Here is a 72,089-nt window from a genome sequence, read left to right as displayed (position 1 = left end):
CTAGATCTCAAGCTGCGAGCCACGGCAAAAGGGCTCAAGAAGTGGAGCGACCGCTGGATAGGAAACATCAAGCTGCAGATTGGCATTGCCATGGAGATAATTACACGTCTGGACAAAGCAATGGATACAAGAGCTCTATCCCCCCAGGAGAGAGATTTGCGACGCACTCTGAAGCTGAAGTTGCTCGGCCTTTGCTCTCTGGAGCGATCAATTGCGCGGCAAAGATCCAGAATTCTCTCCCTCCGGGAGGGAGATGCAAACACAAGCTTCTTTCACCAACATGCTTGCCACCGGCAAAGAAGGAACATGATCACGACAATCCACAGCGGAGACACCACGGTCTGCACGCACGAGGAGATCGCTTCGGAGGTGGATGACTACTATGCGAACGTGTTCGCTGGCACCCTAGGAAGGGCGCACACCATTGATCTGGACCTCCTAAACCTACCCACCGTGGATCTGTCGCATCTTGAGCAGCCTTTCACCATGGAAGAGGTGGAAAAGATTGTGAAGAACATGCCCATGGACAAGGCACCGGGTCCAGACGGCTTCACAGGCCGATTTTTTGCAACTTGCTGGCCTATAATCAAGGAGGATCTAATGAGAGCACTTCACGCCTTTCACCAAGGGGACATGAGAGGGCTGCATGCAATTAACAAGGCGATTGTATCCCTGCTGCCCAAGAAGGATGGTGCTGTGGACATCCGAGATTTTCGACCGGTGAGCTTGGTCCATAGCGCGATCAAGATCTTTGACAAGACTTTGGCCACGCGGCTGGCCGTGGACCTCCCTTCCATTGTGGGGAACCACCAGAGCGCTTTCGTGCGGGGACGTTCGATCCACGACAACTTCATGCTCATCCAATGCACAGCTAGGAGGCTACACGCCCTGCAGGACCCGGCCATCATGCTCAAGCTGGATATATCAAAGGCGTTTGACTCGGTGCATTGGCCTTTCCTACTGGAAGTGCTGCGCAAGGCAGGTTTTGGGGAGCGTTGGATCACGTGGATCTGTGGATTGCTGGCAAGCTCATCAACTAGGATCATGATCAACGGTATGCCGGGTAGACCAATATACAACACCATGGGCTTACGGCAAGGTGCACCATTATCTCCAATGCTTTTCATCCTTATCATGGAGCCCCTACACTGCATGTTTGAGCTCGCGACCACTAGGGGCTTGCTGGCTCCCTTGGCGAGAACCGGACTGCACCACCGCCTCTCGATGTTCGCTGACGACGTAATGATCTTCCTCAAGACAAATGAGCGGGACTTGAGCACCTGCGCATCTCTGCTTACTCTGTTTGGTGAGGCATCGGGCCTCCGTGTCAATTTGGCCAAAAGTGCGGTCTACCCTATACGCTGCTCCGCCGAGACCTTGGAGATAGTGGAGCGGGCGCTTGGGTGCCCACGAGGTACGTTCCTGTGCAAGTACCTTGGATTGCCGCTCACACTCAGAAAACAGTCCCATGTTCAGCTATCAGGCCTTGTGGATCAACTTGCCATGGCGTTGCCAAAGTGGAAAGCTACGAAGATGCCAAAGAGTGGAAGAATGCTCCTTGTACAAACTGTCCTGTGTGCGATGCCGTTGCATGCGATGATGGCACTCGACCTCCCGCAGAAGACAATCTCAGCGATGAACAAAATATGCCGCAGTTTTCTTTGGTGCGCGGAGGCGAACTCATCTGGTGGCAGCTGCGCGGTCGCTTGGGAGTCGGTCTGCGCCCCGAAGTGGGCAGGTGGACTAGGCATCCCCAACCTAGGATGGATGAACAAGGCGGTGCAAGCAAGATGGCCCTGGTTGCAACGTGCGGATACAGCAAGACCATGGGCAGAGTTTGACATCAGGGTGCCAAAAGCCTCAACACAAATCTTTAACGCGGCTGCTCGCTGGACCCTAGGGGATGGAAATACGGCACTCTTCTGGGAAGATAGATGGCTTGAAGGCCACAGGATCGGAGAGATCGCACCCGCGACCTACGGGCGAGTCAGGAGGAAAATAAGAAGAACATGCACCGTCTCCCAAGCGCTTCTGAACGACAACTGGGTCACCCAGGTGAGCCCGGAGGTCACTGCTGAATCGTTGCATGAATACCTGCAGTTGTGGACGATGATACAACGAGTCGAGCTGGACCCAGCACAGAATGATGCCATCTCTTGGACGTGGGAGGCTAACAGATGCTTTTCAGCGCGGAGTGCCTATGCGGCCAAGTTCTGGGGCAGGCAGGTCGTTCCCACGGCTGAGTTCACTTGGAAATCAAGGGCACCGGCGCCATGCCGTTTCTTCACATGGCTCGCAATCCAGAACAGGTGCTGGACCACCGATCGACTAGCCAGACGTGGACTGGACCATCAAGAGCACTGCCCTATGTGCAGCCAAGAAGATGAGAGCATAAATCACGTTCTACTTGAATGCGTTGTCGCGCGGGAAGTGTGGACAGCGATCTGTCATCCCTTGCGCAAGCCGGAGTGGATACCCTCTGCGAGTGAAAGCCTCGGGGCGTGGTGTCAAGACAAGGGAGGAAGAAGGCCGGCCGAGAGGGACGCCAATGCAATCATCATTCAGGACTATGGCAGATATGGAAGCACCGCAACTCGATTGTTTTTGACGGAGCCACACCCTCGAAGAACAAGATCATCCAAGCAGTCGTCCGAGAGGGCGGTATATGGAAGCAAGCGGGCATACTACGAGGAGACACGAACGCCTTCTTTGCAGAGGTGGAGGAGTGGGCAGGGGAGTGTACGTAGACATAGGAGAGGAAGGTGGAGGGTGGAGTTAGTGTTCAGTGTATATTTGTAACATGTAACACTAACGTGGACGGGTTCTTTACCCCGATTCCTTCTTTATAATATAGTATGCACACTCGTGCGTATTCGAGAAAAAAAGAGAAGGCAGAGAGCACGCAAGGCAAACTGTCGAACAGGTGGCGGGCATCACCATGGCCGAAGCAGAGGACGGCGCTGGCAGGGCAGATGGGGATTGGGAGCTCGGCACGGCGGCCGGGAACGAGCAGGAGGGATTAGGAGCCGTGGAGGGGCGAGGGTTGGGCGTTGGCACGCTGCGGCCGGCGACGGCGAGCCAAGAGGAAGGCGCCGGCATAGAGGGAGGGATAGAGCGGCCATTCGCGCCGTCTGCTCACCCTACTCATCATGCATCTCTCTAGTCTAAAATTTCATCTGTTTGTTGTTGTTCATGGATCCGTGGTAGGTGCTGCCGTGTTGTTCTAGTCCGCCCTTCGTAGTCTGCCCAATTTCCCCTCTCCATTCTGCTCGCCTGTGTTGTGTAGGTGCTTGTAGTTGCAGGTTCTAGGTCTGGTAGATGGTGGAGGTAGGCGTACTGGTAGTTGCAGCGGTTGTCAATTTTTCTGCTAGCCTGTGGTGTCTGTTCCCTTGCTGTTACTCACTCCGTTCCAAATTACTCGCCGCAGAAATGGATGTATCTAGAACTAAAATACATCTAGATATATCTATACATGCGACAAGTAATTCGGAACGGAGGGAGTAGATGATAGTTGTAGGTGGCTGGTCTGTTCCTTTGTTGTCTGAATTTCATGCTTCTATTACTGTGTGTTTTTACCCCCAGATTTGTAGTGTACCTCAGAATTTCAGTGTATGTTGCAGAACCGAACTGTAGTTTCCCCTACATTTACAGTGTAATACTCCCAATATTACAGTGTCATACTTTTCTATTTGTACTGGCTGGAGGTAAGCGTACTGGTTGTTGCAGCGGTCGATTTCCCTGTATTTTTCTGCCAGTTCCTTTTCCGTTAGATGATAGTTGGAGGTGATCTGGCTTTTTTTGCGTGATTATGCGATGTAGTTTTTGTAGTTGTAGGTGGCTGCTCATGATTTTCCCCTGGTAGCTCAGGTGTGCGTGGTTTCCACTGAAATTTCCAGTCGAATTTTAGTTTCCTTTCACTATATTATAAGTGTATTTTATAGTCTAATATCAGTGTACTTACCTTGTAACTTGCACTGTTATATCAGTGTACTAACTTTTGTAACTACACTGTAATATCAGTGTATTTACAGTCTAATATCAGTGTACTTACTTTGTTACTTGCATTTTAATATCAGTGTACTAACTATATAATTACAATGTAGTATCAGCGGACTTACACTGTAAATCACAGTGTAATTTCAGTGATTTTACTTTTGCAATCCTAGTGAGTTCAGCATGTGGTGCTTCCTGATTGACTGATTCCTATGATATTTAGTTAGTTATGCAAGTGGATCTCTCTGTATTGTAGCTCAAAATTACAATTGTTCTTACCCCCCAGAATTTCAATGTAACTACTGTGTAATATGTTTACAGAACCTCAGTGCTCTTGCTTTTACAGTGTAATACTCCCATATTTTTACAGTGTAATCATCACATTTTACAGTGTAATTCTCTCATATTACAGTGTAATTATCATGCTTTTGCAATCCTAGTGATGTCAGTGTAACTCTCCCATTTTACAGTGTAATTCTCTCATATGACAGTGTAATTCTCATGCTTTTTACACTTCTCCCATGTTTGTAATTACAGTGTAATACTTCCAAATACTCCTAGAATTACAATGTAACTTTCCTCCCAGAATTACTTTCTAATTTATCATTCGGTTACAGTGTAAATTGTCCTAGCAGTACTGTGTAATTTTCCCCGTAATTCCAGTGTAAATCCTGATTACAGTGTATATCCTGAGTTATGCAAGATTTTTCAGTGTGTATGCAGATTTTCAGTGTATTATGCCATGGAATCACTGTGTAATTTGTCATAGCATTTACACAGTAATTTAGCCCAACTACTCATGTAATTTGCAGTGTATATGCCCAGATTTACAATGTATTATGCACTAGAATCACTGTCTATTATGCACTAGAATCACTGTAGTTTACTTAGTAATTTAGCCCAAATACTCTTGTAATTTACTATGTAATTTGTTGTAGAATCATTGTTGTTTACCCTCCATTTACAGTGTAATACTTCCATATTTCAGTGTAATTTGTGCAAGAATTACTGTGTAATATGGCCCCAAGTTTCAGTGTAATTTACCACTTATTTTTAGTGTAGTTTTAATGTTTCAGTTATGTAATTCCTGATTTTTTTTCTTCTATTTCTCAACTGTGCCCTGTTTACATTGTAATTTCCCCAAGAATTCCCATGGTTTCCACCCCCCCCCCCCCCATTTTGCAGTGTATTTTTCTTTATTCAGTTATGTAATTCCTGAATTTATGGCTCTCAGTGTACCCCTAGTTTTATACTGTAATCGTCTTTCTTAGTTTATGTATTTATAATGTATTTTTTGCGTCTATTTTGTAGTGTAATGTTCATGCTTTTAGCTCTGTAATTTTCAGGTTTAGATTTATGGGAAAGCATCGGAAAGTCTCTCACTAGGACGTTCCGTTAGTGTCATCTTTTGAGAGTGCAGATTCTATTCGGGAACCATTCGTGCCTAATGACTTTGCGGAAGATGGATCATATCCAATGTCTTCGGTAGTTATTTTTCTCTTATTTTCTTCTAGTTATATTTTCTTTTTGAGTTTATGTAATCAGTTTATTTATCTTGGCTTTGTTGTCCTTTTCTTTTTTTTTTCAGGAACTTTCGGGCCGATGAAGGAGCCTTTGACAAAGCTCTTTTCAAGTTCTATGTTAATCAAGTTGGTTATCTGCTTTCTTTTTCTTGTTCTTGCTATTTTATGTTGTTGGTTATTTTCTATTGTTGAGGTGACTTTCATTTTTATGTTTTTTCAGAAAGTAAAATCATTGAAGAGGAAGTTGTCTTTTGCTGGTAGAAGAAATGTGGTTAGTCCTCCTTCTTTTGCCATGCTCTCATACGATTTTTAGTTTGTTAATATAATTATTTTCTGTTAATATTTCTTGAGTGATGTAGTAGTGTTCTTTAGGATCTTATTTTTTGTTTTATTGGTTTTAGTATTTTGATATATGATCTTTTTGTTTGTTGTAGAGGCAGAAACGTTCTACCGATTACCCTACTTGTTTTACCTTGACTAGATACTCTGGAAAAAAATCTCTGGAGTAGTAGATGGTATGTGTCCTAGGTATAAGAATGTCATCGAAACTTGTGGCATGGGGTGTCTTCTTAATTTTGTGAGGATTGAGGTTCCTCTCAGACTAGTTAAGTGGCTTGCCAGTAGGTTCGATGTCCCTTCTTCTGAATTCCAGTTGAAAAAGAAGTTCATTCCAATCACCAAATATGATATTCACAATATCCTTGACCTCCCAGTAGATGGTGAGCCACTCCTTTGTGATCCCGAGTCAGGACGTGATTTTGTCCTCTCTCTCATTTCAATCTGTCAAGTATTCCTCCAGTCTCTTTCTTCACCAAGAAGCTTAAATCTTCCGAAGTCGAGTTGCCTGACGATGATATTTTCGTATGCTTCATGATTGTTCCTTTCTCCTCCTTTCTATGTCCAAACTCTAGTCTCAGTCCTAGTCCAAAGTACCTACACATCTTCAAGGATTGTTGATCTGTTTGCAAGTTGGATCTGTCCCAGTTTGTTCATGAGTGGTTGCTGTGAAGTATTAAAAAATTCAAGGATTCTACTAAAGTTGCTTCAAAAAGATCTGTGACGTTTGGTGGATGCCATTATGCTTTTGCTGTAAGTTTGATTACCTCTAGCTCATTCTATTTTTTCCTGTAATGTTGTAAGTAGTACTAAAGTTGTAAGTAGCTCTCTTATTTTTGTCAGATCATGGTAGTCTATCCAAATTTTTGTCACTTACTATCGAATGGACTGATGTGTTGTTGCTGTTATGTGTTCTGTTTCTCGATTCACCTCCATTTGTTGAATGTACCTGTAAGAAACATGCTCATTAAATATAGTTCTTGCTGTATTATCACAACGAATGAAACCCATCTCTTTTCCAAGAAGCTGTAAAAGTAATACTGTTATTGTAAGAATATTTTTCTTACCTTGTATATAATGTCTGATTGTAGGAGCACAGTAAAACAAAATGATTCCTGCAGTGTTTTTGTGTGTCAGAATTTGTTTTTGATGTACTCAACATTCTCTTCTCAGTTTTCAACATTTATTGGTACTTAAATTTAGGATGAGATCTTCCTGTGACATTGACAGTGGTTCGTCTTCTGTTATTGCCCTTGTCATGCTCCCCATCTGCATTGTTGGAAAAGAATTGTGAGTATTAGTACAGCAAACATATGTATAGTCCAAAGGCTTCTCTCTTTTCAATGTGCATTGTAATTATTGTTGTATTTATAGGGGATTTGCACTGTAATTACTGTAATCTCTAGGGGATTTCCCCATCTGCCAATGAGTTACAGTATAAGTCGAAAAATTCTGCTAGTGTATTAGAAATGTGTTACAATTTCTAGGACATTTCCACTGTCATTCATTGGCTATTTACATTGTAATTCCTTTGTATTTTTACCCTATGCACTTAACAATGCGAATTACTGTAATTGCTACGGGATTTATACTGTAATTATTGTTGTACTGCAGATTATTTCATAGGTAGTTTCAGTGTAAGTTGACAAGTTCTAGTATAAATAAATGTGTTAAAAATTACAGGACAGTTTCCACTGTAATTCAGTGGCAATTAGATTGTAGTTTGTTACCAATTTACTTGTGCATTTTAACAAGCAATGTGATTTTCCATGTAATTGCTATGGGTTTTACACTGTAATTATTGTTCTGCTGCACTTCAATTCATAGGAAGTTTTTAGTGTAAAGAGTTGTGTGCTTGCAGTGTCATTCCTGTAACTATCCAAGTTTTTTCGCCTGGTGCTTGGGTCGCAAGTTGATGGACAGCTGGTAGTTGTGGTCTAGGGAGGTTTACGGTCCAGGTTTAGTTCCAACGGTTCCAAGCGGGTCAGGGTTTACCCGCCCGGTTTCCTCATAAATAGGAAAAAATACAGTAGACGGTGGAGGGTTTTGGGACATACAGGTGTCAACTTTTTATTTGTCTGTATTTTTGATTGTTGTCGAATTGAAAAACAGTCGAATGTCAAATAGACAGTCCCATAATTTAAGGACCATCTTCAATCAGCTAGAAAAAGATTCCAAACCGGTCATTTCACTCTGCACCGTTAGATCGGAATCCAACGGTTCACCCTTTTTCTTTAACCTCCAGCAGTTCTTCTCCCACACAACCCTGTACCACCCGGCTGCGCACACATCCCCCATCTTGCCCTGCCCTTATTGTGTTGTTGTCGCCCTCGGCCGTCCTACTCTACAGCCATGATTTCGTCGCCATCAACCAGCACACACTCGAACCCATCGAAGCACCGACTCGACACGCCGCATCTAGTTACGTTGTTCATGCCATGGCCGGCTGCGGCGTCCCATCTCCTCCCCTGGCGCGCCAAAAACTGTTTTCAGTTGACTGACAAATCTGATGGTTGACAGTTAAGTATTTTGTGATGAAACCTTCAACCATGACTCCTCTCTCGTTATCAGTCACATAACCCAAAAATCTGATATTTTCCGTAAACAGCGTTACGCTTACTCATCTACTCCCTCCGTCCCATAATCGCTAGTGTCAAAAACGCTCTTATATTATGGGACGGAGGGAGGAGTACTTAAAAGGAGGATGGCAAAATGGCCCGAGAGGAATTTGTTCTGTAGTACAAACATAAGATGAGCGCTCATCATCAGATTTTTACTAGCAACCTTTTTTTCAAGTTGCAATATTATTTGATGATTTGAATCTACAAAGGTTGTGCCAATTCTTTGGTGCAGCTTAAAAATTAAGTTATCTCTCCCTAGCTTAAAAAGTAAGTCTCTCCCAAAATTTGTTGAGCCTTCTAAATTAGTTATCTCATAACTAATTCAGAAGCCTCATTGAATGAGATAGGCGGCTTATGAAAAAAGCTGTGAAGGAGCCGGCTTATTTTTTTAAGCTGCCAAAAGAACTTGGAAGCTATAGCACCAAATTCAACACAAAATATGGTGTGATTGGGAGATTATATGTTTTTGAGGTTCCCTAATTCCCAGGCTCTCACCCAAGCTTGCTTCACATATACTTGATGCAGCAGCTGTTGCCAGGAAACCTGACACAATCCCTATTGAAAACACTGCAACAAAGGAGCTCTTTTTTTTGCTTCACTTTACGAACACCTCATGATAAACTCGCCAAAGTTGATTAAGTTTCCACATGTTTCTCGATAAATCTGGTCAAACTTAAATAAGTTTGATTTAAGACAAGATAAATGAACCCCGTAAACCAGGACAGAGAGCAATGATCAGACAAGATCATATGTACTTTAGGACTGATGCATCTAAAACCAAGTTTACCATTACTTTCACTTCCATAACCACCAAGGCAAAGCTCAAAAACATCATCCCTACGCTGTCTTATATACCTGTGATGTACATCATAAGCGCGGAAAATAAATCCACACAATCACTAGAAACACAACAAAAAATTCCAGAACAAAACAGGAACAAAATCTATGCAGTTCTCTCTCCCTCATTGAGTCACTCCTCAGGCAACCAATTGCCTATGTTACAGTTACACGCCGCCCTGGATGTATTCACAAGCCACACTGTCTCTTTCACGCGCAACAAAGAAGAGTTCAGAGCGAGCTTCGACTCGCCATAATCAGCATCCCGGCAGAGACTGCCCTGACGAAGCCATGGCGGACAGGCCTGTGCCGACGACGCGCCCGCCAGGTTCAGGCTCGCGTCTGAGTCGCTCCCGTGCCGCAGCAGCTGGGGCTGTTGCTGCTGTGGTGACTGAGGGGCCATGGTGGACAGGCTCGGAACCGACTCCCAACAGTGCCTCAGGTACGCCGAAGACCGGTGCTGGCTGGATGAGCCCAGGTAGTAGCCCGACGATGATCCATATCCCGAATTGGAGATGTATTAAGAACCGGCCTGCGGGCTGGGCGACCCATAGCCAGGTGGTTACCGACCAGGGAATTGTAGATGGCCAGCGCTACAAATCATCCGGCAGATCCCTCGCCGGGATAAGCCGCCTTCCCAGCTGCTCGATTGATATACTCATGAGTCATGACCGTTAGATGAAAAGATCAACTCGTTTTTTTGCTTTCACGCGTCACAGCCGCTCGCCCGTTCGCATTCTCAAATACATAGCTTCCTGCTCACGCACTAGTGCTCATGTACGCGTCTCCGGCTTTGTAGTGGCATGCAGCATCGTCCAGTGGCATGCAACATCGTTTGGAAGGACGCTCGCTACAGCGACAACAACCGCTTCAAAACCACCGGCGGAGTGGCTGCTGCAGACGAGGTCCGACGAACTGTAAGCCAAGACGGTGATGCTGCGAGGGTGATCTGGCTGCTACGAGCGTCACTGTGAGGCCGGTTGGCAGTGTTGCGACCCTGACGGCAGTCTTTGTGGTACCCGACTGCTTCAACGGTTGCGGCGACGCTACGAGGCATCCTGCGACGGCCCCAACTATAGCGCGGCGATATGTTTTGAACACCAGTGGTGTGCTTTGATGGCTGCGGTGATGTTGCATCGACGTCCCGGCTGCTTCGAGTATGTTGCGACGACACGCTTGGATGGCTGCAGCGATGATGCATCAGCATGCTGCGATGGCCACGGCGTTGGCACAATGACATGCTTCAAACACCCGTGGTGTGATTTGAGGGATGCGGTGATGCCACAATGACATGCTTTGACGATCGCGGTGATGCCACGCGGCATGCTGAAGCAGCCACTGTGATGCCACGATGACATGCTTTGAACGCCAGTGTTGTGCTTCAACGGTCACAAATGATGTTGCGATGGCATGCTTCGACAGCCATGGCGATGTTGCGACGGGCATGCTTCGAGGACCACGGCAATGCTGCGTCGGCATGCTGAATCGGCCACTGTGATGGCACGATGACATGCTTCGAACGCCAGTCTTGTGCTTCAACGATCACAAATGATGCTGCGATGGCATGCTTCGACGGCCACGATGATGTTGCGACGGGCATGCTTCAATGGCCACGGCAATGCCGCGTCGGCGTGCTGAAGCGGCCACTGTGATGGCATGATGACATGCTTCGAATGCCAGTGTTGTGCTTCAACAATCGCAAATGATGTTGCGATGGCATGCTTCGACAGCCACGATGATGTTGCGACGGGTATGCTTCAATGGCCACGGCAATGCTGCGTCGGCGTGCTGAAGCGGCTACTATGATGGCATGACGACATGCTTCAAACGCCAGTTTTGTGCTTTGACGGCCGCAATGATGCCGCGATGGCATGCTTCGACGGCCATGGCGATGTTGCATCGACGTGCTTCAAACAAACATGGTGATGCTACAACATCATGCTTCGACAGCCGCGGCGACCCTAAAACAGATGTCAGGCTGCTTCGACGTTGCTGCAACAACGTGTTTCACAGACGGGGCAGTGTGTGATGATGGGCATGGCTGCTTCGATGATGGTGCCATGGTGTGCTTCTTCAACCGCGCGATGCAGCGATGGTAACCCAGCTGCTCCGTGATGTTCCGATGGCATGCTTCGAAGGCGGCAGCAACGACAGCGGCGTCAAGGACGCCATGTCCAAAGCAACCTTGAATCCATGAGCTTGCTAGTACCAGATCAAACCAACTCCCACCAGGTCCAAAAGATGGTGTTCTAGAAATCCTCCTTTGGCGCTTGTTGTGCCATAACAACATATAGCTACGTAGCAACAGCGCACCAACCTGTGGTTGAGATGGTTAGGTGGACAGTTGTATCCCCAACCCATTAGGGTTCAAATCCTGGTGCTCGCATTATTCCTAGATTTATTTTAGAATTTTCGGCGATGTGATTTCAATGAGAGGAGACGTGAGGTGCTCATAGGGATAGGGTGTGCGTTCATAGGCGTGAGTGTATGCGTGTGTATATGAGCGCTTGTGTCTGTACTGATGCTCTATAAAAACAGCGCAGCCTGTGCGTGTAAAAAGGATCGTCAAAAAAAGTCACGGAATCGCTGCTACAGGTCACGCGAACGCACGAAAGGGCGTTAGCGTCACGGACATGAAGGCAGTGCACACCACACGATCGCGTGGATCAGACGGCGCCAGACGTTGCTGAAGAAGACAGGAAATCATCCGGTTGATTTAGAACGTTTTTCATTGTAGATGTATGAAGAACTAACGCGTGTAGATGTAGAACCGCGCGTTCGCTGCCAGCAGCGACTACCGCCCGTCCTCCCGCAAATACAGGAGCTCGTCCCGGAGCCTGGCCGCGCGCCTGTAGTCCTCCTCCTCGATCGCCGTCTCCAGGTCGTGGCGGAGGGTCTCCTCATCAACAACGGGGGCTCCTGACGTGAGGGAAGAAGCTCCTGGCTCTGCCTGTCATTTGAAGTCCCGTACTGCTAGAAATGTTTAAAGATAAATTGCAACATGGTCAACACATTAATCATAGTAATATTCCTTGCAACAAACAGACACCATGGCAACATGTTCCAAATTTCAAAAGGGTATAATCGATGTGGAAGTAGACTTTGACATAATTGTTCCTTAACCTAAACAGAGTGAAAGGAAGCAACTCAACCAAGTGGCAAATAATTCGATCAATAAGAAGATGTTACACCGAGGACTAAGCATACCTCAGTTAGACTACCACATTGAGACTAAGGAAAAAGTAGTAAAACAAAGCTATCTACTGGTATGCTGACTGCAATTTTCACTTTAATTGGGACTCGAATTCCTTCCAGGCTAAAAACTCCGAAGGCTCATTTTCCGATGGAGGAGGACAATATAACTCGAGCAGCGATATGAATGAAATCGCCATGATCGACCAGGCCGAGTTCTTGAATGTCGGTATTATCCACACCTCCAAATCAGTACGGCCTGAAAATTTCTTCAGCACCTCCCCTGAGACCTTTAAGATGAACACGGCGTAGACATGAATACCACTTGAGCTTCCAGCCACTGTTACACCTAGTTCTCAGTTAGAAAGTGCAGAGAATATATGATCCGAACAATATTAAAAGAAACTATTGAAAACTATAAATATAGGAACAGTTCCCAAAAAATAACACAATTTCAAAATGTTCATATTTTCAAACATGCTCGGGATTTCAAAAAATTCTCACAATTTCTGAAAATGTTCACTAATTGCAAAAAAATATTCCTAGTTTTTTGGAAGGTACTCAGAGTTTATTGTTTTTTACAAATTGTAAAAACTTCTCGGAATTTCAAAAAATATTTGTGTTCTACAGTACCAACAGGCCAGCCAAGTTGAGCATCCTTACACACCACGCGCGCTGTTGGATACGGCAAACCCTATATGGCGCCTTCTGCGTTCGATACAGTGTATTTTGCAATTCTACGCACACCCTCCTTCCAGTGTTCTGGCCTCGCCCCATTTTCTTTTCTTTTTCTTCGTTCTAGCCTTTCAAAAATTAGAACTGTGTGGGAGAAATTGGAACTTGAGACCTCCTTGATCAGTCACGACAGCGGTAACCTCTGGGACAGCACACTTTGTCCTGTGCACATCATTCTTTCTCTCTTCCTTTTCTTTCTAGTTTTTATTCTATTATAGGCCGTTTTCCCTGTGATTTTTTTGTTTTTTGTTTTGCTTTATTTTTTGTTTTCTTCTCTTAATTTGCAGACTTTTTCATTTCAAATTCATGAAAATTTAAAACTATTCGTGAACTTTCCTTTGAAAATCCATGATTTTTTTTCTATTTCGTGATATTTTTTGCCAAAATTGAATGAACTTTTTCTAATTTGTGAACCTTTTTTTATAAAATAATGATGAATATTTTCAAATACCTTAAATTTCTTTGAACATCGATGCGATTTACCCAAATTCGATGAATTTTTCAAAATCTTAAACCATTTCAAATCTTTGACTTTCAAAATCGATGAACTTTACTCAAATTCAATGTTTTTCCAATTGATGAACTTTTTTCCAAATTCAATAACCTTTTTCAAATCGATGAACTTTACTCAAATTCAATGTTTTTCCAATTTATGAACTTTTTAAAAAATTGATGAAGTTGTTACCAAAATTTATGAACATCTTTCTAATCCACTGGCTTTTCTCATTTGCATGAATTTGTTTTCAGTTTTTTACGAAAAGTTTTCAAATCCGTGAACTTTTTTCAAGTTTGGGTTGTTTTTTCGATTTTTATGCGAGTTAGCTTCAGCTTTACTTTTTTTTTCAATTTTTTATGAACATTTGCTAAAGTCAATAGTTAACTAGTTAGCACTTCAACATGTCAACAAGGAGAACTCCCGATTGAGCGAGTGCAACAACCACAATGATTGTTTCTTTACCGGAGCGCAACGATCGTTAGTGGAACAGGTGAAACAACCAGCCATTTTTTTGCATATAATGGGCCGTCCCACTCCGCGTCACGCCCGGGCGCCAACAGCGCTAAGTGGCACCGAGAGCACCGAACAGGCCATCCCATTGGATACAGTGGGTGTCTAATAGTAGCACCTGTAGCTATGACACATAGAACATTTGGTTTTTGGGCTGGCCTGTTCTACCGCACACTTTCTTCATTGCACCTTTGTCAATTGGTTTTCTACCAAAAAATATCTAGTCTTTGGTTTTACGGGTTTTCGGATGGTTTGTCCATTTTGTTTTCCCGACAACACAGATATTTATTTATTTAAAAATTAAACATATTTTAAATTTATTAACATGTTTTAATAAATTTGTACATATATTGAATAATCATGATCATTTTAAAAAATATATGAATATTTTCTGAAAATTCTAAATACTTTTTGAATTTCATATGTTTTTTATTGCCTGAAATTTTTACAAAATTTTTGTATATTTTTTAAATCTCATAAATATTTATCACAAAAATACAATATTCTTATCAGGAGATCGTAACATTCTTCTCTTGAGCTTTCATTTTTGTTTCCATTTTCTTTCTTTTCCCTATACAATTGGCGTGCTCTCATCCTTTCTCTATCAATGAAAACACAGCTCTCCTGTGTACTTTCTATGCAGCATTCCTGTGTGCGTTCTTTTAAACTTGATACATGAACTTAAATACTAAGGTTGAATAGATGATATATGATACAAGGATAGAAACGCGTACAACCTTAGCTTAGCTCCCTAAATCTGTTACTTTTCTAGCGAATCATACCGGATGAAGTAACTTTGGAACATCTATATAAAGCTATATGTGACATGTAAACATCTCAAAAAAGTCGGACAGAAAGTGAGTGGCAAAAATGAAGTGATGTCTATTTTTCCTTTCCTTGTGACCTCACTAGCCTCGTTGTTCAGAAATGGTGTTCCATCCAACCACGATCAGTAGAAAATGGATCATACTATTAAACAATAAATAGTTCTAATAGCATAACCGACCAGTAGTTCTGATTTATCAATAGCTTTTGGTGGAACATGTTGCAGACGACATCAATCCGTTATAATGTTGATTAGATTAGAAAGATGGAGGTAGCAGTCTGCTAGGAGATGTGTGTGATGGTACCTGCTGAGGATGGTCGTTAAAGTGGCCATCCATGGAGGCCTCCTTATGAGAGTCGACACATGACCTCATCCATTGGTGTCAGACTGACGTGTGCAGATTCCCCACAGCTCGTTTGTGCTCTCGGTGTGGTGGCTACTGGGTTGATCCATCTGTGCTCGTCCGACCGTCCGCTGCAGCACTTACCCCATGATAGAAATAATGCATGGATAGGAAGATGATGGTATGATGGACATCGATCGGGTGAAGACTCTTTCCGCAATTGCCTCTCGACCCGATCGACCCCGAGGTGCCCTCCTTGGCAACCTCCTTTGGTGACGCACGGCGGCGATCGGATCAACCCTGAAATTTGTCATTGTTTCAGAGCTTGCCAGCCTGGCGCTGCGGCATGCAACGGGTCACTGGAAGGGGGGGGTTCTTTCTTTTTCCTTTTTTCGTGAGGCAAGTGAGGTGGGCTTTCTTGTGCGTGTGAGGAGGTGGGGGTGGATGTTTTTCCGTCAGGGGGATCAAGGAGAGAGGAGTCGGACGTACCACATGCAGTCCCAAACTCCCCGTTAATAGTAGAGACACGGTTGAAAAAACTTCTTACTATTAATTATCTTCATCCCTAATTATGTGTCTAACTAATTAATTAATTGCATTAATGGATTGATTTCACAATTGATTTATCATGTAAAAATCCCTACTTAAACAGACTTGCACATGTAATTAATTGTCTTGCTAATTAATTACATTAATGGCTTGATTTCCATATTGATTCAGTCCTAGGTTTCCAATTTTTTTGTTTTTTTTTGCATGAGGCAAGAGAGGTGGGTTTTCTTGTGCACGTGGGGACTTGGGAGCCGATGGGTCTTTTCGTACGGGCATCAAGGGTTTAATAATAAAGATACGATCGAGAAAACTTCCTACTATTAATTATTTGCATCCCTAATTATGGGTCTGGCTAATTAATTAATTAATTTCATTAACAGATTGATTTTATTATTGATTTGGAGCTAAAAAATGCCTACTCAAACAAAGTTAATTAATTACACATGTAATTAATTGTCTAACTAATTAATTGCATTAATGTCATGATTTCCAAATTGATTTGGTTCTTGGTTTCCAAATTGTTTTGCATTAATGACTGGTTGATACTTTCCATAATTAACGTGATCCTCCCATTCAAGGTTTGATAATACTTTCCATAATTAATTAGATACCCACTTCCAAAGAATGATACTCTCTGCAATTAACGTGATCCTTCCGTTCAACACTCAGTGATATTTTTTATAGTTAACATGGTCAAAAATACTCTACATAATTAAAGTGATCCGACTGTCAAACAATGAGAATACTTTCCATAACATGATCCTCCCATCCAAATAATGATACTCTTCATAATTAATTATTTTTCCGTCCAAAGAATGATATTCTTCATAATTAATGTGATCCTCCGATCCAATGCTCGATTATACTTTCCAAATTAAATGGACCTATTAACTGGCTGGCTAATTGACACACATAATTAACTGGTATGGCTAATTAATTGCATGCAACTGTGCGCAAGGCTGGAATTGGACAAGAGATAACTGAGATGATTTTTGGGCATTAGTGGCTACATGTGCAGCCAAACCAAACGACGTACCAACTCCTCCTTTAGAAGTAGAGATTAATGGTCGATGTTGACTCAATAGGAGATAAAATTATGTCCTGGATACCAAGTCTCGGTACCCGGTTACGTACATTTGCCTGACCACATATTTTTCTTATATTTATAGGCAATCAGTGTAGTTTGCTTATTTTTACATGCATTACTGGTCATAGTACACCAACCTCCAACCATGGCTACATCTTGATTAGTTTTTTTTGTTATACTTGCATGCGACAAATACAACTTGATCTATAAATTAGTGGTCGAAGTTGACTGAATGAAATACATAACTTTGTCTCGGATACCGAGTCTCCATGACCTGTTGTAATATTCCATACAGTTTTCATTAGCACGTCCTTTTCTTATTCTTGTAGGCAATTAATGTAGCTAGCATACTAACATGCATTATTTGTCATAGTACAAGAATCTTCGCCCATGATTACATCTTGACTCGTTTTTGCTATACTTGCATGTGATCAACACAAGTTGATCTATAAATTAATGGTCGATATATAACTTTGTCCCGGGTACTTGTCTTGATACCCTACTCTCATATTAGACTCGGTACAACTTTCAATAACATGTCTTTTTCTTTATTCTTGGAGGCAATCAATGTAGCTAGCTACTAATACTTACATGCATTAATGGTCACATTACACTAACCTCCAGTCATGGTTACATCCTGACTCGTTTTTGGTTATACTTGCATGCGATTAATACAACTTGATATATACACTAATGTTCACAGTTGACTAAATAGGGCATAAAACTGTGTCCTAGATACCAAGTATCTATACTCTACTATCATATTAGATTATGTACTCCCTTCATCCAGGTGCATAGGACGCGTACAGAAAATTAGATAATCCAGGAGTAGAAGTTGCCATGCATCTTCTGCGCCTCATTCTCCCGAAGCGATTATTTCATCCATAAAAATTGTGAACCAACACCCACAATAACCTTAATTCCTATGATTAATTTCCCTTTAATTACCATGATTAATGAAGCCAAAAAAAGATGAAACTGCCATGCATAGGTGAAAGCGTTCGTTGTGTAGTACCTAGGAAATTAATTACGCATGCATGATCCGATTAACACCCAGGAAAACTTCCAAGCATTGATGCAAGCGCAATCATTTATTAGAGGCAGAGATTAATTGTTGCTTTTCACTTAGAGCAAGGCTAATATTTATGGCCAACTGCTGGCTATATGACGTTGTCACATCATTTATAGTCAAGCTTATACTGGCAATGATGCCTTTTTATTCCTGTAGGCAATCATTGTAGCTGGCAAGTAGATATATGCATTATTGGTCACATTAAACTAACCTCCAACCCGTGGGTACATCTTGACATGTTTTTTGTTTTACCTGCATGTGATCAATACAACTTGATCTATACATGAATGTTCAAAGTTGATGGAATAGGATATAAAGATTTGTCCCGGATACAAGTCTCCATACCCTATTGTCATATTAGATTCTGTACAATTTTCACGATCTTTTTTATTCTTGTAGGCAATCAGTGTAGCAAGCTGATATTTACATGCATTTTATGGTCACAATACACTAACCGCCCACTTGTGGTTAAATGTTAGACTCGTTTTTTATACGCAGGTGATCAATACAACTTGATATGTACATTAATGATCAATGTTGACTGAATGTGACAGAAAACTTTGTCCAAGTTACAAAGTCTCGATATCCTAGATTTTCAAGACTGCATATTTTTATTATTCTCGTAGGAAATACATACAACTAGCTACTACTTCCATGAATCAGTAGTGGTTACATCTTGACTCTTTTTTTGGTTCTACTTGGATGAACTCAATACACCTTGATAAACATTAATGGCCGATGGTGACTGAATAGAATATAAAGCTTTGTCTAGGACAGAAAATCTCAACATCCTCGTTGTGCTTTCGCAAAATCCTTGAAAGTGTGTACTCTTTTTATTATTTTTATGGACAATCAGTATAACAAACTATTATTTACATGCATTAGTGGTCACATTACCACCTCAGTTAGTGGTCATATCTTTGACTCATTTTTTGTTATACTTGCTTGCAATCAATACAATGCGTTATTGGTCGATCTTGACAGCATAGAATATGAAGCTTTGTCCATGATAAGTCTCGATACCTTGTTGTCGTATTAGAATTTTCAAGAGTTTGTCTTGTTTTATTCTTGCAGGCAATCAACATAAGTAGTTAATATTTCCATGCACTATAGGTCAGTGTTGACATAATAGAATAAAACTCTATACCGGACACCAAGGCTCGCTATCCTTATTGTCATATTAGATCAACTTTAGGTGATTCCCTAATAAAATGGAGCCTTTAAAATGCTTAAAGGACTCTTTAAAACCATTTCAAATGTTTTGGAGCCCTATAATTTTTTCCAGATTCCCTAAAGTTGCAGCCTTTATAACCTTGTCTTTTCTATTTTTCTTATGTGTGTGAACAAGCTCTATTTTTACTACAATCTTGCATCGATGTTTCGACATTACACAACTACATGATATTATACTTTAAATCCATAATTTCCAACTCCAACATAAATACATTTCAAATGCAACCAATGACCCAAATAAAGCATGAACAAGCAAAATGAAACTATTATCCATGTAGCTATCACTAATGATAAAATATGTTCGCAAGTCGCTCATGTGCACCCCACTCTTGAATCCTCTAGTACACTTCAAGAAATCTCTGGAGCCGGCTCATGTTCCTACAATGTGTGATGATTCGGCCCACGTAGACGTACTCATAATACACATCAATTGTCCTTGTCTTCTCTATGATCATGTTGTGGAGGAACACACAAGTCGTCATGATTTGCACATGCCTCTGTCTCTCCTTTCCCCGCATTGTCCCGTACTAAACCTTGTAGATAGTAAAACCTTCCATATCGAATGCATCAAAATAGGTGATCTCTACTAATATATTTCTCTTAACATGCAAGCATTCCAACTCAATAGACATGCCACCTTAACATGCAAACATGCATGAATTTTTTTTCCAATCGAATTCATTCTATTATGCTATATATTCAATAAATAGTTTACAACTATAAAATAACCAAATACAATAAATCATGTGTCGGTGTACTAAAGTAGGGGTACCTTAGTACCCCGAACTTGTGCACGGGCAGTCGCAGCGACCCGCGGCAAGGCTTGCCGGGCGACCGCCAAAACCCTCCGTGGTTCCTTTGGAGCCATTCGAGAACAAAGTATCCAAGAGCAAAACAAGGCCTCGGCAAGAGGAGCTTGCCGGGAAGGAGACAAGGCCCCGGCAAGAGGAGCTTGCCGGGAGGGAAACGAGACCCCGGCAAGAGGAGCTTGCCGGGAAGACCAACCAAAGCATCTCAAGAAGCTCGCTGCGGCGCACCGCGCGCCCCGACAAGGCCAGGGGGGCGACAAGCTCCCGGACGCGACAAGACAACATCCGCGGCAAGGCACTTGCCGCGGCAAGCTACTACCCCGCAGCCCGCGCTCCAGCTCACCCACCAACGTGTCGCCCTGGGACCATTCCTGGCGTACGTGGCGGGAGGCTGGGTAGCCAGGGGCATGCGGTGGCAAGCAGACGCTGACAAGGAACCATCGTGGCAAACGGTGGCATTCCTAGCGGTCCCTCTCTAGGCCGTCAAGGTGACACAGACGGGCATTTAATGCCCTTGTCCCCTGCCGTCAGAGTTAGGTAGGATGCGACATGTAGGCGGTGGAGCCAACTACCACCCACCCCTTTTACATTTTTACCCTCACCTCTGTTGCCACGTGTCGGTGACCCCTTAGACATATAAAAGGAGGCCCATGCGCAACAGAGAAGGGGAGGACGCCATTCTCACGCTCGGTCTCGCCAGCTGCTTGAGTGTACTGTAGCACTCGCCGCTCCCGAGCCAAAACTCAATACAACCACCAAAGCAGGAGTAGGGTTTTACGCATCCGTGCGGCCTGAACCTGGGTAAATCGATCGTCTCGCTTGTGTGTTTCGCCTCGATCTGCTCTATGTGCATCCACCGCCCCCTGCCGAACCAAAAGGGGCTCGGTCCGCCGATCCCCATAGGTGTGCGAGGGATCAGACACCCCCGACATCTTTGGCGCGCCAGGTTTATCTCTCGGTCTGCTGAGCGCGCCCTACCCTTTTTCAAAATTTTGAAAAGGGCAGGTCCAATGAGATGAACTCCGAAAGCGGAGGCTGCGCTGCAAGACTTAAAGAGATACCTATCCTCCACTCCAACACTTGTTGCACCTAAACCACAAGAGAAGTTGCTGCTGTACATAGAGGCAACCAATCAAGTGGTTAGTGCTGCGCTAGTAGCGGAGAGGGAGGCAGACGACGAGCCAGCGACCGCGGCAAGCACGTCCGGCGACAAGCAGGGGGCTTCCCCAACAAGCTCTGGTCCCGACAAGGATGGATCTGCGCAGATGCAAGAGGAGGTGCAGAAGAAAATGGTGCAGCGCCCAGTTTACTTTGTCAGCTCCCTTTTACAGGGGGCTAGGTCAAGGTACTCTGGTGTGCAGAAGCTGCTTTTCGGCCTTCTCATGGCCTCGAGAAAGCTGCGCCATTACTTCCAAGCACATGAGATCACAGTCGTCACTCACTTCCCGCTGAAGAGGATATTGCAAAATCCGGAAGCAACAGGCAGGATTGTCGAGTGGGCACTGGAACTGTCAAGCTTTGGCCTCAAGTTTGAGAGTACATCAACAATCCAGAGCAAAGCATTGGCAGAATTCATAGCAGAGTGGACACCAACTCCAGACGGCGAAATTCCGGAGACGAGCATCCCCGCCAAGGAAGCAAGCAAAGAGTGGCTCATGTACTTTGACGGTGCCTTCTCGCTGCAAGGCGCCGGTGCTAGTGTACTGCTTGTCGCACCCACCGGAGAGCACCTCAAGTACATAGTCCAGATGCACTTTCCCAAAGAGCAAGCGACAAACAATACTGCAGAGTATGAAGGCTTGCTTGCCGGTCTCAGGATCGCGGCAGAACTTGGGATTAAGAAGCTCATTGTCAGGGGTGACTCGCAGCTTGTCGTCCGCCAAGTGAACAAGGATTACCAGAGTCCGTTGATGGAAGCTTATGTCGATGAAGTGAGGAAGCTGGAAGAGCGCTTTGACGGCCTGCAAATGAAACATGTTCCAAGAACTGAGAACGACATTGCCGATGGCCTGTCAAAGTGCGCAGCACTTAAGTTACCTGTGGAACCAGGGATCTTTGTGCTCAAGCTGACTCAGCCATCCGTAACACCATCAACTGGACAGAGCAAGAAGAGGAAGTTGGTCTCTGGTGACTATCTTCCGGCAGAGCTCCCCGAAGCCGCCGCCAAGAAGGTCCCCAAGATCGACGCCAAGAATGCTGAGGAGCGGTCTGCTCCGGCAAGCCCCAGGGTTTGTTCAGTTGCAGCAGATTCTCCCAACAAGTTTTGCTTCGGCAAGCTTGCCGGGGAACGTCAAGCTCCAGCAGAGCCACGAGCTCTTGCCGTCGACGCGGACGTTCCCGCAGCAGCAGATGTGCCTTTAGTCCTTGTTGTCGAGCCACAGGCTCCGACATGGGCGCAGCAGATTGTCCATTTCCTTCAGACAGGAGAGCTTCCCGAGGAACCAGAAGAAGCGGAAAGAGTAGCCCGGCAGTCTAGTATGTACCAGTTTGTCGACAACACACTGTGCAGAAGAAGACTCAACGGTGTGAAATTGAAGTGCATTCCTCGGGAAGATGGACAGAAGTTGTTGGCAGAGATACATGGAGGCATATGTGGTCACCACATCGGCGCGAGAGCCCTTGTCGGAAAAGCATTCCGGCAAGGCTTCTTCTGGCCGACAGCCCTCCAGGATGCAGCTGCACAAGTAACCAAGTGTGAAGCGTGCCAGTTCCATTCCAAGCAGATACACCAGCCAGCTCAAGCTCTCCAGACGATCCCTTTATCCTGGCCATTTTCGGTCTGGGGGCTCGACATCCTCGGCCCCTTCCCCCGAGCAGTCGGGGGCTTTGAGTACTTGTACGTTGCAATCGACAAGTTCACAAAGTGGCCGGAAGTGGAACCAGTGAGGAAGGTGACGGCGCAGTCCGCAGTCAAGTTCTTCAGGTCGATTGTTTGCCGTTTCGGAATCCCTAACAGGATAATCACCGACAACGGTACACAATTTACGAGCCGCACCTTCATGCAGTACGTCCAAGATCTCGGCGCCAAGGTCTGCTTTGCTTTTGTCGCTCACCCGAGAAGCAACGGCCAAGCTGAGAGGGCAAATGCTGAAGTGCTGCGCGGGCTCAAGACCCGAACCTTCGACAGGCTGCACAAGCGCGGACGCAACTGGATCGAGGAGCTGCCAGTGGTTCTTTGGTCGATCAGGACGACGCCAAATCGAGCCATTGGACAGACACCCTTCGCTCTAGTCTATGGAGCGGAGGCAGTTATCCCCACGGAACTCGTATACGGGTCACCTCGAGTGCTCGCTTATGATGAGCTTGAGCAAGAGCGGCTGCGGCAAGATGAGGCGCTGCTCCTTGCGGAAGATCGTCTTCAGGCTGCTGTGCGAGCCGCTCGCTACCAGCAAGCTTTGCGCCGCTATCATAGCCGCAAAGTTAACGCCAGAAGTCTCGAGGAAGGCGACCTTGTTCTTCGGCGCGTTCAGTCCGCCAAGAATTCCAACAAGTTGACGCCGAAGTGGGAAGGCCCTTACCGGGTGAAACGAGTCACCAGGCCTGGCGCTCTCCGCCTGGAGACCGAAGATGGCGTACCAGTGAGCAACTCCTGGAATATCGAGCTTCTCCGTAAGTTTTACCCGTAAGGCGCGGTTGTCGGACCCTGTCCGGCAACCACCCTTTTGTACAAGTCTTGCCGCTGTTGCATGTAATCCTTTGTACAAAGCCAGGCGCAGACCCTGAGCACAAGATAATGAAGCGCTGGCGCCCAGAGTTACAGCATGCATGCTAGGTCGAGTCGAGTCCTCGGTTAGGGTTGATAGTGGCTAACAGCAGCTAACCCCTAAATTAGAGGTCGAGTGTGCGTCCATTTGCCTGTCTTTCGTTTCCTTTGATTCGCAGGGCTCGCATACCCTTGCCGGACCGCCTGAGGACGAAAAGGAGAGGAAGGACGCGCCGGCATCTAGACCCCGGCAAGCCAGTGTTGCCGGGGGCTGCAAGTGCCAAAGTTCACCCTACGGCAAGCCAGAGTTGCCGGGGGCTGCAGTCTCAGATAAGTCTTTCATCCCTCTTCATGCATTCTCTTTTGGACTGGGAATACGAAGCCTCGTTTCTTCCCGAAAGCCACCGTGCTCCCTTAGCTCTGGTCCCTAGGGCCCCAGGGCCAAGTTTTGGTCGTAGTCGCGGCAGGAAAGGGATGAAATGAGGGGCCGCACCCGCCTCGTCCCTGCCTCCGTCAAGAGCGTGAGAAAGGTCGAGCAACGTGGAAAGCCGGCAGGGCCTGTTGCCGGGGAAGGAGTGTCTATCTGAAAGATACCAAGGATTTGCTCCTTGGCGTGGGTTCTACCCGCGAGACAAATAACCCGGCAAACATCCCCTTTTCATTAAAACATTCCACGCAGGTACAGTCCATAGAGAATGAAAGACATGAAAGAGAGGATTACAAGTTTTAAATGCAACTAAGGCCCGAAGGCTTACAAATTAAAAAGATAAGATGCCCGTAATCCTTTTCCTGTCCCTCTCTTCAGGAGGTAGGTCAAGGAGGCGAGAAGGGCAAAAGGAGCGCCTAGGCGAACTACGGGTGCCAGAAGACACCAAGAGAACATCCCGGGGGCCGTCAAGGCTGGACGGTGATGGCAGCGCCGGAAGCAGGGCTCGAAGACGAGGCGGCAGGACGTCAGCACGCTGTCGAGGGCACCTCGCCATCGTACTCCGACCTGACGGCCTTGCCGCCCGCCCTCTTCCTCTTCCGCAGCCTCCCTACGCCAGCCGCCCAAGGAGACGCCCCCGGGGAGTTCAAGGAGCTGGCGACCCGGATGATGCGGTTGCCGGTGCCGCACGGGGCGGCGCCCGACACCTAGTCGGACCCGCCATCCTGCCGCCCGCTCCCCTCGTCGTCGCTGTCGCTCCCCTCCTCGTCACTCTCACTCGAGGAGGAGCCTTCGCTGTCGGAGGAGCTTTCCACGCAGCACCGGGCCCGGACGCCGAAGCACCCGAAGACCTTGACGGAGAGGAGATAGCCCTCCACCAACTTGAAGTGGAGGGTGAGCCCCGGCGTCAAGCTGTGGATGCGGGCGAACGTCTTCCACCCTCGGCCAAGATACATCACGCCGGGGGCTGGGAATTCGGCACGGACCCGCGCCGCTGATCCCACAGCCCCTCATCTCCAGTCTCAGCGTCTCGGGCGGGTCCAACTCCACCACTTCCGCAAACGGATCTGGGAGTCGGAGGCGACGACGAGGCGCCCGGTGCAGCCTAACGAAGAACTCGCAAGGGTCGTCCCCAGCATGGGCCACCGCGGGAAGAAGAGCCGCCGGCGGAGGCGAAGCCGACGCGCCGCCTCGTCCACCTCTTCCCCAAGTGCCACGGCCTCGTCCTCGACCTCGTCCACGACCTCGCCCCCTCCCTCTTCCCCTTGCGGCTGGCTCCGCCACCACGGGTGCGGGAGAGGGAGGGATGCGCTGCCTGGCGGCAACCCTTGCCGCCACTGACGAAGGGCTAGGGTTCCCTTTCTCCATGGCGAATGGGAGGAAGGGGAGCAGAAGCTGGAGGAAGAAGGAGATGGGAGGATGCGGGCTCCCGTCCTCCCCTTCCGCTCTTTATAAAGGAGCGAGGTGGGGGCTCGGCCGCCCCGCTCAGCGAATCAAGACGCGGGGAGCTGGGGCCGACCCGCTGCCTCGACCCATGACGGCCCCGTTTCCTGCCTCCGCCGTCTGCGACCCCAAGTGCATGGGAGCCGCGTGGCGGGCGTGCAGAGCTGAGGCGACGAATGGGGTGGCCTCTCCCCACCCCGTGATCGTGGGGAGTGGACGCCTCGAAAACCGCCCACGTTCTCTCCCACGATGCCGCGTTTGACGCATGCCATTTGGGGAGGGCACGGTGGATGCGGAACGAGTTATGGCGTGACCTAGGCCGCGCGTGCCCGTGCACTGTTTTGGGCCTGGCCCAACAACGCTCGGCACCGTGTATAGCCCAGGCCCGGGGGCTCCTGTCGGTGTACTAAAGTAGGGGTACCTTAGTACCCCGAACTTGTGCACGGGCAGTCGCAGCGACCCGCGGCAAGGCTTGTCGGGCGACCGCCAAAACCCTCCGTGGTTCCTTTGGAGCCATTCAAGAACAAAGTATCCAAGAGCAAAACAAGGCCTCGGCAAGAGGAGCTTGCCGGGAAGGAGACAAGGCCCCGGCAAGAGGAGCTTGCCGGGAGGGAAACGAGACCCCGGCAAGAGGAGCTTGCCGGGAAGACCAACCAAAGCATCTCAAGAAGCTCGCTGTGGCGCACCGCGCGCCCCGACAAGGCCCGGTGAGCGACAAGCTCCCGGACGCGACAAGACAACATCCGCGGCAAGCTACTACCCCGCAGCCCGCGCTCCAGCTCACCCACCAACGTGTCGCCCTGGGACCATTCCTGGCGTACGTGGCGGGAGTCTGGGCAGCCGGGGGCATGCGGTGGCAAGCAGACGCTGACAAGGAACCATCGTGGCAAACGGTGGCGTTCCTAGCGGTCCCTCTCTGGGCCGTCAAGGTGACACAGACGGGCATTTAATGCCCTTGTCCCCTGCCGTCAGAGTTAGGTAGGATGCGACATGTAGGCGGTGGAGCCAACTACCACCCCTTTTACATTTTTACCCTCACCTCTGTTGCCATGTGTCGGTGACCCCTTAGACATATAAAAGGAGGCCCATGCGCAACAGAGAAGGGGAGGACGCCATTCTCACGCTCGGTCTAGCCAGCTTCTTGAGTGTACTGTAGCACTCGCCGCTCCCGAGCCAAAACTCAATACAACCACCAAAGCAGGAGTAGGTTTTTACGCATCCGTGCGGCCCGAACCTGGGTAAATCGATCGTCTCGCTCGTGTGTTTCGCCTCGATCTGCTCTTTGTGCATCCACCGCCCCCTGCCGAACCAAAAGGGGCTCGGTCCGCCGATCCCCATAGGTGTGCGAGGGATCAGACACTCCCGACATCATATATATTATATGTTTCATTTCTCATATTATTAATCAAAGTATTTATGTTTCATATCAAATTTCATCAAAAAATTATTGTAACCTCCACAGCAAAGCGCGAGGTATCACCAAGTTAGAATAGATATCTTGCTCTCATTGTTTACCTGCACATTGTTTGTGAACTATATTTGATAAAAATGAAAAATGATATAAATATTTTGCCGCTTTATTTCATGATTTATGGAGGAAAATATATAAGTTGTGGTTTTGTCTTAGAACTGCCCCCACATGTGGCTTTGTATAATTTACTCTGTTTTGTTATATAATTTAATAGCTCCCATTTTATTTTCCAATGTCATAATTGATTTTTATAGCCTTATGTATATGAACTAAATTAACATTTCATAGTATGGTCTATTTGATAACCTTACGAAAGGTGCATATGAGTATAGGTTCACGAAATTTGCTTTAGTGATGTTGACAGACGACATAATCTATGGATATAATCTTACCATCACCTTAGGCATTGTCTGATCTTGTACGATTTTGTTCTTTGCTGACATTTTATATTGTGCTCTGTGTTGATTTTAGTTGTGTGCATACTAGTCATGCAGAGGTCGAGTGTGTTTTCGTTGTCTTTGTTTCCTCTAAGTGTGATATTATAAAGCCAGTAACAATTTATACAAAAGAAATACGATGTCCACATGTGCGCATGGATACTATTTAATGATTTTTTATGAATTGAATGGGAGAAAACAAAATGAGAAGATTTTTTTCTCTTGACAAATGAATGTTACCGAAAATACAAACATATGGTCCCGCCACATCTGGCGCATCATTCTTTTAATACTTGTTGGAAATATGCCCTAGAGACAATAATAAATTCGTTATTATAATATTTCCTTATGCATCATAAATGTTTATTATTCATACTAGAATTTTATTCACCGGAAACTTAAATACATGTGTGAATACATAAACAATACCGTGTCCCTAGTAAGCCTCTACTAGACTAGCTGATTATCAAAGATTGTTAAGGTTTCCTAACCATAAACATTAGTTTTCATTTGATAATGGGATCACATCATTAGGAGAATGGTGTGATGGACAGACCCAACCATAAGCTTAGCATATGATCATGTCACTAAGTTGACTTTATCATAGCTTTTTTAATGTCAAGTATCTGTTCCTTAGACCATGAGATCATGCCACTACTAGAAACCGGAGGAATACTTTATGTGCTATCAGACGTCACTTCATAACTGGGTGATCACAAAGGCGCTCTATAGGTATATCGAAAGGTATTTGTTGGGTTGCATGGATCGATACTAGGATTTGTCACTCCGTGTGATGGAGAGATATCTCTGGGCCCTCTCGGAAATACAACATCTCAAGAAGCTTGCAAGCAAGTGACTAATGAGCTTAGTCACGGGATCCTGTATTACTGAACGAGTAAAGAGACTTTCCGGTAACTGGTTTGAACTAGGTATGGAGATACCAACGACCGAATCTCGGGCAAGTAACATATCACCAGACGAAGCGAATTGCATAGGGGATTAACTGAATCCTTGACATCGTGGTTCAACTGATAAATATCTTCGTTGAATATGTGGGATTCAATATGGGCATCTAGATCCCACTATTGATTATTGACTGGAGAGGAGTCTCCGTCACGTCTGCATGTTCTCGAACCAGTAGGGCCACACACTTAACATTCGGTAGCGCTAGGTTAGCATTCTAGGTTAGCATTCGGTAGCGCCGGAGGGGAAACCCATCACCGGTGGCGATCTTCATCATCCCAGCGCTCTCCATGACGAGGAGGGAGTAGTTCACCCTCGAGGCTGAGGGTATGTACGAGTAGCTATGTGTTTGATCTCTCTCTCTCTCGTGTCCTCTCTCGTGTTCCCTCTATGGCACGATCTTGATGTATCCCGAGCTTTGCTATTGTAGTTGGATCTTATGATGTTTCTCCCCCTCTACTCTCTTGTGATGAATTGAGTTTCCCCTTTGAAGTTATCTTATCGGATTGAGTCTTTTATGAGAATACTTGATGTATGTCTTGCCGTGCTTATCTGTGGTGACAATGGGATATCATGTGCCACTTGATGTATGTTTTGGTGACCAACTTGCGGGTTCTGCCCAAGAACCTATGCATAGGGGTTGGCACACGTTCTTGACTCTCCGGTAGAAACTTTGGGGCACTCTTTGAAGTACTTTGTGTTGGTTGGATGAATCTGAGATTGTGTGATGCATATCGTATAATCATGCCCACGGATACTTGAAGTGACAATGGAGTATCTAGGTGACATTAGGGTTTTTGTTGATTTGTGTCTTAAGGTGTTATTCTAGTACGAACTCTTTTATAGATTGATCCGAAAGAATAACTTTGAGGTGGTTTCGTACCCTACCATAATCTCTACGTTTGTTCTCCGCTATTAGTGGCTCTGGAGTGACTCTTTGTTGCATGTTGAGGGATTGTTATATGATCTATCTATGTTATTATTTTTGAGAGAACTTGCACTTTTGAAAGTATGAACCCTATGCCTTGTTTCCTATCATTGCAATACCGTTTACACTCACTTTTATCATTAGTTACCTTGCTGTTTTTATATTTTCAGATTACAAATACCTATATCTACCATCCATATTGCACTTGTATCATCATCTCTTCGCCGAACTAGTGCACCTATACAATTTACCATTGTATTGGGTGTGTTGGGGACACAAGAGACTCTTTGTTATTTGGTTGCAGGGTTGCTTGAGAGAGACCATCTTCATCCTACGCCTCCTACGGATTGATAAATCTTAGGTCATCCACTTGAGGGAAATTTGCTACTGTCCTACAAACCTGTGCACTTGCAGGCCCAACAACGTCTACAAGAAGAAGGCTGTGTAGTAGACATCAAGCTCTTTTCTGGCGCCGTTGCCGGGGAGGCTAGGTAAAGGGCACTCACTCACACCCCGTCAACTAAGCTCTTTTCTGGCGCCGTTGCCGGGGAGGTGAGTGCTTGAAGGTATATCTTTAGATCTTGCAATCGAATCTTTTTGTTTCTTGTTTTATCACTAGTTTAGTCTATAAAAGAAAACTACAAAAAATGGAATTGAGTTTGTCTCATTCGCTTCATCTTTTTAATATCTTTTGTGAGAATGATGGAAAGGAAAATTGTGCTCAAGTGCTAGAAGAAGAATGAATTAAAATGCTTGGTACTAGATCTTTGTATGATGAGCATGATTGCAATGTTGTTAGTATGAACTCCTTGAATATCCATGATGCTAATGATATGCAAAGCCACAAGCTTGGGGAAGCTATGTTTGATGAATATGATATATTTTGTCCCCCACGCTTTGATGAGCAAAATTATTTTGATGATAGCATGCCTCCTACTTATGATGATTATATTGATGAAAGTGGGTTTGGAAGAGTGTCAACTTTAGTAAGTAGTGATCCCACTATTTTGGAGGATGTTGAATCTTATTGTGATGAATATGAAAGTGGATTTGGAAGAGTGTCAACTTTATTTAGTGATTCCACTATCATGGGAGAGGTTTCAATCGATTATGATGAGAACGAAGTTGCTACTTATGATGATTATTGTGATGAAATTTATGCTATAGAAAGTAGTGATGATTATATTTACAAATCTTGTCATGATTATGATTACCCTTTTTCTGAACATTACTCTTTTAATGTGGAAACAATTTTTAGTGTTCAAGTCTCTTATGATACTCCCGCTATTTCGAATTCATTCATGATGCTACTGAAAATTATTATGAGGGAGGAATATATGCTTGTAGGAATTGCAATAATGTCAAGTTTCCTCTCTATGTGTTGAAAATCTTGAAGCTATGCTTGTTTTACCTTTCTATGCTAGTTGATTATTGTTCCCATAAGTTATTTGCTCGCAAAATCCCTATGCATAGGAAGTGGGTTAGGCTTAAATGTGCTAGTCATATGCTTCATGATGCTCCCGTTATGTTTCAATTCTTATCTTTTATGTGAGCATCATTGCCATCATCATGCCTAGCTAGAAAGGCATTAAAGAAAAGCGCTTGTTGGGAGACAACCCAACATTTATACTTACTGTTTTTGTGTGTTCACATGATTATTCTACTGTAGTAATCATGTTTTATAGCTTTTGTTTCAATAAAGTGCCAGGTAAGACCTTTAGGATAGCTTACGGTGATAGTTGTGTTGATCCTGCTGAAAATCAGAAACTTTTGCACCAGGTAATTTAGTTTTGTTAATTCACAGAAACATTATTATGATCTGATTCTTTTTGCTCTGGATTGGTACACGAATTGCTTAGGACTTCCTAATTTGGTAGGATTTTTTGAGTTCCACAAGTATACGTTTGATACAGATTACTACAGACTGTTCTGTTTTTGACAGATTTTGTTTTCTATGTGTTGTTTGCTTATTTTGATGTATCTATGAGTAGTATCGGAGGGTATGAACCATAGATAAGTTGGAATACAGTAGATATTACACCAATATGAATTTAGAATGAGTTCATTACAGTACCTAAGTGGTGGTTTTATTTTCTTATACTAACGGAGCTTACGAGTTTTCTGTTGAGTTTTGTGTTGTGGAGTTTTCAAGTTTTGGGTAAAGATTCGATGGACTATGGAATAAGGAGTGGCAAGAGCCTAAGCTTGGGGATGCCCAAGGCACCCCAAGGTAATATTCAAGAATAGCCAAAATCCTAAGCTTGGGGATGCCCCGGATGGCATCCCCTCTTTCGTCTTCGTTCATCGGTAACTTTACTTGGAGCTATATTTTTATTCACCACATGATATGTGTTTTGCTTGGAGCGTAATTTTCTTTTGTTAGTATTTTCTGTTGTTTAGATTAATGTTTTGCATTTTTATTTTCAATAAAAATTTCAAGGATAGCCTTTGCCATGCTTATTTTGCTAGTATACATGTTGCTATTTGAAAACAGAAAGTTTACCGTTGTTGCAAAAATTCCCTAGAAAATTCAGAGAATGGTATAATGTTGAAACCTTTTGCATAATGAGATCTGATAAATTTACTACAGTGGGAATTTTATTTCATAATTTTTGGAGTTAGGGAAGTATGTTGAATCTTGCATTCTTTACATACTGTACTGTTTTGACAGATTGCTGTTATGCTTGCATTGTTTGCATATGTTTGCTTGTTTAATGATTCTATTTGAGGATAGGAGTATTAAATATGCAGAGGCATTTAGTATGAAATGTTGAATAATAATGTTAGTGATTTGTTACAGTAGAAAACGATAAGGTTTTGCAATGGTTTATACTAACCTATCTCACGAGTTCTTGTTGAGTTTGTTGTGGATGAAGCCTTTAAGAAAAAGAGAAACCATGATATGAGAGGAACTAAGGAGACACAAAAGTTCAAGATTGGGGATGCCCAAGGCACCCTGAGATAATATTTTAGGAAGTCTCAAGCATCTAAGATTGGGGATGCCCCGGTAGGCATCCCACCTTTCTTCTTCAACAACTATCGGTTAGTATCGGTTGAGCCTAAGTTTTTGCTTCTTCACATGAGTTGTGCTATCCTTGCAATGTCAATTTATTTTGCTTTACTTGCTGCTTGATTAGAATACCAAGATCTGAAATTCCTTAATTCTATAGAGTCTTCACATAGTTGCACAATTATTCGACTACTCATTGATCTTCACTTATATCTTTCGGAGTAGTTTGTCATTTGCTCTAGTGCATCACTTATATCCTTTAGAGCACGGCGGTGGTTATATTTTGTAGAAATTTCTAGTCTCCCATGCTTCACTTATATTATTTTGAGAGTCTTTTAGAACAGCATGGTATTTGCTATGGTTACAAAATTGGTCCTAGAATGATGAGCATCCAAGTTGGGTATAATAAAAACTATCATAGAAAGTGAATTGGATGCTATGATCAATTTGATACTTGATAATTGTTTTGAGATATGGTGGTAGTGATATTAAAGTCATGCTAGTTGGGTGATTATGAATTTAAAGAATGCCTGTGTTGAAGTTAGCAAGTCCGTAGCATGCACATATGGTTAAAGTTGTGTAACAAATTTGAAACATGAAGTGTACCTGGCTTGTGCATCCTTATGAGTGGCGGTCGGGGACGAGCGATGGTCTTTTCCTACCAATCTATCCCCCTAGGAGCATGCGCGTAGTGCTTGATTTTTGATGACTTCTAAATTTTTGCAATAAGTATATGAGTTCTTTTGACTAATGTTGAGTCCATGGATTATACGCACTTTTACCTTTCCGCCATTTCTAGCCTCTTCGGTACCGTGCATTGCCCTTTCTCACCTTGAGAGTTGGTGCAAACTTCGCCGGTGCATCCAAACCCCGTGATACGATATGCTCTATCACACATAAACCTCCCTATATCTTCCTCAAAACAGCCACCCTACCTACCTATTATGGCATTTCCATAGCCATTCCGAGAAATATTGCCATGCAACTTTCCACCGTTCTGTTCTTCATCATCATGACATACTTTACTTTTGTCATATTGCCATTGCATGATCATGTAGTTGAAATCGTATTTGTGGCAAAGCCACCATGCATTATTTTTCATACATGTCACTCTTGATTCATTGCACCATCCCAGTACATCGCCGGAGGCATTCATATAGAGTCATATCTTGTTCTAGCTTCGAGTTGTAATTCATATGTTCTAATCAATAGAAGTGTGATGATCATCATTATTAGAGCATTGCCCAAAAAAAGAAGAAAGGCCAAAAAAAAAAAGGCCCAAAAAAAAAGAAAAAAGGAAAAATAAAAGAAAATACATAAAAGGGCAATGTTACTATCTCTTTTTCCACACTTGTGCTTCAAAGTAGCACCTTGTTCTTCATGTAGTGAGTCTCATATATTGTGCTTCAAAGTAGCACCTTGTTTTTCATATAGTGAGTCTCATAAGTTGTCTTTTTCATACTAGTGGGAATTTTTCATTATAGAACTTGGCTTGTATATTCCTACGATGGGCTTCCTCAAATGCCCTAGGTCTTCGTGAGCAAGCAAGTTGGATGCACACCCACTGGTTTTCTTTTGTTGAGCATTCATTTATAGCTCTAGTGCTTCCGTTGCATGGAAATCCCTACTCCTCATGTTGACATCAATTGATGGGCATCTCCATAGCCCGTTGATTATCCTCGTCAATGTGAGACTTTCTCCTTTTTTGTCTTCTCCACACAATCCCCATCATCATATTCTATTCCACCCATAGTGCTATATCCATGGCTCACGCTCATGTATTGCGTGAAGATTGAAAAAGTTTGAGATTATTTAAGTATGAAACAATTGCTTGGCTTGTCATCGGGGGTATAGAAGTTGGGAACATCTTTGTGTGACGAAAATGAAGCATAGCCTAACTATATGATTTTGTAGGGATGAACTTTCTTTTGCCATGTTATTTTGAGAAGACATGATTACTTTGATTAGTATGCTTAAAGTGTTACTATTTCTTTTATCAATATGAACTTTAATTTTGAATCATTTTGGATCTGAACATTCATGCCACAATAAAGAAAATTACATTGAGAATTATGGTAGGTAGCATTCCACATCAAAAATTTTGTTTTTATCATTTACCTACTCGAGGACGAGCAGGAATTAAGCTTGGGGATGCTTGATACTTCTCCAACGTATCTATAATTTTTGATTGTTCCATGCTATTATATTACCCCTTTTGGATGTTTATGGGCTTTATTTTACACATTTATATCATTTTTTGGGACTAACCTACTAACCGGAGGCCCAGCCCATATTGTTGTTTTATTGCCTGTTTCTGTATTTCGAGGAAAAGGAATATCAAACGGAGTCCAAACGGAATGAAACCTTCGGCAGCGTGATTTTTTGGAAGAATATGATCCTGGAGACTTGGAGTCCACGTCAGAAGATCCTCGAGGAGGCCACGAGATAGGAGGCCGCCCCCCCCCCCTACTGGGTGCGGCCCCCTGTCTCATGGACCCCTCGAGCACCCCACGACCGACTTCTTTCGCCTATATAACCCTACGTACCCTAAAACCCTCGAATATCAAGATAGATCGGGAGTTTCGCCGCCGCAAGCCTCTGTAGCCACCAAAAACCTCTCGGGAGCCCGTTCCGGCACCCTGCCGGAGGGGGAACCCATCACCGGTGGCCATCTTCATCATCCCGGCGCTCTCCATGACGAGGAGGGAGTAGTTCACCCTCGGGGCTGACGGTATGTACCATTAGTTGTGTGTTTGATCTCTCTCTCTCGTGTTCTCTCTCGTGTTCCCTCTATGGCACGATCTTGATGTATCCCGATCTTTGCTATTGTAGTTGGATCTTATGATGTTTCTCCCCCTCTACTCTCTTGTGATGAATTGAGTTTCCCCTTTGAAGTTATCTTATCGGATTGAGTCTTTTATGAGAACACTTGATGTATGTCTTGCCGTGCTTATCTGTGGTGACAATGGGATATCATGTGCCACTTGATGTATGTTTTGGTGACCAACTTGCGGGTTCCGCCCATGAACCTATGCATAGGGGTTGGCACACGTTCTTGACTCTCCGGTAGAAACTTTGGGGCACTCTTTGAAGTACTTTGTGTTGGTTAGATGAATCTGAGATTGTGTGATGCATATCGTATAATCATGCCCATGGATACTTGAAGTGACAATGGAGTATCTAGGTGACATTAGGGTTTTGGTTGATTTGTGTCTTAAGGTGTTATTCTAGTACGAACTCTTTTATAGATTGATCCGAAAGAATAACTTTGAGGTGGTTTCGTACCCTACCATAATCTCTATGTTTGTTCTCCGCTATTAGTGGCTTTGGAGTGACTCTTTGTTGCATGTTGAGGGATTGTTATATGATCTATCTATGTTATTATTGTTGAGAGAACTTGCACTAGTGAAAGTATGAACCCTAGGCCTTGTTTCCTATCATTGCAATACCGTTTACGCTCACTTTTATCATTAGTTACCTTGCTGTTTTTATATTTTCAGATTACAAACACCTATATCTACCATCCATATTGCACTTGTATCATCATCTTTTCGCCGAACTAGTGCACCTATACAATTTACCATTCTATTGGGTGTGTTGGGGACACAAGAGACTCTTTGTTATTTGGTTGCAGGGTTGCTTGAGAGAGACCATCTTCATCCTACGCCTCCTACGGATTGATAAACCTTAGGTCATCCACTTGAGGGAAATTTGTTACTGTCCTACAAACCTGTGCACTTGTAGGCCCAACAACGTCTACAAGAAGAAGGTTGTGTGGTAGACATCACCGGTAACGGGATTGAACTAGGTACGGAGATACAACGATCGATCTCGGGCAAGTAACATATCGCCGGACGAAGGAAATTGCATACGGGATTAACTGAATCCTTGACATTGTGGTTCAACAGATAAATATCTTCGTTGAATATGTGGTAGTCAATATGGGCATCCAGATCCCACTATTGATTATTGACCGGAGAGGAGTCTCGGTCACGTCTGCATTTCCTCGAACCAGTAGGGTCGCACACTTAACGTTCGGTAGCGCTAGGTTAGCATTGACATATTCATATGGTGAATTCTGAAAGTACTTCAGAGTCCTGGATGGGATCCGGGACATCACAAGGAGCTCCGGAGGTAAAGATTTATATATGGGAAGTCATATTCAGGGTTCCAGAAAATGTTTGAGTTTTTTAGTATTGTACCGGGAAGGTTCTAGAAGGTTTTGGAGTGGGGCCCACCTGTATGGGGGCCCACATGGACGTGGATAGTGGAGCAAGGTTCCACGCACCTGGTCTAGGCGCACCAAGATCCTCCCCAGAAGGAATACGATAAGATCGAGATCCCTAAAAAGGGGATAGTGATCGGTGGGGAAGGACGGAAGGGATTTCCTTCCTCCCCCTTAGCCAACGACCCTAAGGGCTTGGAGGGCAAGCCACCACCCCCCTCAATTCCTAAATAAAGGTGGGTAGGCGTTGGGGGCAGCCACCGACACTTTCCCGTCTCCCTCATGTTACACCTCCTCCACCTCGCGCAGACGCTTGGTGAAGCCATACTGCAGTTCCGCTGCTGCCGCCGCCACCACGATGTCGTGTTGATTCGGATCTCATCTACCTCCTCTCCCTCGCTTGCTGTATCAAGGAGAGGACGCCACCTAGCCGAACATGTGCTAATCTTGGAGATGCCGCACGTGCGGTGCTTGGATCGGATTAGATCGCGATGCGAGTACAATTACGTCAACCATAATATTTAGATCGTTAACACTTTCGGTCTACAAGCGTACGTAGACACACACTTCTCACTCGTTTGTAGCGTCTTCATAGATACATCTTTGGGTGTTTCGTAGGATTTTATTTTTATTTTCCATGCAAGCGTTCCCCTTCATTCATCTCCGTTTCCAGTTGTAATACATGCCTCGCTGTTCTTTTTTTAACACAGTAAATTTATGGACAAAGCTATACAATCGTTGTCCACCAGCTCACCCTTCTCAGCTAATTGTAATCGCTACAAATTCTGATTTGTGTACGAAGTTTTACTTACGACTTGCGCACGACACACTGATCCTGCATTTCGTTTTGATGTAGCGATGTGATCTCACGGTTGTTGATTAGTGTCAGACAAACATCATACAGAAAATGTCGGATGTCTAGCAATACTCTTCTTAGATGCACGCAAGCTTTCTAAAGATAACACATAATATAATGCTTTCCGTTGCAAATTTTTGATGGCATGAGGAACACGCATTCCCCAGCATGTTATCATTATTACTAGATTATACCCGCATTTTGTCGTGGACTCTATATTTTAATAAAATTTGGTTGCTTCGAACATGAATATTTGGAGTAATCATATGAGAACGAAAACTGAAATCCATATGATTTATTATGTTTGATTATTGTATATTTGTAGTATATGCATTAGATATAAATAGCATAATAGAATGGAAATTCTCATGCATGTTGGGATGGACTTTCGTTATGCATGGTTGAATTTTGAGGTGGATCTTTTTCAATGGATGTTGCATGTTGAGGTGACATGCTTGCATGTTGAGAGAAATAGGTTAGTGGAGCCTAGATACTTAGATATAAAAGATTGGTCATCCTTTGATTATTATTTTGTCATAGTTCTGCTAATTTTAACTTAGTTCTTTTCAGAAAAATCATAAATTTTTGTACATCATTTACGCTAAATTTCCACAACTGAAAACCTGCAGTTCTAACAAAATCCAACTGCAGCTTCTAGTCCATAGGTTATATATGAAGTGAAATGGAAATGATCATTGTTTGATGTTCTTGGTCCAAAACAGGCTAAGAAAATAACTGAGAAGCAGTACCATATTCAGAAAAACTTCAAAATATATATTGACTGGGCTTTCGGAGTAGAGTTGGGCTTTATTTGCTGGTACATGGCACTCAATTTCTGCCTATAAAATTGAAATGGCAAGCTCATGTATATTCTTTCACTAATATATAAAATTGAAATGGCAAACTGCAGCTTCTCCCAAATTAAGAAAAAAAATCTTCAATTGCTTAAAAAAATCATCTTAGAAATTACAAGGTATAATCTCGATAAGCAAACTACAGTTGCAGAAGTAAATAGTTGAGGTATGGTGATGAACGCTAAACTTATAGGCGGAAGACTTGGTGCGCAATGGATCGTGGAAACATTAATAAAACCGGCTTGTCCAAATGACAGATGCCTCGGACCAGTGGCCATCCATATATTCGCACGCTCCACAGTCTAGAACCAGTACCATTCCTATCAGCAGATCGGTGGTTCGCAGGGAGCGATCGGTATGTAGCCTTTGGGCTGGCCTGTTACGATTTTGATAATATCAGACTGCAAGTACGAGAGAGGAGCAGAAATAAAGAGGTAATTATGTGCATCAGCTTTACTGTTAGTCTGTTACTAGACAGAGAACTACGCCCCTATACTGCGATTTGGTTTAGAAAGCTGTACTACTATGTCAAAACCTTATACAACACGAATAATTACCGTTAGAAGGTGAAGTGGAGCCGTCCGGGGGTTGGTAGAGTATACGGTTTCTCCGTGGGGAGTGGTTATGCTCACCTGGTAAAAACATCAGGGCCTGTGAGCAAATGAAAGGCCTGTACTACAAGGTTAAAACATTATAAAGCATGAATACTTACTGGTATAGGGCAAGCCGGTTGCGGTTGCGGCGCCTCTGGTGGCTGCGGGATTGACCTGCGGCAAACCGCTCGAAAGCAGGCAGAAGCAGATCACAAGGAACAACATGAGCATGGTAAGCAACTGAATCAAATGGCAAGTGCTAGGTAACATTCTTCCTGAATCGCCTTTGTGATGGCAAATCCTAGTTAGTTAGCACCAAGATGGAACAAAATATTTGCCGGCATACTGGAAATCATCAACACCTATCTATTTATATATTAAAGCTCCAGTTTGAAGTGAACTTTGACTGGAAATAGTGGAAGCGGGTATATTCCCTGGTTTCTTCATTGATCGAGATGACATATGCACTTGGCCGTGTCTTTCAAAGAAATAGTCAAAGTCTCTGCAGACTAGACAAGTTTGAATGGGAATCGGTAGTTGCAGTACTACTACGACAACTACTAATACTACTTGTGTTTCATATGTACATCAAGCATTGGCAGTCCTGCCCATCAGCGTTCTATAAATATACTAGAGAACCCATATCTCAATGTATCATCCGTCCACTAGAGCTGTAGAGCACAAGTTCTCATGTGTGATAGGAAGCATATATCTCATGCGGGAACACTCGGTTCCTCGCAGTCACTATCTCTAATCCTTGTCCTATCCTCTCTTCTGACATGTTCATTAGTAGGTTCCACAGCTCTACACGACCATGGTGATGCTACCACCGAATTTCAAGCCCTTCGTTGCCTTAAACTGCATCTCAGCACTTCTTCTGCTGCACTCCCAGCCTCGTGGAAAGGTGATAATTCCCTACAACAGTTCTGCACTTGGTCCGGTGTTACATGCAGCAAGTCTCGTGTTGTTGCACTGGACCTCGAGTCGCTCCACCTTGATGGACAAATACCTCCTTGCATTGCAAATCTCGCTCTCCTCACAAGAATCCACCTCCCAGACAATCAGCTTTGGGGCCCAATCCCGGCTGAACTTGGTCAGCTGAATAGGTTGCAGTATCTTAACCTTAGCTTAAACAATATTAGTGGCATGATCCCAAGCAATTTGTCCGCATGTTCTCAGCTTCGAGTAATTGATCTTGGGAGTAACTTCATAAACGGTGAGATCCCACCAAACCTAAGCCAATGTCTAAATATGCAGCAGCTGAACTTGGATGACAACAAGCTCACTGGAGGCATTCCAGAAGGGTTCGGGGCACTCCGCAACCTTTCAGTTTTGAGTCTTGCTGGAAATACTCTCACAGGCAATATTCCTCTTTCACTTGGAAATAGTTCTTCTCTTCGCTCTGTTTATCTCACCAACAATAGCCTCACAGGACCTATCCCGTCTCTCCTAGCTAACAGTTCTTCACTCCAGCTTTTGGTCTTAACTAACAATCAGCTTGGTGGAGAGATTCCACCTGCACTATTTAATAGCACATCACTCGAAGTCTTGTCCCTTGGAAAGAACAACTTTACTGGGTTCATACCAGCTGTTTTCCCGAATATTGCTGGCTCACCATTGCAGTATCTTATCTTGGCATCAAATAACCTTTTTGGCGCAATACCTTCTACTCTAGGGAATTTTTCTTCACTTTGCTGGCTCATGCTTGCAAGAAATAATTTTCAAGATAGCATCCCAATGAGTATTGGTAAGCTTCCCAACCTACAAGTACTAGACCTGAGTTACAACAACTTGTCAGGGAGCGTCCCAGTCTCTACTTACAACATATCGACACTCACATACCTCGGCGTGGGTGCAAATATTCTGGCAGGGGAAATTCCAACTAACATTGGATACACCCTTCCAGCCATCCAAACTTTGGTTATGGGAGTGAACAAATTCCATGGCCGAATCCCCACTTCACTAGCCAACACAACGAATCTTCAACACATTTACCTCGGTAACAATTTGTTTCATGGTGTTGTGCCTTCTCTTGGGACACTTCCCAACCTAGTCTACCTGGATCTAGGCGTTAATCGTCTCGAGGCAGGAGATTGGTCTTTCTTAACCTCATTGACCAACTGCACCCAACTGGTGGAATTATTCTTGGATGCAAACATCCTTCAGGGAGATTTGCCTAGTTCCATTGCAGGCCTTTCAAAGAGCTTAGAGGTATTGTTATTAACAGCAAATAAAATATCAGGCACTATACCACAGGAGATAGAGCAGCTCACAAACATCAAACGTCTTTACATGGAAAAAAATCTGCTTAGTGGAAGTATCCCTCGATCACTTGGAAATCTTCATAACTTGTTTGCCCTAAGCTTATCCCAGAACAAATTTTCCGGACAAATTCCACTATCAATTGGCAGCCTCAGCCAATTGAGCGAGCTATACTTACAGGAAAACAATTTGAGTGGCCCTATCCCAGGAGCTCTAGGAGACTGTAAGAAATTGGACATACTGAACCTCTCTTGTAACAGCTTTGATAGCAGCTTACCAAAGGAGCTCTTTACTCTTTCCAACCTTGCAGAAGGTTTGGACTTATCTCACAACAAACTCTCAGGAGAAATACCATTGGAGGTTGGCAGCTTGGTCAATCTCGGCCCATTGAATATTTCCAATAACCAGTTGTCTGGACAAATACCTTCCACTCTAGGTGAGTGCGTCCACTTGGAGTCACTGCACATGGAGAGGAACAATTTTCATGGGAAAATCCCTCAAACTTTCATTAATTTGAGAGGCATCATTGTGATGGATCTATCTCAAAACAACCTGTCCGGTGACATCCCTGACTTCTTCGAGTCCTTTAGTTCCATGAAGTTTCTCAATTTGTCGTTCAACAACCTTGAGGGACCAGTACCACCAGGTGGAATGTTTGAGAATGAAAGTGAGGTGTTCATACAAGGGAACAAGAAGTTATGTGCCAACACCCCATTGCTAGATTTGCCAATTTGCAATGAAGTGATATCCAAACAAAAGATGTACACCTCCAAGATTCTGAAGGTATTAGCGATTACTGCTCTTTCTTTGGTTCTGTTATCATGCTTTGGTGTCATTATTTGTAACAAGAGAAAGAAAGCCAAACAAGCAGCACATCCATCTGTCAAGGAGTTAAAGAAGTTCACATATGTTGATTTAGTGAAAGCAACAAACGGTTTTTCTTTGGCCAATTTGGTTGGTTCGGGAACATATGGATCTGTGTACGAAGGCATAATCGAGTATGAAGAAAGAGTTGCCATCAAAGTTTTCAAACTTGATCAACTTGGAGCAACAAAGAGTTTCCATGCTGAATGTGAGGCACTGAGAAACACTCGTCATCGTAATCTTGTAAGGGTGATCACCGTATGCTCGACAAGTGACCCAACAGGAAATGAGTTCAAGGCTCTTATTCTTGAGTTTATGGTAAATGGCGACCTAGAGAGTTGGCTCCATCCGACACTACTCCACGAGCATCATCCAGAAAGGCCGTTGTGTTTGGGATCAAGAATTGCAATAGCAGTGGACATAGCTGCGGCTTTGAATTACCTCCATAACCAATGCATGCCTCCTATGGTCCACTGTGATCTGAAGCCTAGCAATGTCCTTCTGAACGATGTCATGGGCGCATGTGTTGGTGACTTCGGGTTGGCTAAGTTCCTACATGGTTATTATTCTTCTTCTGGAATTGATGGTTCTACTTCTACAAGCTTAGTGGGGCCAAGAGGATCAGTTGGATACATTGCACCAGGTAACGATTTCTCAATACAAAACGTTGTGTTTTTTGAAAATGTCTCATCTGCAAGTAGTATAGATTACTTTATTCCAAGAAAATTTTCCGATTCTTGTGCTCCAATCCTTTTGTGTTAATTAATTGTTTGAATAATTATATATACTGCAGAATATGGATATGGGAGCAAAATCTCGACGGAGGGTGATGTTTACAGCTATGGAGTCATCATCTTAGAGATGCTCACGGGGAAGTGTCCAACTAACGAGATGTTTAAAGATGGCCTGAGCCTTTACAAATTTGTGGAAGATTCATTTCCAGAAAAGATTTCCGAGATTTTAGATCCTAGAATCATCATCCCCTATTATGGGAACCGAGATGAAGAAGAAGCGGGCAGTTCTTCAGGCCAGGAAAATCATCAAATTGCTGCTGGAATAATGGGCTGCATCACGGCTCTTGCTAAGCTTGGCCTGCTGTGCGCTGCGGAGACACCTAAAGATCGCCCAGCAATGCAGGACGTCTACGCTGATGCCATCACAATCAAAGAAGCATTTTCAGCACTGCAGCGCTGAGGAGAAGAAGGATTTCAACCGTATCTATGTACGACTAGTTTTTCTTTACCTAAGGCTTCATTTATCTTTGTTCAAAGGATGCTATCTATGTTATGAATCATCCTCTGTTGCAGTAGCAAATCTATATTTGTACTGAAGGTAAACTATAATTCAGCCTATATAAAATAAACGGTACTTCAGGAGCCTGTATACAATAAACTGTACTTCAGGATTCAGGTACATTTTATTTTCAACTTGGCTGTTCTTTGCTTACGCCTAATATAAACTGGTCTTTAAGGTTTAAGCCTAACTATATATGAACTAACAATGCCCCTATAAAAATGTTAAACTTGCACATCACACTGTTAAACTTGAAAGTTGAATGAAAAGCATTTCCCTGACAAAAATAAGAGGATTGATGGAGAATTATAGCGACGCTGCTTCGCCAAGGGAAGCAGCGAACTCATAATACAGCTCCTCGAACACCCTGCACAGCCAAGGGGCAGCACACGGCCTGCCTGGAAGACGAGGAGAAACCAAAGCACACCAACAAACAACCATCTCCCGACATTGCGCCTTCCTAGCTGCCGCTTGACTGAAGTACGACGTACAGGGCAGTTGAGGAAGGTCCAGATGGTCGGCCAGCAAGGCCAACAACAGAGACGAGTGCGGTGTTGGAGGCCGGAGTCAGAACTGCGCCCTAGGACGGGAGGAGGAAGACATCCAAATTCTACAGTAGAGGAGCAGAGCAATGCTGAGAGAAGGTGGGGACGGCGCATGACCAAAGGTCGAACATGCGGCGTGCAGCACCCTGGCCGAAGCAGAGGCAGGCGCTGAAGAATTCAGAAAGACGGGTTGGCGGGGAAGACATCCAATCCAGTGAGGCGCTCCAACTTGTGCAGAGCCCAAAGAACGCTAAGCAGCCGCACCAGAGCAGAGCTGGGAAGCCCGCCGACGGCGAGAGAAGGCAGAGAGCGCGCAAGGCAAACTGTCGAACAGGTGGCAGGCATCATCATGGCCGAAGCAGAGGACGGCGCTGGCAGGGCAGATGGGGATTGGGAGCTCGGTACGGCGGCCGGGAACGAGGAGGAGGATTAGGAGGCGTGGAGGGGCGAGGGGTGGGCGCTGCGGCCGGCGACGGCGAGCCAAGAGGAAGGCGCCGGCAGAGAAGGTGAGCTACGACGGCCATTCGGCTCACCCTACTCATCATTGAATCTTGTCTCTAGTCTAAAATTTCAGCCTGCTGTAGCTATCGATTTTTCAGCCTATCTTTCTATTTTTTTGTTGAAAATTTCGTCATTTTTGGATTGGATTCTCTATCTTCCATGTGATGATTGATATATCGTGTTCCCCTCACTTTGATTCTGAATTCACCGGTTGATTTAACACGGGTTCTATGCTTTCTAGCCCCATTTGACAAAAATGAGCTTTCCCTATCTTTTTTATAGGAATCTCATTCGTGTATAGCATTTCATGCTTCCGCTACTTCCTCAGAGAGATCCATGAAAACTGGAAAAAAAATGGTCGGCATTGTTCATACGATAGCCTGAAAAGTTAGTTCTCGGGTAGTACTATGATTTAGGACCGTCTTCAGTCAACTAGAAAAATATTTCAAACTAGTTGATTTGCTCTAAAACCATTAGAGCCCACGCGACCACCCAACCCTGTACGGCCGGCCGGTCCGATCACTGCTTGAACCGACGCATCCGTCATGGTTACCATCGCCCTCGTCCATATCTTTATATAGAACCCACCGACGCCATGATGGACCCCGGCGTCCCGTCTCTCACAACCTCAGGCGCGATCCAAAAACTACTTCAGTTGCCTGACAAATAGCAAATGTGATGGTTTAAAGAGAACCATTTTTTCACGAAACCTGTGAGCATGACTACACTATCATTATCAGTCACATAACATACCTAGTGTCTGTGTTTGCCTGATTAGTTGCTATCTCCAACGAACAAACACAAGGGTCCACGGATTAGTATATCGTTGCACTTACGCTTTTCCTTCAAGTTGCAACCATTTGAATATATAAAATATAGGACCCCTTTAACTGACAAACGTTCGCTAGGAGGGGTGGCATTTGCAGACGTTTTGATGGCATTTTTGGTTGTGTGTTGGATGACAGTTTCTTCGGAACAACATGACATTTTCTAAGATGGAGGCTCAAAACTGTCTTCTAATGTTCAAGATGCCACCTCTCCCAGCAAACGCCAGGCAGATAAGATTTCCGTAAATTTAAGGGTTGTGCTGGTAGACTGAATCCACTTACAAAAGCAACCCTAAATATATATGTTGACATTAGGAGATTATATGTTTTGGAGGTTTATCCCCAGGCTTTCATCCAGGCTTGACATCACACGCTTCATGATAAATCTTGGCCAAAGTTAACTAAGTTTACACATGTTTCTCGATAAATTTGGTCAAACTTAAATAAGTTTGATTCAAGACTAGATAAATGAGCCCCGTAAACCGGACAGAGAGCAGTGATCAGACAGGATCATATACATACGCCAGGACTGATGCATCTAAAACCAACTTTACCATTACTTCCACTTCCATAACCATGAAGACAAAGCTCAAAAACATCATCCCCCATGCTGTCTTATATACCTGTAATGTACATCCATATGCGCGGAAAATAAATCCACACAATGACTAGAAACACAACAAAAAAAATCCAGAACAAATCTATGCAATTCTCTCTCCCTCACTGGCTCACTCTTCAGGCAACCAATTGCCTATGTTACAGTTTCACGCCGCCCTGGATGTATTCACAAGCCACGCCGTCTCTTTCGCGCACAACAAAGAAGAGTTCAGAGCGAGCTTCGACTCGCCAAAATCAGCATCCCGGCAACGACTGCCCTGACGAAGCCATGGCGGACAGGCTCGCGTCTGAATCGCCGCAGTGCCGCAGGTAGGACTGTCGGAAGGACTGGGCCGACGACGCGCCTGCCAGGTTCAGGCTCGCGTCTGAGTCGCCGCCATGGCGCAGCAGCAGGGACTGTTGCTGCTGTGGCGACTGAGGGGCCATGGTGGCCAGGCTCGGCCCCGACTCCCCGCAGCGCCTCAGGTACGCCGAAGACCGGTGCTGGCTGGACGAGCCCAGGTAGTAGCCCGACGACGATCCATACCCCGAATTGGAGATGTATGAAGAACCGGCGTGCGGGCTGGGCGAAGCGTAGCCGGAATTGTACATCTGCGGTGGGGCATAAGCATAACTTATGTTGACTGGTGGAGACAGGTGGTTGCCGACCAGGGAGTGTGTGGAGCCTCCGCGGAGGAGTGAGGTGCGGAGGTAGGGCGAAGACATGTTTGCGAGGTCTGCGCTGCTTCTGCTTATGCTCATGGCCAATGAGTTTCTGAAAGGTCTTTGGGTGTTGAGAGAGTGCGGGGTGCCGGAAGCAGAGTAGACCCGAGATATGGACTGCGATGAAGGACGCCGGCTTATTGGTCTGGGAGGGGATGCTCCCACGCTCGACCGAAATGAGGATGACGGAGAAGGCAGGTGAACCGCGGAAGCAAACAATGGGGTGGTCTCCGAGGCAGGAGGGCCTGTCATTCCAGCACCTGCGTCTCGCTTGCATACGGGGCAGAATGATCTCCAGGATGTGAGCCACATGTCCACACAGGCTGCATGGAACTCTGCAAGGCAATTCAAGCAAAATATCAGACCGCTGCCTTAGGAAAAAAATTACCGATACAGATAAGCTGATTGTATAAAAGGAGAGTTGTCCAATTGGTTCGATTTGTAGTACTTTCTTTCTGGTAAATTTACAGTGTTAATGATTTTGACAGAAATGAATTTACACACACGTTGTTACAAGGAAATTTACAGTGCAGTACCAGTATTTTATATTCTAATGTTCTTAAGGATTTTTCAAGTTCTAACTACATGAAAATAAATGCACAGACTACTTAAGTACTCCCTCCGTAACAAAATATAAGATGTTTTTTATGCCCTACGCAAAACCAAAAAAACATCTTACATTTTGATACAGAAGGAGTAAATTTTATCACACAGACACTGTCATCATGCCAACAGATTCAAAAACTAGCACAGAACATTATTTTGAATACCAAATTCGAAGGTCGAAGAAGTACAGCAAATAGAGGTGACTAGTTTTGCCTAAAATACTATGGGATGGCAAAGGATCAAATATGCAAGGTACTAGTTTTTAGAAGACAGAGAGTTTGCGAGACATACTGTGACGGCAGGGCAGCACTCTTATCTGTTCTCCGACAGTGTAATCCTCCAAGCAAATGGCACACATCGACGACGTGCAGTTGTCCTCTTGCACTTTGGTGAAAATAAGGCTTGGCATTGCCTTAACTAATTGACTGCTCATCCCATGGAATTCTCGGGAATCTAGATTTCTAGGCCGGTCCCGCCTTATTCGATGTCTTCTCACAAAGAAACAGGTAGCTAAAACAGCAGACATGGCAAGCAGTGATATGAATGAAATCGCCATGATCGACCAGGCCGAGTTCTCGAATGTTGGTATTATCCACACCTCCACATCAGTACGGCCAGAAAATTTCTTCAGCACCTCCCCTGAGACCTTCGAGATGAACACGGCGTATATATGAATACCGCTTGAGCTTCCAGCCACTGTTACACCTACTTCTCAGTTAGAAAGTGCAGAAAATATATGATCTGAACAATACTAAAACAAAATAGCGAAAACCACAGATGTAGGAATAGTTCCCAAAATCATATCAACATCTACAGCTATTTCTAGCTTTTAATAATCTGCATAAGTATTTCAGCTTCATCATTATGGAGAACAGATCTGAAAGCATTTTCTGTGCATCTCAGTCTGTTCCATCTCTACTCAATATGTGGTCATCTACAGGACATGAACGGGTGCCAAATAGAAAGGAAATAAAGGAGAACAAGTGAGAGGGACAAAGTACATTACTTGAAACCAGAACTCCACTATTCTCGTTGTCATACACTATTGCAGCTTTGAATCCAGCATCCTGCACGTTTTTCACTTTCTCATCAAATGTGCAGCCACCTCTTATAACCAGTGCAAATGGAGATGGTGGACCCTCGACTGCCTTGATTGTCAATGCACTGCAGGCATTCAAAGGTTCAGCAGTATAAACTAAGCCATTAACGCCTGACCCTTTTACTGCCGGAGCTGCAAACAAATTTAAATGGCATAATGAGTCCTTCAGATAACATGATGCAGAGTTGCAGACTCCACAGAAAAGTGCAAAGTAGATAACATAATGCAGAGTTGCAGACTCCACATTAAAGTGCAAATAGAAGAGAACAACTTATAATGCCAATGCACCATGAGTACATGGCACAATCAACGAAATAACAATCAAGCTTAATGTTTTTAAGATAGTTGGCAGGGCATGGATGGAATAACATAATAGGATTATTGCAACATATTTTGCGTGCCACCATAAATCAAAATCGCAGCCAAGAAGTATGCAGCCAGACATTACACCTAAATATGCCATAAGCAGTAGGTTGAGAACAGGAGAAGCATGCAAACAAATGTAGCGACAGCCAAATAGTAGAATTTGCTAGATGATTGTAAGATATCGAGAACTTACAAAAGTTTGCCTCAACATCATCAAATGATAAAGTAAGATTATTCCCCATCAGAACTACATTGGCAGCTCCTATCTGAGCCATGAGGCATACCACTGCACAGAGACAGAAAGGAGATAACAGTGCTCCTCGAATGCTCTTCATCTTATCAGCTCCTGACAAACCCAACTTGTTTTACAGGTTAAGCTACACAATGAAAAAGCCACCTAACACTTCAATGCTTCAAACCCACGTCTCCGCGAGCACACGACGACCACTATGTGCTCTGAATCTGCAGCTCGAAAGCATCCAATCAGCTACAATTCCTGCAATGGAAGCCGGCAATGTTGAGATTCATTTGGCGTTTTATCACTCACATTAAGCCAAAAGGAGCAGGACTTCTACACGGAACATAGAGAATTCCAGACTTTGCGCCCACAGGTTCTAAATAATTACATACTTTAAAAGGTAACAGATCGCAAATACGACAACAAACAGAATCTGTAAATCCGCCAAAATTATTCTACAGTGAAGACCTTTTTATTTAAGGAATCAGTAGAGGCATTTCACAGGTATTTTCCTTTTCCATAAACACAATTAAAATGGCAAGTGCACAGCCAACAATAAATTTCCAATAACAAGACCTCTCCAACGTTATACACAAATAAGTCAAAAATAAGTTTACGGTGCCTAGAACTCCAAATCTTCAGCAATTTCCTCAACTGATTACGTGGTGAGTGAGATTAGCACTACTAGTAACCAGGCTTATCACATTCCGCCAAAACGACCGGTACTTTTCATCACCGCCAAGCAAACAGGAATAAAAGTTCCGCCGACCGACCGTTTCACGCATAATTCCACCTGTTTCATTCAACTGGAATATACTATCCTGTCTGGTTCATTCCAAGCTTCCGGCACTCCGAAACCTCGTATCCCGACAAGCAGAACCGAATCACCAGCATACCGGATTTAGCGAGTATGATGTGGGCATATGCATCCGGCGGGTGGCTTGGGGATGGAAAGGCCAATCAAATCTGGCCACAACACTAAAAGATCAGCGAGGAGCTGGATATGCTCTCAAGTCGGCATCTAAATCATCACCACCACTGCAATCCAGCTCAACACCACTGGAAACCCAACGACGGAAGCGAATCTGCCTTTCACAGCGGTCGCCGCCGTCCGTCAAATAGTCAGCGCACGCAACTCGAATCGCCGCCGCAAGACTAAATCTTTATAATCTAAAAGGGGATGGAATTGACGAGGCAAGAACGAATCTTTGACAGGGCTTGACCCGAAAAGGAAAAGGGGGAACGGGCACCGGAGGGGAGATGTGAAAGGGGAATCGGCGCGGATGGGATGGATGGATGGGATACCTGAGGGCGGAGCACGGGGGTGGCAATGGCGACGTCGGCTTCCATCATGTGTGAAGTGCGGGGTGGCGGAGGAGGGCCGGGATCGGCGGCGGCGGCGGCGGGCAGGGGCCGGGGGATCGAGCCGAGGCGCCGCGGGCAGTGGGGAGGGGGGGAGGTGGACAGGGCAGGGGAGGGGAGGGAGCCTATCCGTACTTGACCAGCCTGCAGAAAAATGAAGACCCTCTTCTTTTTTCTGGTAGAAAAAAGATATGATTTTTAACTTCTCTATTTCTTTTTAAAAAAAAATGTGTGTCTTGTTCCTCCGACAGAAAATGACGCCGGAATTGTTTTTGCTGGAGTAGTACCCTAATCAAGACAGAAACACCATTTACGCTACCTCTTCTTTTCTACTCCCTCTGTCCGAAATTAGTTGAAACTCAAACAGCTGTATCCGGCAGAAAGTGCTATGTAGAAAGATTTTTTTAGCAAATTATCTTCTTTTCTGATAGGAGAGGAAAGTTGCTTTTTTTCTGTTATGATGAAGCGGATGGATGCGGAGAATGGTGCGAATGGATATGCTCTGAGGCTGGAGGGGACATCCATCCATCCATCATTCATTGAGTTCAGTTGGGGTGTGATTTTGACGCCTAGTGATCTAAGATTAGTCCAAGTGGCCCTCGACCGTCGAATGGGCATGCATCAGGAGCGTACTTATTTCTTTTGTCCTTGGGAATGAAAAGGACAAGGAACCTACCTGTATTTGTAGCGTGGTATGGTGGCTTATTATTAATTAATGATTAGACTGGTGTTAGTGATACCTAACCTCGACTCAAAACCATGGTTAGCATCTGGTTTAGTGCATGGGGGCCAGATCGGCTGTTGTTCGTAGTGTTTTTTTTTTTTTGAGTAACGTTGTTCGTAGAGTATATAAGATTAAAAGTCATGTAGTAGAGTAATTTCTCTGTCCCAAGGCGACTTGGGAAAGTCTTCTTCCCCTCAATCTTCGCCGGCGAGCGTGTGGACTCGCCTCCCCTCCGCCTGCCGCTCCGGCGGCCGGTGGCGGGGAGGAAAATACTGGTGTCTTGACTTCACTAGTAGATAGGTAGGGCTTTAGTCCTTGCATGGGCGGCGTTTGGACGGATGTCGACACTCCTTCTTCGAGTCGGTCTTCCTAGCTCTGGTCCTCCTCAAGTTTGTCCGTGGGGATGGATTAGAAGGAGCTCCGGCTTCGACTCCTGCCAGCTCCTTGGGGAAGCAAGGTTAGGATATCTCGCCGTGCGTACGCAATGGCGATATTTAGTGTTAGGTTCTTTAGATCAATTCAGGGATTCATAGGCGACGATTACTACTTCAGGGCGCTGGTCCTTAGGGGCACGTGCAAGAAGACTTCCCGATTTTCATCGACAAGGTCAGGCCAGCTCCGGTATGGGAGCGGCGACAGCGGTGCGTCGGCGGTTCGTTCTGGCAGCGACAATGGGCCTCGATGTAATTTTTATTATGTTTGAGCGGTGCTTTGTACTTCCGGTGAATCTTTATAATAGATCTGATCCTTTTCACACAAAAAGAGTCGGCCAAAGAAAACAACGAATCATATGGATATAAGGGCATATCAAAGGGTAACCATCAAATTGCCACCCCATATGTCCACAGTAAGCATTGGTTTGTGCCAAAATAAATTCTCCACTCTAACAACATACACCATTTATCCTCCCCCATTTTCATGCATCTTTCATGGGCATCATACATAGATAGGGACGCTCCGTGCTGGAGTGTCGAACGAGCTAGACGCATTAATTAATTGTCGCTACTCCACCAGTGTCGAGCTGCCGGGGACGGAGCGCTGCCACTTGACTCGTGCCACAATGGGGACGCTAGGTTATCACTCAGCGCCTGGGTGCCGAGAATGGTCCACTTTCACTGCTTGTGCCGGGGTGACAGGAACGGCGTGCAGCTACTGAACCAACATTGGGGTGATAGGGATTTGACATATGTCAAGTGGCCTCTAGTGTCCACCATCAGACGGTGGAGCGTGAGCTCCTCATCGCCCCCTATCGCCAGGAGCTCCCAACCGACATGGTGCCCCTTGTGTTGGCAGATCGGTGCTATCCATGTAGACGACAGATGGTGGGCGAATTGAAGCTAGGGTTTGGGGGAGTGTTAAGCAAATGATATAGTAGAGAGAGATTGTGAGGGCCGAACATGGGGGTTGTTGGGTTTGGGATGGGCCAAGTGTGTTGCCGTCATGGCGGGCATGTACGGACAACTCTATTTCACCCCTCTATATGGACCGACTTTGGGAGGGTTTGGACAACTCAGACATTTTGCCCAGCTTTGGGGAAGCTCATAGTGTTGGAAATATGACCTAGAGGCAATAATAAATTGATTATTATTATATTTCCTTGTTCATGATAATCGTTTATTATCCATGCTATAATTGTATTGATAGGAAACTCAGATACATGTGTGGATACATAGACAACACCATGTCCCTAGTAAACCTCTAGTTGACTAGCTCGTTGATCAATAGATGGTTACGGTTTCCTGACCATGGACATTGGATGTCGTTGATAACGGGATCACATCATTAGGAGAATGATGTGATGGACAAGACCCAATCCTAAGCCTAGCACAAATATCGTGTAGTTCGTATGCTAAAGCTTTTCTAATGTCAAGTATCATTTCCTTAGACCATGAGATTATGCAACTCCCGGATACCGTAGGAATGCTTTGGGTGTGCCAAACGTCACAACGTAACTGGGTGGCTATAAAGGTACACTACGGGTATCTCCGAAAGTGTCTGTTGGGTTGGCACGAATTGAGACTGGGATTTGTCACTCCGTGTAAACGGAGAGGTATCTCTGGGCCCACTCGGTAGGACATCATCATAATGTGCACAATGTGATCAAGGAGTTGATCACGGGATGATGTGTTACGGAAGGAGTAAAGAGACTTGCCGGTAACGAGATTGAACAAGGTATCGGGATACCGACGATCGAATCTCGGGCAAGTATCGTACCGCTAGACAAAGGGAATTGTATACGGGATTGATTAAGTCCTCGACATCGTGGTTCATCCGATGAGATCATCGTGGAACATGTGGGAGCCAACATGAGTATCCAGATCCCGCTGTTGGTTATTGACCGGAGAACGTCTCGGTCATGTCTGCATGTCTCCCGAACCCGTAGGGTCTACACACTTAAGGATCTATCTAGGGTCTACACACTCCTTCAACCCCGTTCTCTTGAACGCTTCCGCTTAGCGATCTACAAGGGTATGTAGATGCACTCTCCTTCCCCTCATTGCTGGTCTCTCCATAGATAGATCTTGGTGACACGTAGGAAAATTTTGAATTTCTGCTACGTTCCCCAACACATAGAGCGGGCATTTTTCTCTCTAGGCATATGTTTAGGGGGAAGGGGATGGGCTTTGCCTTTCACTGGTAGAAAAAGGGGCTTTCGTTCGGGCCTCGCCAGCCCATTAGTCCCGGTTCTGCCACGAACCGGGACCAATGGATGCATTTGTCCCGATTCATGAGCCCAGGGGGCCGGCCGGGGCCTCATGGCCATTGGTCACGGTTCGTCTGGGCCCATTTTTCCCGGTTCTTGGCACGAACCGGGACCAATGGGCCTCGCTCCTGGCCCACAACCATTGGTCCCAGTTCGTGGCAGGAACCGGGACAGAAGGATGGCCTTTAGTCACTACTAGGGAAAACCTTATACGCAGAATCTTAGCAGCAGCGCGGTCTAAAAACAGACGCTACTGCTAATTAGCAACAACGAGCTTTAGAAAAAAGCGCTGCTAATGACTGAGTAGTAGTAGCGCTCTAGGTGAAAAGAGCGCTACTACTATAATTGCCACGGTGTTGCCTCCAGGCTAGATATAGTAGTAGCGCCCTTCCCGTGGACGCGCTACTGCTAAAGAAATTAGTAGCAGCGGTTTTGCTCAAAACTCGCTGCTGCTAAGTATGACCGCAACTAATTAAGTTTAGTCCCATACTGCTAAGCGAACAAGGTGTTTACCACCTTAAATATGTTGCTTCTCAACCTATCTCGAGCACTTGGTCTTCATTGAACTATATGTGTATGATTTGTGGTTGCAATTTGAATCCTCGCCTGTACCTATACAGGTACAGTGAGGATTCATGTTGACTATTTAGATTATACACAAAAAGATCAATGATGACCAATGTATATTTTTGATGTTTCTACTAAACAAAAGAAATAACTGCTTCCATTAGCAGTAGCGGTTTTCCCTAAAACGCGCTGTAGATAAGTTAGCTATAGCGCATTTTCTGTACGTGCGCTACTGCTAGTTCGAGTTAACCACCCCCCGCATCAAAATTTCGCTAAGTCCTCCTTTCCCCCCCACCGACCTATTCCCCTACTCCCTGTCGCCGCCGCCCGAGCCCGAGCGCGCCTGCGCCTTCACCGCCGCCGCCGCCGCCCGCCCTCAACCTCACCGCCGCCGCTCTCGACCACACTGTCGCCGCCCTCGACCTCACCGCCGCCGCCCTCGACCGAGCCCGCCGCCCTCCCGATCCCGAGCCCGCCCTCGCCGCCCCTCCGTCGCCGAGAACCTCCCCGCCACCGTCTCTCCCTCTGTAAGCCCCCCACCCCTCCCCAACCCCCTCTCTCTTTGCTTAGTTAGTAGATGATTTTAGTAGTAGTAGATGTTAATTTAGGGTTCATAGATAATGATTTTTAGAAGTAGTGGATATTAATTACTAGTAGTGATGGTAAACTAGTTGTATAATTAGCAGTAATACATGTTAATTAGTAGTAGATGTAGTAGTTAGATGTTAATTAGTAGTAGTAGATGTGCTAGTTTCTTTCTATTTATAGTAAGTTTATATTTAGTAAGAACTAGTTGAATTAATAGAACTAGTTTAGTTTTAGTTGAACTAGTTAAGTTTTAGTTGAACTAGTATAGTAAGTAAATTAATAACTAGTTGAACTACTTCATTTTTAGAAAGAACTAGTTTTTTCTTTTTATACTAAGTTTATATTTAGTAAGAACTAGTTGAATTAATAGAACTAGTTGAATTAATAGAACTAGTTGAACATGCCATATTTGGTGTTATTTTTTAGTTTAAGCAATTATTTCATGTTTTGGTTACACCTCCGAGTGGCCTATGTTTTGCCGGAGTGTTGATTAATTTCCGTTCCGGCAAATTTCAGGCGCTCGATATGTCCCTTTTTAGCAAAGGTCATGCCGGATTTTTTCGTGAATTCTGGCATGACTTGTGCTAGAATATGTACAAGTTTAATCTTTGAATTATGAACGTAGGAAATGTCATACTCGGACGACGACAGTCTCCCGGGGGAGTGCAGTTGGTGCCACGATGATCGAGGTATGTGCGACAGGTTCGTTCAGCTGGATGAAGATCGGCGCTTCAGCATTAAGCTCGAGGAGACCTTCGATGTTGAAACGGTACGCAACAACGACAAGTGTTTTTTTCGTAATTAAGCATGACTTCAACTATTTCAACGTCTAATTTTCATCTTTTACAATTCGACTAGCTTATCCCATGCCATGCAAGACGCTATGTCTTGGAGAGGATGGGTTTTGAAGACCATGAAAATTTTCAAACAAAGAAAATACACCTAAGCACCCATCATGATATCGATTTTGAAGTAAATCTGTACAATTCTCAGAGCGTAACCCATTTTGGTTGCCAAAATTGGGAGGCACTTTGCAAAATGTATGGTTTTTATGAGGGTATGATTGTCAGCATGGATCTTGGTGATCCTGACATCGAGCAAGACAATATGGACATTTGGGTCCTTGTTGATACACTTCCGATTCTACCGCAATGTGAGTTTCTCAAACATAGTTATTAACTAATTTATATTGTTTATTTCAAAATAGTTGACAGCTTATTTCTATTGACAGCTTATTTTGAATCTTCAAAGAATGTGCAGAAGATGGTAGACAAAACCCACTACACTGATGGCTCCGAATTAACTTATAAAGAGAAAAATCATCTGATTGCTTATTGTACTTTTTTGAGAATTACAATACCTATTATCGAACTCCTCCAAATTATGGTGAATACGTGCCACTAGTGCACGTGTTGAACCACGATAACTTCTATGGAGATACCCTAGTAAGATATTTTACTATTACGACATCCGTGCATCTTTTGCATACTTCTAAAACTAGTACATCATTGCTAACTATGAAGTTATTACTATGTTTTTCAACAGAAAATCCCGATGGATTGTGTGCCTCATCTGATGTATTACAATGGTCGCCTTGAAGTTCTGAACCTACACACAGGTCATCCTACGGATCTCACCTGTGCACATCGAATTTCTGAAACCGGTGAACACATGCTAATCAAAGAGTGAAAAAATGTTTGGACATTCGTAAGGAGGTTCTTGGAAGCAACATTAAGCGAAAGGCAAGAATTGGAGACAGGATAATCTGCATTCTCCATAATGGAGAGCGAGGGGCTATCTTGTTTTTTGCTATTTTACCTTAGAGAATATAGTAGGTCCTAAGAGAATGTAGTAGGTCCTATGAGGTACAATATGTTTATTATGTGATACAATGTGTTAGAGTTGAAGATGTGAGGAGTACTTGTGATTACAACTAGTGACCAATGATATGATGATGATGATGATAAGTTGTTAATGATATGATGATGATGATATTTATTATATCATTGGGTGAAAGAACCGCGGATTAGTTTCAAGTGGATGTCCGTCCACTTGAAACTAGTCCACACGGTTCTTTCACCCCGTGATGTAAGAACTCATTATGATGTAAAAACAATTTGTAAATTCCTGTTGTATGAAAATTTGTGTAAAGGTGTACGAATACAACATAAAATAAAAAAGAAATAAAATACGAAATAATAGTAGCAGCGCGGGTAGAGAGAAGCGCTACTACTAATTACCAGCAGCGCTCCTCCTGGAACTCGCTGCTACTAAGTCGATTTAGCCGTAGCGTGGGTGGAGGCACGCTACTGCTATTCGTTAGCTGTAGCGCCTTATCAGTAGCGCACCACCCCGCGCTACTGATAGGTCTAAAACCCGCGTTGCTGCTAGCCTTTTCCCTAGTAGTGAGTCCCGGTTCCAGCCACGAACTGGTAAAAATGAATTGCCTATATATACCCCATCGCCGGCGAGCAGAGCACTCCACAGTGCTCTGTTTTTTGCTGGCCAGCGAGGAAGGGCATTTGGGTACTCTAGCTCACCTCTTATGCATGTGAGGTGTTCGATGAAATGCCCGAGCCACACTAGTTAAGCTTTCTCCTCTCGAAGCTCGACCTCCGAGCTCCATTTTTCCGAGATTTGTCTAGGTTTAGCGGTCCGTCATGCCCCGTCCTCGTCTTCACCGCTGTCGAACGCCCGCGCCAATCTCGTCGCCGGCACCACCGTGGTGAGCCTCTTGTTCTTATCTTCTTTCTGAAAGAAAAAATTCTTACTTTAGATAGATACTTGTCTAATTTTCTTACTTTTGACACACATAATTATATATAATGCGCGTAGATGAACCGGCAATGGATGTACGGTGACAGACACACCTCCGAGTACATTAGGGCGTGCATAAATTTCTCGAAGTGGCTGAGGCAAACAAGTGTTGTCCATGCCCTGATGTGGGAATACGAGGTCTTACTCTGACAAGAAAATCCTTCACACCCACCTGCTTTATAAGGGTTTCATGCCACACTATAATGTTTGGACGAAGCACAGATAAATAGGAGTTATGATGGAAGACAACGAAGAATAAGAGGACGACGACAACTATGTGCCCCCTGAATACGGTGATGCTGCAACGAGGGAAGCTGAAGATCAAGAGGAAGCTGAAGATCAAGAGGAACCAGACGATGTGCCCGATGATGATCTCCGCCGGGTCATTGTTGATGCAAGGGAAAAGTGCGAAAATGAAAAGGAGAAGCTGAAGTTCGATCGCATGTTAGAGGATCACAAAAAGGGTTGTATCCCAATTGCGAAGATGGCAACACAAAGCTCGATACCGTACTGGAATTGCTGCAGTGGAAGGCAGAGAATGTTGTGTCTGACAAAGGATTTGAGAAGCTACTGAAAATATTGAAGAAGAAGCTTCCAAAGGATAACGAATTGCCTGACAGTACGTACGCAGCAAAGAAGGTCGTATGCCCTCTAGGATTGGAGGTGGAGAAGATACATGCATGCCCTAATGACTGCATCCTCTACCGCGGTGCGTACAAGGATTTGAACGCATACCCGGTATGCGGTGCATTGTGGTATAAGATCAGACGAGATGACCCTGGTGATGTTGAGGGCGAGCCCCGCAGGAAGAGGGTTCCTGCGAAGGTGATGTGGTATGCTCCTATAATACCACGGTTGAAACGATTGTTCAGAAATAAAGAGCATGCCAAGTTGATGCGATGGCACAGTGAGGACCGTAAGAAAAGACGGGAAGTTGAGAGCACCCGCTGACGGGTCGCAGTGGAGAAAAATCGAGAGAAAGTACTGGGCTCAGTTTGCAAGTGACCCAAGGAACGTATGGTTTGCTTTAAGCGCGGATGGCATTAATCCTTTCGGGGAGCAGAGCAGCAATCACAGCACCTGGCCCATGACTCTATGTATGTATAACCTTCCTCCTTGGATGTGCATGAAGCGGAAGTTCATTATGATGCCAATTCTCATCCAAGGCCCTAAGCAACCCGGCAACGACATTGATGTGTACCTAAGGCCATTAGTTGAAGAACTTTTACAGCTGTGGAATGAAAATGGTGTACGTGTGTGGGATGAGCACAAACAGCAGGAATTTAACCTGCACGCGTTGCTGTTTGTAACCATCAACGATTGGCCCACTCTCAGTAACCTTTCAGGACAGACAAACAAGGGATACCACACATGCATGCACTGTTTAGCTGACACTGAAAGTATATACCTGGACAGATGCAGGAAGAATGTGTACCTGGGCCAACGTCGATTTCTCCCTACCAACCATCAATGTCAAAAGAAAAGCAAGCATTTCAAAGGCGAGGCAGATCACCGGAAGAAGCCCGCCATGCGTACCGGTGATCACGTACTTGATATGGTCTCTGATTTACACGTAATCTTTGGAAAGGGTCCCGGCGGACTAGCTGTTCCGAATGACACTGAGGGACGCGCACCCATGTGGAAGAAGAAATCTATATTTTGGGACCTACCCTACTGGAAAGAGCTAGAGGTATGCTCTTCAATCGACGTGATGCACGTGACGAAGAACCTTTGCGTGAACCTGTTAGGCTTCTTGGGCGTGTATGGGAAGACAAAAGATACACCTGAGGCACGGGAGGACCTGCAACGTTTGCAAGAAAAAGACGGCATGCCTCCAAAGCAGTATGAAGGTCCTGCCAGCTACGTGATGTCTACTACACAACCTTCTTATTGTAGACGTTGTTGGGCCTCCAAGTGCAGAGGTTTGTAGGACAATAGCAAATTTCCCTCAAGTGGATGACCTAAGGTTTATCAATCCGTAGGAGGCGTAGGATGAAGATGGTCTCTCTCAAGCAACCCTGCAACCAAATAACAAAAAGTCTCTTGTGTCCCCAACACACCCAATACAATGGTAAATTGTATAGGTGCACTAGTTCGGCGAAGAGATGGTGATACAAGTGGTATATGGATGGTAGATAAAGGTTTTTGTAATCTGAAAATATAAAAAAGCAAGGTAACAAGTGGTAAAAGTGAGCGTAAACGGTATTGCAATGCGTTGAAACAAGGCCTAGGGTTCATACTTTCACTAGTGCAAGTTCTCTCAACAATAATAACATAATTGGATCATATAGCTATCCCTCAACATGCAACAAAGAGTCACTCCAAAGTCACTAATAGCGGAGAACAAACGAAGAGATTATGGTAGGGCACGAAACCACCTCAAAGTTATTCTTTCCAATCAATTCGTTGGGCTATTCCTATAAGTGTCACAAACAGCCCTAGAGTTCGTACTAGAATAACACCTTAAGACACAAATCAACAAAAACCCTAATGTCACCTAGATACTCCAATGTCACCTCAAGTGTCCGTGGGTATGATTATACGATATGCATCACATAATCTCAGATTCATCTATTCAACCAACACAAAGAACTTCAAAGAGTGCCCCAAAGATTCTACCGGAGAGTCAAGACAAAAACGTGTGCCAACCCCTATGCATAGGTTCATGGGCGGAACCCGCAAGTTGATCACCAAAACATACATCAAGTGGATCATAGAATACCACATTGTCACCACAGGTATCCCACGCAAGACATACATCAAGTGTTCTCAAATCCTTAAAGACTCAATCCGATAAGATAACTTCAAAGGGAAAACTCAATCCATTACAAGAGAGTAGAGGGGGAGAAACATCATAGGATCCAAATATAATAGCAAAGCTCGCGACACATCAAGATCGTGCCACCTCAAGAACACGAGAGAGAGAGAGAGAGATCAAACACATAGCTACTGGTACATACCCTTAGCCCCGAGGGAGAACTACTCCCTCCTCGTCATGGAGAGCGTCGGGATGATGAAGATGGCCACCGGAGAGGGTTTCCCCCTCCGGCAGGGTGCCGAACGGGTCTAGATTGGTTTTCGGTGGCAACAGAGGCTTCTGGCAGTGGAACTCCCGATCTATTGTGCTCCCCGATGGTTTTAGGGTATATTGGTATATATAGGAGGAAGAAATGCGTCAGGGGAGCCACGAGAGGCCCACGAGGGTGGAGGGCGCACCCAGGGGGTGGGTGTGCCCCCTGCCTCGTGCCTTCCTCGTTGCTTCCCTTATGTACACCCCAAGTCTTCTGGGTTGCTTCCGTTCCAAAAATAAGTTCCGTGAAGTTTCAGGTCAATTGGACTCCGTTTGATTTTCCTTTTCTGTGATACTCTAAAACAAGGAAAAAACAAAAACTGGCACTAGGCTCTGGGTTAATAGGTTAGTCCCAAAAATAATATAAAAGTGTCTAATAAAGTCCATAGACATCCAAAACATATAATATAATAGCATGGAACAATCAAAAATTATAGATACGTTGGAGACGTATCAGCATCCCCAAGCTTAATTCCTGCTTGTTCTCGAGTAGGTAAATGATAAAAACAGAATTTTTGATGTGGAATGCTACCTAACATATTCATCATGTATTTCTCTTTATTGTAGCAAGAATATTCAGATCCATAAGATTCAAGACAAAAGTTTAATATTGACTTCAAAATAATAATACTTCAAGCATACTAACCAAGTAATCATGTCTTCTCAAAATAACATGGCGAAAGAAAGCTATCTCTACAAAATCATATAGTCTGGCTATGCTCTATCTTCACCACACAAAATATTTAAATCATGCACAACCCCGATGACAAGCCAAGCAATTGTTTCATACTTTTGATGTTCTCAAACTTTTTCAATCTTCACGCAATACATGAGCGTGAGCCATGGACATAGCACTATAGGTGGAATAGAATGGTGGTTGTGGAGAAGACAAAAAGGAGAAGATAGTCTCATATCAACTAGGCGTATCAACGGGCTATGGAGATGCCCATCAATAGATATCAATATGAGTGAGTAGGGATTGCCATGCAACGGATGCACTAGAGCTATAAATGTATGAAAGCTCAACAAAAGAAACTAGTGGGTGTGCATCCAACTCGCTTGCTCATGAAGACCTAGGGCATTTTGAGGAAGCCCATCATTGGAATATACAAGCGAAGTTCTATAATGAAAGATTCCCACTAGTATATGAAAGTGACAACATAGGAGACTCTCTATCATGAAGATCATGGTGCTACTTTGAAGCACAAGTGTGGTAAAAGGATAGTAGCATTGCCCCTTCTCTCCTTTTCTCTCTTTTTTTTTGTTTTTTGGGCCTTCTCTTTTTTTATGGCCTCTTTTCTCTTTTTTTATTTGGGCTTCTTTGGCCTCTTTTATTTATTTATTTTCGTCCGGAGTCTCATCCCGACTTGTGGGGGAATCACAGTCTCCATCATCCTTTCCTCACTGGGACAATGCTCTAATAATGATGATCATCACACTTTTATTTACTTACAACTCAACAATTACAACTCAATACTTAGAACAAAATATGACTCTATATGAATGCCTCCGGCGGTGTACCGGGATGTGCAATGACTCAAGAGTGACATGTATGGAAGAATTATGAACGGTGGCTTTGCCACAAATACGATGTCAACTACATGATCATGCAAAGCAATATGACAATGATGGAGCGTGTCATAGTAAACGGAACGGTGGAAAGTTGCATGGCAATATATCTCGGAATGGCTATGGAAATGGCATGATAGGTAGGTATGGTGGCTGTTTCGAGGAAGGTATATGGTGGGTTTATGGTACCGGCAAAAGTTGCACGGTACTAGAGAGTCTAGCAATGGTGGAAGGGTGAGAGTGCATATAATCCATGGACTCAACATTAGTCATAAAGAACTCACATACTTATTGCGAAAATCTATTATTTATCGAAACAAAGTACTACGCGCATGCTCCTAGGGGGATAGATTGGTAGGAAAAGACCATCGCTCGTCCCCGACCGCCACTCATAAGGAGGACAATCAATAAATACATCATGCTCCGACTTCTTAACATAACGGTTCACCATACGTGCATGCTACGGGAATCACAAACTTCAACACAAGTATTTCTCAAATTCACAACTACTCAACTAGCATGACTCTAATATCACCATCTCCATATCTCAAAACAATTATCAAGTATCAAACTTCTCTTAGTATTCAATGCACTTTATATGAAAGTTTTTATTATATCCCTCTTGGATGCCCATCATATTAGGACTAGTTTCATAACCAAAGAAAATTACCATGATGTTTAGGACTCTCAAATAATATAAGTGACACATGAGAGTTCATCTATTTCTATAAAATAAAACCACCACCGTGCTCTAAAAAGATATAAGTGAAGCACTAGAGCAACAACAAACTACTCCGAAAGATATAAGTAAAGATCAATGAGTAGTCAAATAATTATGCAACTATGTAAAGACTCTCTAACATTTAAGAATTTAAGATCTTTGTATTTTATCCAAACAGCAAGCAAAACAAATTAAAATAAAATGACGCTCTAAGAAAAACACATATCATGTGGCGAATACAAATATAGCTCCAAGTAAAGTTACCAATGAACGAAGACGAAAGAAGGGATGCCTTCCGGGGCATCCCCAAGCTTAGGCTTTTTGTTGTCCTTTAATATTTCCTTGGGATGCCTTGGGCATCCCCAAGCTTAGGATCTTGCCACTCTTTATTCCATAATCCATCAAATCTTTATCCAAAACTTGAAAACTTCACAACACAAAACTTAACAGAAAACTCGTGAGCTCCGTTAGCGAAAGAAAACAAAACACCACTTCAAGGTACTGTAATGAACTCATTATTTATTTATATTGGTGTTAAACCTACTGTATTCCAACTTCTTTATGGTTTATAAACTATTTTACTAGCCATAGATTCATCAAAATAAGCAAACAACACACGAAAAACAGAATCTGTCAAAAACAGAACATTCTGTAGTAATCTGTAACTAACGCAAACTTCTGGAACCCCAAAAATTATAAAATAAATTTCTGGATGTGAGGAATTTATCTATTAATCATCTGCAAAAAGAATTAACTAAATATCACTCTCCAATAAAAAATGGCAGTAATTCTCGTGAGCGCTAAAGTTTTTGTTTTTTACAGTAAGATCAACAAGACTTTCCCCAAGTCTTCCCAACGGTTCTACTTGGCACAAACACTCATTAAAACATAAAAACACATCTAAAAATAGGCTAGATGAATTATTTATTACTAAACCGGAGAAAAAATCAAGGTGCAAAAATAAAATTGGGTTGCCTCCCAATAAGCGCTATCGTTTAACGCCCCTAGCTAGGCATGATGATTTCAATGATGCTCACATAAAAGATAAGAATTGAAACATAAAAAGAGCATCATGAAGCATATTGCTAACACATTTAAGTCTAACCCACTTCCTATGCATAGGGATTTTGTGAGCAAACAATTTATGGGGACGATAATCAACTAGCATAGGAAGGCAAAACAAGCATAACTTTGAAACTTTAAGCACATAGGGAGGAAACTTGATATTATTGCAATTCCTACATGCATACATTCCTCCCTCATAATAATTTTCAGTAGGATTATGAATGAATTCAATAATATAACCAGCACCTAAAGCATTCTTTTCATGATCTACAAGCATAAAATTTTATTACTCTCCACACAAGCAAAATTCTTCTCATGAATAATAGTGGGAGCAAACTCAACTAAATAATTATCATGTGAGGCATAATCCAATTGAAAATTAAAATCATGATGACAAGTTTCATGGATATCATTATTCTTTATAGCATACAAGTCATCACAATAATCATCATAGATAGAGGGCATGCTCTCATCATAATAAATTTGCACATCAAAACTTGGGGGACTAAAAATATCATCTTCATCAAACGTAGCATCCCCAATCTTGTGGCTTTGCATATCATAGCATCATGGATATTCAAATAATTCATACTAACGACATTGAAATCATGCTCATCATTCAAAGATTTAGTGCCAAACATTTTAATGCATTCTTCTTCTAACACTTTGGCATAATTTTCCTTTCCATCATACTCACGAAAGATATTAAAAAGATGAAGCGTATGAGGCAAACTTAATTCCATTTTTTGTAATTTTCTTTTATAAACTAAACTAGTGATAAAACAAGAAACTAAAAGACTCGATTGCAAGATCTAATGATATAACTTCAAGCCCTAACCTCCCTGGCAACGGCGCCAGAAAAGAGCTTGATGTCTACTACACAACCTTCTTCTTGTAGACTTTGTTGGGCCTCCAAGTGCAGAGGTTTATAGGACAGTAGCAAATTTCCCTCAAGTGGATGACCTAAGGTTTATCAATCCATAGGAGGCATAGGATGAAGATGGTCTCTCTCAAGCAACCCTGCAACCAAATAACAAAGAGTCTCTTGTTATCCCAACACACCCAATACAATGGTAAATTGTATAGGTGCACTAGTTCGGCGAAGAGATGGTGATACAAGTGGTATATGGATGGTAGATAAAGGATTTTGTAATCTGAAAATATAAAAACAGCAAGGTAAGAAGTGGTAAAAGTGAGCGTAAACGGTATTGCAATGCGTTGAAACAAGGCCTAGGGTTCATACTTTCACTAGTGCAAGTTCTCTCAACAATAATAACATAATTGGATCACATAGCTATCCCTCAACATGCAACAAAGAGTCACTCCAAAGTAACTAATAGCGGAGAACAAACGAAGAGATTATGGTAGGGTACGAAACCACCTCAAAGTTATTCTTTACAATCAATCCGTTGGGCTATTCCTGTAAGTGTCAGAAACAACCCTAGTGTTCGTACTAGAATAACACCTTAAGACACAAATCAACCAAAACCCTAATGTCACTGATAACCCACAAGTATAGGGGATCGCGACAGTTTCGAGGGTAGAGTATTCAACCCAAATTTATTGATTCGACACATGGGGAGCCAAAGAATATTCTCAAGTATTAGCAGCTGAGTTGTCAATTCAACCACACCTGGAAACTTAATATCTGCAGCAAAGTTTTTAGTAGCAAAGTAATATGATAGTAGTGGTAACGGTAGCAAAAGTAATGTTTTTGGTATTTTGTAGTGATTATAGCAATAGCAACGGAAACGTAAATAAGCGAAGAACAATATATGGAAATCTCGTAGGCAATGGTCGGTGATAGAGAATTATGCCGGGTGCGGTTCATCATGTAACAGTCATAACCTAGAGTGACATAGAACTTGCTCCAATTCATCAATGTAATGTAGGCATGTATTCTGAATATAGTCATACGTGCTGATGGAAAAGAACTTGCATGGCATCTTTTGTCCTACCCTCCCGTGGCAGCGGGGTCCTAATGGAAACTAAGGGATATTAAGGCCTCCTTTTAATAGAGTGCCGGACCAAAGCATTAACACATAGTGAATACATGAACTCCTCAAACTACGGTCATCACCGGGAGTGGTCCCAATTATTGTCACTTCGGGGTTGCCAACACATAATAGGTGACTATAGACTTGCAAGATAGGATTAAGAACTCTCATATATTGATGAAAACATAATAGGTTCAGATATGAAATCATGGCACTCGGGCCCAAGTGACAAGCATTAAGCATGGCAAAGTCATAGCAACATCAATCTCGGAACATATTGGATACTAGGGATCAAACCCTAACAAAACTAACTCGATTACATGATAAATCTCATCCAACCCATCACCGTCCAGCAAGCCTACGATGGAATTACTCACGCACGGCGGTGAGCATCATGAAATTGGTGATGGAGGAAGGTTGATGATGACGATGGCGACGGATTAACCTCTCCGGAGCCCCGAACGGACTCTAGATCAGCCCTCCCGAGAGGTTTTAGGGCTTGGCAGCGGCTCCTTATCGTAAAACGTGATGAATCCTTCTCTCTGATTTTTTCTCCCCGAAAGCAAATATATAGAGTTGGAGTTGAGGTCGGAGGAGCTCCAGGGGGCCCACGAGGTAGGGGGGTGCGCCCTGGGGGGGGGGGCAGGCGCGCCTCCCACCCTCGTGGTTAAGGTGTGGGCTCCCTGGTCTTCATATTTTGCAAGGATTTTTTTATTATTCCAAATAGACGTTCCGTGATGTTTCAGGTCATTCCGAGAACTTTTGTTTCTGCACATAAATAACACCATGGCAATTCTGCTGAAAACAACATCAGTCCGGGTTAGTTCCATTCAAATCATGCAAGTTAGAGTCCAAAACAAGGGCAAAAGTGTTTGGAAAAATAGATACGACGGAGACGTATCAACTCCCCCAAGCTTAAACCTTTGCTTGTCCTCAAGCAATTCAGTTGATAAACTGAAAGTGATAAAGAAAAAATTTTACAAACTCTGTTTGCTCTTGTTGTTGTAAATATGTAAAGCCAACATTCAAGTTTTCAGCAAAGATTATAAACTAACCATATTCACAATAACGCTTAGGTCTCATGTTTACTCATATAAATGGCATAATCAACTAGCGAGCAATAATAATAAATCTCGGATGACAACACATTCTCAAAATAATCATAATATGATATAACAAGATGGTATCTCGCTAGCCCTTTTTGAGACCGCAAAACATAAATGCAGAGCACCTTTAAAGATCAAGGACTCACTAGATATTGTAATTCATGGTAAAAGAGATCCAGTCAAGTCATACTCAATGTAAACTAACAGTAATGAATGCAAATGGCAGCGGTGCTCTCCAACTGGTGCTTTTTAATAAGAGGATGATGACTCAACATGAAAGTAAATAGATAGCCCCTTCGCAGAGGGAAGCAGGGATTTGTAGAGGTGCCAGAGCTCGGTTTTGAAATAGAGGTGAATAATATTTTGAGCGGTATACTTTCATTGTCAACATAACAACCAAGAGATGGCGATATCTTCCATGCTACACACATTATAGGCGGTTCCCAAAAAGAATGGTAAAGTTTATACTCCCCCTCCACCAACAAGCATCAATCCATGGCTTGCTCGAAACAACGAGTGCCTCCAACTAACAAGAGTCCCAGGGGGATTTTTGTTTGCAATTATTTTGATTTAGTTTGCATAAAGCATGGGACTGGGCATCCCGGTGACCAACCACTTTCTCGTGAGTGAGGAGCGGAGTCCACTCCTCTTGAGAATAACCCGCCTAACATGGAAGATACAAACAACCCTAGTTGATACATGAGCTATTCGAGCATACAAAACAGGATATTTATTTGAAGGTTTAGAGTTTGACACATACAAATTTACTTGGAACGGCAGGTAGATACCGTATATAGGTAGGTATGGTGGACTCATATGGAATAACTTTGGGGTTTATGGAGTTGGATGCACAAGCAGTATTCCCGCTTAGCACAGGTGAAGGCTAGCAAAAGACTGGAAAGCGACCAGCTAGAGAGCGACAATAGTCATGAACATGCATTAAAATTAATCAACACTGAATGCAAGCATGAGTAGGATATAATCCACCATGAACATAAATATCGTGAAGGCTATGTTGATTTTGTTTGAACTACATGCGTGAACATGTGCCAATAGAAGTCACTTAAATCATTCAGAGGAGGATACCACCCTATCATACCACATCACAACCATTTTAATAGCATGTTGGCACTCAAGGTTAACCATTATAAGCTCCTAGCTAATCAAGCATGGCACAAGAAACTATGATCTCTAGTTGTCATTGCAAACATGTTTATTCATAATAGGCTGAATCAGGAACGATGAACTAATCATATTTACAAAAATAAGAGAGGTCGAGTTCATACCAGCTTTTCTCATCTCAGTCAGTCCATCATATATCATCATAATTGCCTTTCACTTGCACGACCGAACAATGTGGATAATAATAATAGTGCACGTGTATTGGACTAAGCTGTAATCTGCAAGTATTCAATAAACAAGAGAAGACAAGGCAATATGGGCTCTTTTGTGAGATCAACAATAATGCATATAAGAGCCACTTCAACAATTTAATTATGGTCTTCTCCTATCGACCTCCAAAGAAAAGAAAAGAAATAAAACTATTTACACGGGAAAGCTCCCTACAAGCAAAAGAAGAACATGAAATATTTTTGAGTTTTCTTTTTAATTACTACTACAAGCATGGAAAGTAAACTAATTAAAAACTACAACTAATTTTTTTTGTTTTTCTTAAAGTTTATTAAACACACAAGAAGAAAGTATAAAAGGGAAATAAACTAGCATGGATAATACAATGAAAAAGTATGAGCACCGACATCTAGCAATGAGTGTATGAACATAGATGTAATGTCGATGAGAAATACGTACTCCACCAAGCTTAGGCTTTTGGCCTAAGTTGGTCTATGGCCACGGTTGGCCTGGCGGATATCCATAGTAATAGTTGGGGTCGTACTGCGATGCAGCGGCTATTGCCTCCTGAGCTGCAGTGTGGCAGCAAGCTGCCTCCGCCCTCCTCTCGTACTCATCTGCCTCCTCTCTGGTAATAACATGTCCTCCTTTTGCCTCCTCACAAAGGAACTAGTGAGATAGTGGTACTGACGACATTTTTCTTCCTCGAAGCTCACAAGATCAGCGTTACGCAAATATGCGTTAAATTCTTCCTTAATCCCCGCTCGATCCATGAAGTCCTCTGAAGGCCATTCACAGGGCCGCACTGGAGCATCCCTTGGTGGCTCATCATCAGCATCACGCATTGCAAGCCTGGGCTCTTATTTCCTTGAAGAGCCACCTTGGTACATTTTCCTAAACATATTTCTTCCTCTAAAAAATTTCTGAATTATTTAGTAACTTCAAATAAAAGTGAACCAAACTCAATAATATTGATAGCAACTACTCCTACAAGTGCCTAGAGTCTATATCATGCATTAGAACTACTTGGGACCACATAAATTTGACATGCAAGCTCAAGAACAGGGTCACCTAGGCAGCACAAATTTTAAATGAATAAAGCACTAGAATAAAAACTAATTGGACCAATGGAGGAGTCACATACCAAGGAACAATCCCCCCAAGCAGTTTTGTGAGAGGAGCTTTGAGCAAGGAGATCGAAAATGGCAGCAAAATGAGCTTGAACTCGTGCTTGAGCTGGATATTGGTGTTTGTGGGAGGAAGAAGAGGTGTCTGGGTGCAGGAATAAGTGGAGGAGGGCCACCATGGGCCCACGAGACTGGGGGGCGCCCAGGGGGTAGGGCGCGCCCTCCACCCTCGTGGCCAGGTGGATGCCCCTCCTGCTGTGTTCTTAGTGCCAGATATTCTCAAATATTCCAGAAAAAATCATATTTAAATTTCAGGGCATTTGGAGAACTTTTATTTTCGGGGTATTTTTATATTGCACGGATAATTCAGATAACAGACAGAAAAAATACTATTTTTATTTTATTTAATATAAATAACAGAAAGTAAAAGGAGGGTACAGAAGGTTGTGCCTTCTAGTTTCATCCATCTCATACTCATCAAAAGGAATCCACTAACAAGGTTGATCAAGTCTTGTTAACGAACTCATTCCGAATAACATGGAACTGGAGAAATTTCGAATAATACTATGTTACCTCAACGGGGATATGCACATCCCCAATAATAAGAATATCATATTTCTTCTTGACAGTAGGAAGAGGAAATTCAAAACCTCCAAAGATAATCGATGGAATTTTTCCAATAGAGTTGATACTGTGGACTTGAGGTTGTTTCCTCGAAAAGTGTACCGTATGCTCATTACCATTAATATGAAAAGTGACATTGCCTTTGTTGCAATCAATAACAGCCCCTGCAGTATTCAAAAAGGATCTTCCAAGAATAATAGACATACTATCGTCCTCGAGAATATCAAGAATAACAAAGTCCGTTAAAATAGTAACTTTTGCAACTACAACAGGAACATCCTCACAAATACCGATAGGTATAGCAGTTGATTTATCAGCCATTTGCAAAGATATTTCAATAGGTGTCAACTTATTCAAATCAAGTCTACGATATAAAGAGTGAGGCATAACACTAACACCGGCTCCAAGATCACATAAAGCGGTTTTAACATAATTTCTTTTAATGGAGCATGGTATAGTTGGTACTCCGGGATCTCCTGGTTTCTTAGGTATTCCACCTTTAAAAGTATAATTAGCAAGCATGGTGGAAATTTCAGCTTCCGGTATCTTTTTTTTATTAGTAACAATATCTTTCATGTACTTAGCATAAGGATTCATTTTAAGCATATCAGTTAATCGCATACGCAAAAAGATTGGTCTAATCATTTCAGCAAAGCGCTCAAAATCCTCATCATCTTTTTTCTTGGACGGTTTGGGAGGAAAAGGCATGGGTTTCCGAACCCAAGGCTCTCTTTCCTTTCCGTATTTCCTAGCAACAAAGTCTTTCTTATCATAACGTTGATTCTTTGATTGTGGGTTATCAAAATCAAGTCTCCTTGGATGTCGGCAACATAATTCAGACTTCCAAACCTGATCTGAAGACCAGGGGCGTAGCTGTCAACCTGCTCAAGGTGGCCATCCGAGTTGGCGCGTAGCACGATGCCATCGAACACGAAAAGCTGACTGGGGAGGAAAATCTCCCCGGGGGTGGCGCTGTGGCTGATGACGAAGCGAGCCATCAATCCTTCTGTCGACAACACAACGGAACTCTCAATTAAAGCACCAATGTCGGTGTCAAAACTGGTGGATCTCGGGTAGGGGGTCCCGAACTATGTGTCTGAGGATCCATGGTAACAAGGGACTGTGGACACGATGTTTACCCAGGTTCGGGCCCTCTCTATCGAGGTAATACCCTACTTCCCGCTTGATTGATCTTGATGAATATAGGGTTACAAGAGTTGAGCTACCTCGAGATCGTAATGGCTAAATCCTAGAAGTCTAGCCTATGTAGTTGTGATTCTGTCTCTACGAACTAAACCCTCCGGTTTATATATGCACCGGAGGGACCTAGGGTTGTACATAATCATCTTGCAGAGGAAGGAAACATTACACCCGGACTTTAAACTTGCCATTCTACACATATAGGAGTCCTATACGGATACGGGGGATAATCTTCTGCGGTGATCTTCACGGCCCACCAGTCCAGCCCATAATGAGTAATTCGGCCACCCAAGGATCCCTTAATCCAGGACTCCCTCAGTTCTATGTTGCCCACATCCCTAAAAGGGAGAGGAAATAAGCTCTTTGGGGCGTCTACATGTTAGAGCCAGTCGCCCCGAAGTCCAACCCATGGTTGGCTCATCCGATCACATTCGACAAGCATGACCATCCGACCAGCATCAGGCACGGCGGATCGGCCGCATTAGTCCTGGACCCAATTGTCAAT

At 43.9% G+C, this 72,089-nt stretch overlaps 2 protein-coding genes across 3 annotated transcripts; one reads left to right on the top strand and one right to left on the bottom strand.

Moving 5' to 3' along the window:
- The first annotated feature begins 39,729 nt into the window (after positions 1-39,729).
- LOC125534653 (uncharacterized) lies at positions 39,730-43,632 on the top strand. The gene is made up of 2 exons (XM_048697819.2): positions 39,730-42,841; positions 42,992-43,632. The coding sequence occupies exons 1-2, from the start codon at positions 39,763-39,765 to the stop codon at positions 43,390-43,392; spliced, it is 3,480 nt and encodes a 1,159-aa protein (XP_048553776.1). The 5' UTR covers positions 39,730-39,762; the 3' UTR covers positions 43,393-43,632.
- A 2,317-nt stretch (positions 43,633-45,949) lies between these two features.
- On the bottom strand, positions 45,950-50,483 carry LOC125540510 (receptor homology region, transmembrane domain- and RING domain-containing protein 1). 2 transcript variants are annotated; one of them, XM_048704121.2, is made up of 5 exons: positions 50,299-50,483; positions 48,949-49,251; positions 48,297-48,521; positions 47,582-47,995; positions 45,950-47,019 (listed from the first exon to the last, which is right to left on the bottom strand). In XM_048704121.2, exons 2-5 carry the CDS (start codon positions 49,088-49,090, stop codon positions 46,217-46,219), a joined length of 1,584 nt encoding a protein of 527 aa, XP_048560078.1. In that variant the 5' UTR covers positions 49,091-49,251; positions 50,299-50,483; the 3' UTR covers positions 45,950-46,216. The 2 variants fall into 2 exon arrangements, with proteins under 2 accessions (XP_048560078.1, XP_048560080.1); XM_048704123.2 differs by having other exon boundaries at positions 47,582-47,986.
- Between the last annotated feature and the right edge of the window lie 21,606 nt (positions 50,484-72,089).

This window comes from Triticum urartu, chromosome 2A (genome assembly GCF_056163025.1).
Source record: "Triticum urartu cultivar PI428250 chromosome 2A, HENAU_Tu73, whole genome shotgun sequence".
Taxonomy (NCBI): Eukaryota; Viridiplantae; Streptophyta; class Magnoliopsida; order Poales; family Poaceae; genus Triticum; species Triticum urartu.
Note: the sequence above shows the minus strand (reverse complement) of the source record. Positions and strands in the feature narration are given on the sequence as shown.

What these genes read in the sequence shown, in the direction of transcription:
- LOC125540510 (XM_048704121.2), bottom strand. Translation starts at nt 49,090, where the DNA reads ATGAAGAGCATTCGAGGAGCACTGTTATCTCCTTTCTGTCTCTGTGCA. An exon ending in TAGTGGAGTTCTGGTTTCAA is followed by an intron (nt 47,996 to 48,296) that starts GTAATGTACTTT and finishes ACTGAGAAGTAG; the next exon opens with GTGTAACAGTGGCTGGAAGC. An exon ending in AGTGCTGCCCTGCCGTCACA is followed by an intron (nt 47,020 to 47,581) that starts GTATGTCTCGCA and finishes ATTGCCTTGCAG; the next exon opens with AGTTCCATGCAGCCTGTGTG.
- LOC125534653 (XM_048697819.2), top strand. Translation starts at nt 39,763, where the DNA reads ATGTGTGATAGGAAGCATATATCTCATGCGGGAACACTCGGTTCCTCG. An exon ending in AGTTGGATACATTGCACCAG is followed by an intron (nt 42,842 to 42,991) that starts GTAACGATTTCT and finishes TATATACTGCAG; the next exon opens with AATATGGATATGGGAGCAAA.